Below are 72089 nucleotides of genomic sequence, written 5' to 3'. Positions count from 1 at the left end.
GAGTAAGAAAGAACTGGTATGCAAGTTAAAGAAATCTTTGTATGGGCTAAAACAGTCACCAAGGATGTGCTATCAGAAATTTGATACAATTATATGGGGACTTGGCTTCACCAAAAGCAAACCAGATCATTATATGTATTTTAAATTAATTTATGATCATGTTATTTATCTGGTCTTGTATGTGGATGACATGTTGTTGATTGGAAATGACAAAGAAATTATCCAGGATTTGAAGACCCAATTGTGCTCCAAATTCGACATGAAAGATCTTGGTGCTGAAAAATATATTTTGGGCATAGAAATTAAAAGAGATCAGGCAAAGAGGAAGCTCTGGTTAAACCATAGGAAGTATGTCGATACAATATTGCAGAGGTCTAACATGCAAGGTAGTAAACTGGTGAAGGTTCCTATTCCTTTAGGTGTAAAGTTATCTGCTGAACAGTGTCCCAAGACACAAGAACATGAAGAGGACATGTCCTATGTTCCATATGCAAGTGCAGTCAATAGCTTGATGTATGCAATGGTCTGTACTAGACCAGACATTGCACATGCAGTGGGAGTATTGAGAAGGTTTATGTCAAAACCAGGGAAGGAGCATTAAACAACAATGAAGTGGGTTTTCAGGTATTTGCGTGGTGCTAGTGATTATGGTTTGTGCTACCAGATTGGATAGAGTTTTGGATATTCATGGCTTTATTGATGTAGGCAGGGTTGGAGATCTGGATCAGAGAATATCTACAAGTGGGTATGTGTTTAACCTATTTGGAGGTGCAGTTAGTTGGATGAGTAAGAAACAATTTGTAGTGGCATTATCAACTACACAGGCAGAATACATGGTAGCCACTCATGCAAGCAAGGAAGCAGTTTGGTTGTAGAGATTGTGTTTAAGTACGAGGTTATTACAGGGAGCTATACGAATAGACTATGATAGCCAAAGTGCAATTTTATTGGCAAAGAAACTTGCTTACCATTCAAAGACAAAGCACTTTGATGTTCAGTATCACTTTGTGAGGGATATGATATAAGACAAAAGGGTGTTGCTAGTAAAGGTGGACACTTTGAAGAATACTATAGATGCATTGATAAAATATTTGAGCTCTGAGAAGTTCTCTTGGTGTAGAGAAATAATGGGCATTGCAGGGTTGGATAAATGACTAAGCTCTCTTATGACCCCCTATGGAAAGAAAACAACAAGTGGGAGAATGTTTGGTTGTGCTATATTCTTTCCATGACTAGCCTCCCTAATGAATCAGGGGATTAGAGGGGGGGTGGAAGCCCCCCCTGTCTATGGGGTTTTAGGGGGTCAAGTAGCCCCCCGCTATAGGGTTTGGGGCAGCTCCCAGGGGGAATTGTTTTTGGACCCTATATTAGGTTGGGTGGACCTACCTATGGTTTTGTGCATGGTTTTTCACACATGGTTTTGGATGCGATGGTTTTCGATCCATGGTATTGGATGCTTCGTCATGTATATATATGTATTGTAACATTGAAAGGAACGTAATAATGAAATATCAAGCTCGTAGTCCCGGTTTTGGGATCCAGGGGAAAATCTTTGTCTATATGTGTTTTATGTGTTATGCTCTCACTATTGTTTATTTTCTGTGTTTTAGAATTCGTATGTAGGTAATTTATATATGGGGTTAAAACCTACACTGCCCCGCCGGAATTAATCTTCATCGTTGGATTACATGTTGAATAATCAAATCTTGATGGGCAAAGAATATTATCATATGAGTAAGTAGCCCCTACGGACTGCTTCTGAAAAGCAACAAGGCAGAGATGAGCAGTGATCTGCCCAGAAGTCACGTGATTTTTAACTTTAACTTCATTCCTAGGTCTCGAGGTCTAACATGAGGCTTCAAATCCTCTCATTTTCTGCCACGTGTCATAGGGGAAGAGAGAGAGAGAGAAGAATGACCTTCGAGCATCTGAAAGCTTCTCGTTTTGCTTTGATTTGAAGTTTTATCCCTTGTCTCCTGGTACTTAAGCTCTTCTTAGGTTTCCCCTTAAAAAAAAAAATGAAATATACTACCTTGCCTCATGAAAAAATAAGGCCTCCCAAGCATGAATACAAAGAGGGGTAGAGTAGGTGACAACAAGTACCATAGAGAGGAGAAGGCTATGAAGGGAGCCTGTTGGATCCAAGGGAGGGAGAAGAGATCCCCAGGCCTGAATTACTAAAAGAATCGTTGTGATGGAAAGATATTGTTGGAAATAATACTGAGAGAGGGGGTGAATCAGTATTAGCAATTTAACAAATTTTCATTTCCATAAACAGATTTACATACGCTACTTTTGTTAATGAAACTTGTGTATATACGCAACTATGTTTAGAGCAACCAACGTATAACTTGCAAACTTATAATTTAGTTAGTTGATCTTTAATCTGTGAATCAGAACCATATAACCAGTAATCAGGTGCAATAAACAGAATAGGAAATCACACACATGAACACAAGATATAAGTTGGAAACCCAATGTGGGTGAAAACCACCTGCTGCAATCGTCTCTATCTTTCTTTAATAAGAAACTTCTTTTTACAAATTTTGTACTGGTGCAACCTTATACCAGTACATAGGCTTCTACCTGCAGAAGGCTACAACCTTCTCTCATTCTCCAGCTTTTCCTGGAAGGGAGCTACAACCCCCTTAGCTCTTGTACTAGCTGATGTGTTTACTAGTACATAGGTGCTAACCTACAGAAGGCTACAACCTTCTCTTTTCTTCCAGGGACCTCGTTTCATAAATTTTCAGACTGGATCCATCAATAACATCAATCAAACATCAAATATATCTGCATTAACCAATCTCCTTTGCACCAACCAAAACTGAATCAAACAATCACTTTTCTGAATGTTGTAACCAGAATACAGTAACAGTAACCAGAACCCAGAACACTGCAACAGTAAACAGAAGTAGCTAAAACATATTTTATGAGATGTACACTACTTCAATGTGTTGAACCTGCGTTCATACATTATTATATGAATGCAAACCTGCATATAAGCTATTTTGAAATGCAAAACCAGCGTGTATATGTGCCTTTGCTATACTGAACCTACATACAGGTCTGTAAAAGATGATTTAACCTTTACAATTATTCAGACATCAGTTATACCCAGATCATCAGATTTACAGATTACAACATGCTCCAATTATAACAGATCAAAATCACACAAAGATACTTCTCTTCAAGCCTTAAGATCTTGACCCATCAATAGAACTTATCCTTATTCAAGCCCTCAGGTTCCTCCTTGATTCAGATCCAGCTATGCACCATAACCCAATGACCAGGATTCTAGATCTTGTTCTTCATTAGATATTCAATACTTGAGTGCCTTTGCCTAATGATTTCCTCCTCCTTTTATAGCCTTAGGCCTTACTCAATACCATGGTCCAATACCTAGGGTCAACACTTCGAACAAGATACCTTGGACCAATACCATGGGTCAAAATACCAAGGACCAAATACCACAGACCAAAACCAAGTTTTCCAACATGTACGCGCTTTTCCTTGCATAAAAGTGTGTGTATATGCATACACACCTTTTGGTCTGCTAACCCCCATGTATATGCAGTTTGGTTAAGGGAAAACTGTGTATACCTCTTTTTCTAAGATCTTGAACTGTCATTTGTCATCTGAGTGAGTTGCCATCAAGGACAACACCTGTGTCATAGTGCCAAACTTGTTAATGCCAACAGAGATAACAAATTCATAGGAAAAACCTCAAGGATAGTAAGAACAGGAAAAGTCTTTAGAGATAGAAAAAACTCAAAGACCAGGATCTAAGAGGAAGAAGGGTAAGTGTATCAAAAAAAGGGCATAAGACCCCAAATTGGTCCTCAGGGTTTACATTCATCTTGACACAATAATGGAAACATCAGAACAGATCCTTGTCAGAAGAGAAAATGGTAAATTTCTTATAGAAAAATTGATCACAAAATGGATTTCAAAGTCTTTAATAAATCACCAAATAAATAAATTAGAGTCACCATTTTAGCTCGCATATGGTTCATGAGACGCTTTAAAAAACTAGATGCATTACAATGGGTGTTTGACCGAAACTAGAGTATTGGATACTCCTTGATACTTTTCAAAAGATGGAAACCTCTTTTTGACATGAGTAGAGAGAAGCTTGAAGAGGTCCTAGTCTGGGTGTGTTTTCCATCCCTCCCACCACAACTCTAGATGGAATATGCCTTTAGAGCCATAAGTAACAAAATGGGTAGTATTAGAGGTTGATACATCTTTCATTTCCACAAGAACTAGGATTGTGGCTAGAATCCTGGTAAAAGTTGATCTAAGAGAAGGGATTTTTGAAAAAATTATATTGTGCCTTCAAGGATATACCCATTCGTGGAAACTAGACTATGAGGAGTTACCCTTCCACTACCATCGATGCCATAAACATGGAAATATTGCACATGATTTCCCGCTAGGTTTTAGAATAAGGAGGAGGCAAGGTAATAGTGAAAGGGATGGAGGGATGGTTGTGGATGCTCTAAAAAGGGTCCCTTTGGTATAGACAGAGGATGAATAGAGACAGCCACCCCCTATTCCTATGGAAGTGGAAACTGAGCACCCTCAGGAAGAGGTACAACACGGGGAACATGGAAATGGAACTAAGCATCATATGGAAGCACAAGACACTCAAGTCATCACCAGAAACCACAATAAGCTAACAGATACTATTTTCCCCTTGTCTCCATGTATTATATCTCTTATGCCTTCATTTCTGTCAACTAGTTTAGGGAATGGTCCCTCCAAGCCCCTTATTTTGGAAAAATCTCTACATTGTGGCATATCAAATGCTCTAGATAAAATCGTAACCACTATTCTTGTGTTAAACCATCCCATTGGGAACCCTTATATGTCCACAAAGTTGACCTTTTTGTCTTCACACTATGATCTATTTCCTCGAGAAAAAAAAGGGTCTTCCAGCAGCCCCTTTGGGGGCCTTAGTGAGGTACCAAATCCACCAGTCAATGGGAAAACCAGAGGTCATTAAAAAAATATGTCAAATCCTAAATGAAATCCAATAATGATATAGATTATGGAAATAAAATCTCCCTAGAAGGGGTGCTTAAGGATGTGCAGGCCCCAGTGGAGGGTTTCAAATGATTGCACTTTCCTTTAATTATAGAGGCTTAGCTAGTGCACACAAAAAAATAGCTCTCAAAATTCTTATACATGATACCTCCCCAAATATAATAATTCTTTAGGAAACCTTAGGGAGTGGAGAAATTTTTGCAGAAACACTCCATAAAATGTTCCCAAGGTGGTTCTTTATAACCCCAAATGTTAGGGAAAGATCAGGGGGCCTAGCTACGATATTCAAAGCTTGTAATTTTAGGGCTATAAATTAGTTTGGATTAGAGTTAGTCCCGGGAGTAGAATTCTTATCATCATACATGAGTATGGAGCTCTCCTTTATCAACATGTATGGCCTGTGCCAGCACATGGTCTCTTTCTAGAACTTCCTACTGTCAAATTCTTTTATGAATGAATAAAATGTAGTGGTAGGAAGGGATTTAAATTTCTCTTTAGGAATGGTTGAAACCTAGGGTCCTCAAGCCCAAGTAGATCCTTTGACATAATACTTCACAAGTAAATTTATGGAAAGTAAGTTGATTGATATAAATCTAATCAAATTTAAGACCACATGGAAGAACGGATGTTTTAGTTTAGCAAGGGTGGCCAAAAGATTGGACCGATTTCTGCTAGCTAAAAATTTAACCAATAAAATTTTACTTTCGATAGTGGATTGGATTAGGAGGAGATTCTAATTTTCCTTGAACTGAAGGGGATCAGTGGGAAACTTGGAAGTCCATTTAAGTTCAACCCATCATTACTTCAATAGGAACGCTATAGCAAAATGGTAAAGGAGTCTTTGGTATGGTACAACCCAGAATTGGGATTCTCCATTATAACACAACAATTTATGGAAAATCTTAAAATAACTAAACATGACAAAATCCATTGGGAAACGAATAAAAACATAAGGGAATAGGTGGAGCTAAAATGTATTGAGGAAAAACTAGGGAGATTGGTGTTAAAAATATATCATTGTGCTCAAATTCCACTTTGGAAAGCTCACTTAATAGATATAATGATTGCATTTAATTCCTATTTTCGAGAGTACCAAAATCAACCTAAAGATCACTCAAATCGGATAAGGGAAAATGTACTTATGAATAATACCCCTCATGTGCACATTGGATAATGTCAGACCTAAAGTAAAGTGTACCACCTTGAAAGACTATAAATACAAGTGGCCTATACCTAATTTGGACACAATTATGAGACACTCTTCTATCTTGTTCTTGGCTTGCACAAGTTTGAGGTTTGTCCGTGGAGGATTAGGTTCGCTCTGAGGTGAAATTGTAGGGTCTGAGGCTTGCATCTTTGATTTAGGGTTTTGGGCCCTAGTTGCAAGCACACAATAAGAAGGATTTGACTATATTCACACACAGAGAAGCTCATCCATGCAAATGGAGCCTTCAAATCATACAGATGACCCTTCATCCATGTGACTAGGGGTTAAAGGTTTCCATTGTCTAGATTTTCCCCAGTCGCTCGAATGGAAATCTTAAGGGAGCGTGTGGGACAACTATAGTCACTCGCATGACACCTTCTCTCTGTGACCAAGATCTTAAAGATGAAATATTAACCTTCCAAATATTTTTCTCAATGACCGTAGGGTTCGGTAGTTGACTACAGATAGTGACAGTCTAGTACATTCTTAAAAATCATATTTCTGAGTATATACATTGTTGGGTTCATTTCATGGATGTTGTAATTTTTTTGTTGGTTAATTGCATAGATGAAGCTATGGATCATTGTACTCGCTTTTGTTAAATCATTTGATGACAATCTAAGAATAAGAAATTGCAAGGGTTTTCCTCATAGTTGGTTTTGCCCTGGTCTCCGACCAATCCTAGTGTCTCTATGTGTGAATGATTTTCTTCTATCGTTCCTTTATGTTTCATTTCATTCATGATGCTGTTATTTTTATTTATACATAGTTGCATATGCTACTGTATAATGATGTAAATATAAATAATGTTATGATGTTATGGGGTGAACTTAATATGTTAATGAATAAATGAAATTATCAAAGCAAAGAAAAATATAGCCCTATGAAAAATTAAATGGTATTAGAGTTAGGCTAAAGAAAAGTCATAGAGATCGCCCCCACGAAGACACCTCTTGATGGAAGCAAGAGAAGATGGAGGAGACCTAAAAGAATTCTAGGGTTTGAAGAAAACCTTCAGCAATTTGTGTATTAGGGTTTGATGGATATTGTGAGGTTAGGGTTCAAGAGAAACCTTGAATATGGAAAAAATATGAGATATGAAATTTAGCATGGTCGATGTGAATATTCTCAAGCACTTGTGACAGATTTGATGAAGCCTAATATGGGATAGTCTCTAGTAGGCCTAGTTGTTGATAAAATTGGTTGAAATATTGAAGGAAACATTTCTATATGGACAATGGACAATGACAAATCTTGAAGGTTGGTTCAAGAGGGACAGGATCACCTCTTATTGAAGATAAGTATATCTTGACTTATGATGACCCTTTATGTCTTTACTTTTGTTTAGATTATAGATCTGATTATTATTTTGATCATGTATTTGGATGTTTCTAAGCTCCTTGATGAGATGTAATAAGAGGATCCTTCTTGAGGATCATTTGAGATGAGGAAATAAAAGCTAGAGTTTGAAAAGGTAAGGAGCACCTGATGAAAATATGACTATGTTCCACAAGTTGCCTATGTAAAATTAAAATATGCATAGGTATTTTAATACTACAACGTATGCATGGTATATTGTTTTAATGTTATGGAAAGGTAATCCCTAAGGTATGATGAGAATGCATCCTTCTCAAATGACTCGTGCATGCATATGAACTTGATTTGGATGCATGGTTCTTATGATGAAATGGTGCACTTGATGTTGAACAAGTATCTTACTTCTTGATTCTATGAGGCTACTTGATGTTGATCTTTGATATAGTGATATACTCTATGTTTGGCTAACATCTATCATTTTGGATATCTTAATTCCATAAAGAAAGTTAGCACCTTGATTCTAGTAGATGGTAACTTGACATTATTTGTTTGTGAAATGCATGGAATCCATGATGATAGAAGTATAACTATGAGACCAATATTGAGGATCTTTTGTTGGCCATGGTTATGTTTTGATGTGTTTAGTAATTATGGCATTTGGTAAAACTAAATCCCTTGACTTGATGGATTGAGTTATGTGACAAAGAAGAAATTCATGTTATCATGATTCTTGAAGTCTACTCCTATTCGCTATTTGACACTAACCCTTTATGAAAGATTGATGTCATGATATCATAGTTGATGAAAACATATATAACCATGATGAATATGTGGATATGGTCTGATTTTATGATCAAACAGATATGTTGATGCATGATAGCATTATGGATAGGTTGATGGCATGACTAAAGCGGCTTCCCATTCAGAGGGATAATATATCCAAAAGATCCCTTCTCCTATTGATTTATGGGCATGGACAGTCAAATAGATGACATTGATGATCTACGGAAAATTTCTGATCTAAAGATAGAGAGTTTTACCTTGCTCTAAACCTCACTCACATGGAAGCAGGTTCACAAGTGCGACTATAGCCTCTCAGCCACATGGAAGTAAGGTAAAGGGTGCAAATATAGTCTCCCTACTGCACAGAGAATGCTTTTGGGTATGACTATGCTTGTTGGACACAAAAATGAAGTTTTATGCATGAGATCAGATGTTCACCTAAAGGAGGTTAGTCTATAGATGTGGAGCAGACAAAAGAAAGATCTGTGAGTAGGAAAGTTTGAATTTTTACTATAATATGAACATATATATACTGAACTTGTGTAATTTTTACTATAATATGAACATATATATATTAAACTTGTGTTTGCGGGTGATTGGGACATGCATACAAATATGTCATTATGTTTGAAGTTTGTGCTACAAGAGTTTGACATGATTTGGCTGATTGATATAGATGAATAGTGTTTGGAGTTTTGACATGATGCCTGATGTAGAGATTTGATATGATGTTGAGATATGGTTTGGACTATAGATATCCCTATGATAGAAAAAAATGGATTTTACTTGATGTCTAATGATTTGATTTGATGACTGATGATTTTCCTTGATGATAATGCTATGTGGGCATAGCAAATTTCGATGACTAATATTTTTATTTGAAAATGGTTTCACATTGGCCTCCTCATTCTTAGCACATTAGTTGAAGTATTGAAAGTTGTGATTCAATATGAAGTTGTATCCATGAATGGTTGGAACCTACATGACTTATTCTCAGTGTATGCATTTTCATCTAATGATATATATTGTGATCATAAGGATGACTAGATGACGTTTGCTTTGATATTTCTTATGACAACTTGTTGGCATGATAATAGATAGAGTCATGACTTGATGAGAGCTCTACCTTTCACCTAGTCTAAAGAATCTCATACTGTCATATTGTCATGATTTTGATATTGGTTATGATCTGGCATCTAAATGTTGATAATTTGACTTAGTTGATTTGATTATACAATATTGAGCATATTGGTTTAGAAATTTTTTATGGTTATAAAGATCATTGTATGAAGCAAGCTCCTTGATCTAGATATGTCTACATTCACAGTTGTCTGGTGAAACCAAGATGATGTGTTGATCCAAACCTTTACTTCAGAAGTGATCCAAGGTATGACTTTGATTTTGGTTTTTGTTTTATATACTATGGTCTAATTTTGATAGGAAATGAGCATATGATGATCAAAGTAAGAGGGAGATGGATTCTAAAGCTCGAAATACTAAATCATGGCATGATGAATCGATTTCTAAAGTTGGGAAAAGAAAAACTATATTGCAAAGTTATTGAAGAAGTATTGGAAAGTGGAAATACAAATCCATGGAAACTCTGATTGAATTTCAAGAAGTTGTGAAGAGATATTGTTGAACTAGACTTGGAAACTGACAGTTGATTCAACAATTGATGTTTCATTTTGAACATTCATCTGTATACATACATGATGTACATAGAACCTGATTCGATTCATTATTGATCCACTTTATTCACATTGAGTTATTGCCATCCTTCACGATACTTGCATGGGATGATCTTCTTGTGATATGTGACTACTTGGATGTATTGATGATGATTAGATCAATATTTATTAGATGAGCACATTTGGATGTTGCCTTAGTATGAGAGTTTCCATGATATTTTGGATGAGAGGTCCATAGCATGACCGAGTTTGAGTATGATGGTGTTAGCATGACTAGGTGTGAGGCAGGATGAAGAAGCTCATTAGAGAGATTTCTGAGCATTATCTGGACATGACATGGATACATTGCAATGACAGAGATAAAGAAATTTAATAAACAACTAATAAAACACTCAAAAATAAATAGAAGAAATATACAAATCAGACATGGCGGAAAAGGCCTAATAGCCTCACTGTATTACATTCCTCACACTCACAATGTAATGTACAAAGAATGATAATAGTACAAATAAATACATGAGGAAGTTTGTCTCAAGATAGTACGTCTATCTTGGACACTATGGTTGAGAAAATATCTCAACCAAACACTAATCTAGGAGCCTAATTAGTTGGAGAGAATCTCTCAACCAACTAAGCCTAAACTGACTCCTAACCATGAGGAAAAAACTCAATCTAGAAAGGTAGGATTAAATCCTAACTTTCATGATTTTAATTAATTTGATTATTTAGACTTAGAATTGTTTTAACATATGAGAGTGAGGCTAACATTCCCACCCCAATGATAAGTCCAAAATAAGAACCTGGTACCATCTCCAAGTCCTCATGCTGAAAGTGTTGATCCTCAAAAAACATTGCCTGAAAAACTGCCAAAGTGTTATAGCGCCAAATCTCACCCTTGATATTTGTGATGCTACACTTATGGCCTAGGGAAACCCCTCCTTCTAGACTTGGTCCAAATACTTGAAAAATAGTTTTTTACTCCCTATACGCGACATTTCCCTGAGCTAAACACGTGTGTACACGGGTCTGTGTATACCCAACCCGCGTATATGTCTTAAAACACTTAAAAAAAATTAAATCTCCTTAACTTCAGGTCGAGATCACGGGTTTTACCTATTGATTACCTATTAGTGCCCGTGGCCCAACTGTTCCCAACGAATTCCCAACTAAAAAACTACTTTGGGAGAAGTATAAAAAAGGCTTCAATGGGAAGCCTAAAGGGAGGAGAGAGTAGAGAGAAAATTACTCTGCTGAGATTATCCCTTATCAGGTCTGAAGATCCTTGTGCTTCCAACACTTCCCCCATTATAGGAAACCCTTGTTTCCTTCAGTTATGATGTCATTTCACTAGTTGAGATATCTTTGTGTGAGTCATGGAAGGAGCCTTTTGAAGACTTGGGATTGGACGGATCTGGAGGACAGTTCCGCTTAGAGCCAGCAAGAGGAAGATTCAGGTGATATCATTCCTTGCTTTGTTTTAGTTATCTGTAATAAAGAAACATTTGTATTGTTCCTGAAATCAATCTTCTTCATGCTTATGATATTATTGTTATGGTTTGCATATGTATAGTTATTTCAATGTATAACTAACCACCTTTCAATAAGTTATGAAGTTGATTTCTATATGATACTTTGTCCATGTATTGCTATGCTTCTTTGAATTGGTTTTTTTGCAGGTTCAAGGATCGAGAGGAACTCCAAGAGGGTTTGAACCTTATCTGGATCTACCCAAACGAAGGACCCCCAGGTGCACCTCTCTTTGCGTAGTTTTCTTATTTAAGTATCATGGCTGTGTGGAATGTTTGTTTTTTACTGTAGATAAGCCCCGCTCTACTAGGGTGTTGACCCAAAACCCTAGGGGACTTTGTCCCTCAATAGAATTGGAAACTTCGCTGGGGACAGCAGTATTGTTGTTCCTAGTTTGGGTTAATTTGAGCCAATTAGGGCTCATCCATTGATTTTCTTGTTGTAACTAGTTTGCCTGTTCTTATAGGAACGCAGACTTTAAGTCTGAGCAGTTTCTGTAGACCTATTTTTTACTTTTTCTTGTGCACTGTTATATATGCAGTTTTGTTGGGTTAGAGTAGTATATGTACGCAAGTTTCCCCATATGAACCCGCGTATACGTAGGTTTCTTTGGACTGAATCATGTATACACGCCTCTGTGTATTGACACAATCACATATACCTTAATTTTCCAAGATTTTGTCAAGTCTTTCTGTTTCAGAAGATTTATTTGTTGGCCTGAGTGTTTCCTGAGTAGTCAATTTTGGTTGTCAGTCTTTGCTTTTGCAGCGAGTTGCCAGTTTTGAATTCTCTCCTATTGTGGAAAGTTTTGGTCTTGTTTTGTTTTGTTACAAGTGTCATCATTTGTGTTTGAGCACACGACATTTCTTTCTGAGAACCTTGGTTGTTCTAGTCTTCCAGAGCAGAAAGATTGGTTTTCAATCTTTGTGACAAACTTTATCTTTGTGATCTTATTGCTTTGTGTCAAAAGTGCATCTTGTGGCCATTTGCTTTTCTTGCTTTTCGAAAGTTGTTGAGTGACGATTTTGAAAGTTGTCTTTCTTGGTCTTTTGATCATTTTCACCAAGCTCTTTTTACTGATTTTTGGTCATTAAGAACATCTTGAGACACCTATTTTGTTGAGTTTTTGCCCATATTGAGTTGATAACTTGCAAAGTGTTTTGTTGCCTATTTTTCGGTCTTAAAGTTTTCAGTAGTATTTGGAGCACTATTGAAAAGTTGTTTTTGTTTTTGTGAAAAAAAAAACTTCTTAAAAACTTGGTTTTTTGCTTTCTTTTGCCTTGTTTTGATTTGGCTTCTTTTTGTGAGTGAGAGTGCATTTTGTTTGTCTTAAGATTTGATTTTAGTGTTTGGACAAAAATATGCATTAGGAACTTATATTCTATCTAAACATCTAAGGTGGCTAATTAGAAGCGATAAACAATTTTCTTTCATTCTTTTCCATAGAGTAATCTTAAGTTTCTTGCATCTTCATTAGACCTTGCATTAGGATAATTTTGCATTGTTAAAGCATTTTAGTTTTTGCCTGTGTGAAGTATGTTGCAAGAAAAGAAAAGAAAAAGTTTTGCTTTCTAGGTGTTTCTTAGAACCCAAGTAGAAGTTGCTTTTCATCGAAAGAAAAATGATTTCATTCATGTAGTTACTTTTTCTTTGATTTTGGGTGAGTCATACACACATCATCAGTTTCACTCCCATACCCTTGACTTAAAAGAACAGCCTTTAAAATCAAGCGCTAATTAAAATATACTAGAACTTTTTCATATTGTCAATTTAGACACACCAACAAGTTTTAGGATATTTTAGGCCCTTGGATTAGGCGAGTGGATAGAAAACTCTCCAAGGTCACTCTAAACTATCAAACATAGAAGTCTGAATAACGAGTGCAAATTCAATAGCGTTAGGGAGACCAGGAAAGCTCCGGATCTGGGAGTTAAGCATGAGGGTTTTTTAAGATAAGGAAGAGAGATACCCCCTCTCCTACTTGTCAGATCTTACCTCAAGACTATTCTGCCTAGCTTCTAACATGCGTTGGTAACCTTAGTTTCTTATCCTAAGGATCTACACAGATGGATGTGGAGGGGAATGTCGTGGCACCTGAGGTCGACGTTGTATCACTCTCAGCAGTACTTTTGGAGGGCATCCTTGCAAATATTGAGGGCTTGCACCAGCACAGGCTGTTGTTTGAAGGTTAGCGTAATGTCCTCTGATACCTTCGCTAGTAGGCTTGGGCCATCATTATCCCATACTATCTTTGGAAGGCCCTTACTTCACTTTCTTGTATTTTTGTGTCTGGTCCTCATCACTCGGAGCAGAAATACTTGGAATTTGCTTGATTGGTTGCATCTTTAGGGACTTTATAGTTGAGTGCTCTTTGCTCCTTGTATATGGTTTGCTTTAGGTATTTTGTATAGTCACTTTGGACTTTGTATTCTGAGTGACTGACTTGCCACTCCACTGATCTTGAAAGGTTTTTGGTCATTCTTTCGAAAGTTGTGGAGTTGCCTCCTCAAGGGCAAAGATCTTGATTGTGTGTCTATCTTCATTGAAAATTCATTTGTGCATTCCTGTAAGGGAAGGGTCTGTGAATCAGTTAGATATGGCCAATATTCCTGTGGAAACCAACCAAGGTACCCTCCCAAAAGGGGATCCTTGTGATTTTCCTTTCTTTGTAAACATTAGTACTCCCTTAATGGCCACTTTGAATATTCCTGGATTGAATGTTGGACTATCAGTTTGGCTATGATCCACTCCGAATATTCCAAATGCTCTTGAAGCTTCTCAGATGAATGCTTTATTTCAAGGGAATCACATGGATGTTAATCATTCATCTTCTTTCAAAGAGAAATCTAGGATTCCTTTTTCTCCCCCTTCTTGTAATAAGAAATCTAAAAAGAGGAGAAAGAGGAAGTCAAAGAAGAAGAATAATTCTATCCATTCATCATCAACCTCAGCTAGTCATGTTGGAGATGAACCTTCAGCCGCTGCAAGTCATGCTGGGGGCATAAGTCTAGTCACTGCAAGTCATACTAGCAATTCATCATCAACCTCTGCGAGTCATGTTGAAGATGAGCCTTCAACCGCTGCTAGTCATGTTGGGGGCACAAGTATAGTCACTGCGAGTCATACTAGCAGTTCTTCATCAACCTCCGCTAGTCATGTTGGAGATGAACCTTCAGCCGCTACAAGTCATGCTGGGGGCATAAGTCTAGTTACTATAACTCATACTACCAAAGAGTCACCGACCTCTACAAGTCATGTTCAGGACTCTCCGCAAACCACTACTAGTCAGGTTGGCAGAATGGAGGTTGATAAGAAAGCTAGACGTAGAAGTTTTAAACCTAATTTCCCTTGTAAGATATGCAAGGGAGACCATCTTACTCATTTATGCCATGGTATTCCAGAGGTACAAAGAATATGGTCCGAGTCTGAAAGTCCTTCTATTCCTGGATCTGATATGGTTTCTCATCAATCCCATCAACCATTAGTTGATAATTTGGTAGAGCCAGTGCAATCTCTGGCTGATTACACCCCTCTTTTGGGGGGTGAAGTGCCTAACAAAAGAGTCTGTTTGATCTCTAGTACAAAGTCTTCTAGTATAGGGGCATTCCTGTTTCTTTGGCGTTACCCCTCCAAGTTCTAGGAGTGTTTCCTTTGATTAGGATCTTCTTGTCGAGCCTCATCTTCCTTCCGCTGCACCTTTCCAAATAAAGGTCAGGGTTAATTCCACAAATGTCTATCGATGTATGGTGGATGAAGGATCCTCTGCAAGTATTATATCCTCTCTGACTTGGAAAGCTTTGGGTTCCCTAAAGTTGTTGACAGCATAGAGTCAGTTGTTAGCCTATGATAGAAGACCTCGTGAATCTATGGGTGTTCTTCCTCAATTTCCTATTACTTTTGGTGGGAAGACTATCTTAATCGATATGATGGTGGTTGATAGCCCTTTAGACTTTAATATGCTACTTGGGCATGATTATTTCTATGCTATGAATGTTGTGGTGTCTTCACTCTTTCGAGTGATGTGCTTTCCTCATAAAGGGAATATGATCACTATTGATCAGCTTGCATCTGATAATTACCACCCTAATTCAAATTTACTGCAGAATACCCCTTGGTTTGTTCCAAGTGTTCAAATAGACTCTACCCCGCCGCGGGTGAATTATGTGGCATTGAATCCTCAATATTCAATTGCTTCTGAGAAATATCTTTTGACTTATTATTCTTCTTCTTGGGACTTGGTCCCAGTAGTTGACTGAGAGATTCTTCCTATAGGGACATGGGACCCCTTAATTCCCTCTTTTGATCCTTGTAGTTCTCATGATTTATCAGAACTTGATTTGCCTTCACAGGAGGAACTCTTTGAAGCCATGAGTTTTGACTACCAAAGGAGTCCTTGGCCTGAGCCCTGCAAGGGGTTTGTCTAGAAGAACTATTATGCATAAGCCACAAGGTTGCGTGGTTCCCTGTACCATATTGTATATATAAGGTATGCATTTTCAAGTTTTGTATTCTATAACACAAGATTTTATATGAAGTTTATATGTGGGATGTATTAACTTCTTGTCCAGTGTCCCTATTTATGTTTACAGAACTTAGAAGATTTCTCCTTTGGAATTTTTTATGGTTGGTCCGTTCTGATAGGTATTGGTTCTCGAAACTAGCATATAGGTTAGGTTTTTCCGCCTGCATTGTGCACTTATCAGTTTCCTTTCCCATTTTGGCCTTAGGATCGACCCCACCAAGTTATGGTGTAGAACCTTCTCATTGCCTAGAAGTATCATGACTTGTGTGGTAGAGCCTACCTTATCATGGGTTCCCTAGTTAGTACCTTGTTGTCACTTGGTACTCATGCCGATTTTTGTCCCTAGGCTCGGGAATCCTCTTTAGTCCCACCATGACTTATGTGTTGAAGACTGATTCCTCTTTGCTTATTCGCTTCATTCTGGCCTTATACCCTAGAGGCTCCTTCGTGTTGAGTTGTACTACTACATTGCATATTGACTATTTGCACCTTTTGGCCTTTAGTCGGCTTCACTTGGACTCGTGTTTAAGCCAACTTTTGACAATGATGTCTGCAAAATCAAACTTGTAATCCCTTATCTTCTGCAACTTGACACACTATGACCCGTGGAAGGAACACACCTTTGAGTGTCTTTGACCAGTTTTCGCCTCCCTACATTGAACATAGGATTGTTCCAATCCCAAGAACTAGATCATCTACTTCACCGACACTCGTTCTTTCCACTGTACTATAGCATTCTTTTATTCTTTTTCTAGCTTAAAGAAAAAGACAAAAAAATTATATATTCCAAAAAAGAGCGGGAACAGGACAAAAGTTCCACTTATTGTTGGTAGCTAGAGTCAGTCGTGTCACCCTTGAACAAAGCACTCAAACAAAGGCTCCTCCATTTGGGTGGGATTTAGTTTGACTTAGCTATGCCTTAACCTTGTTATTGAGTCAGTCCTCCTCCAATTGGTTATCTCTTCCAGTCATATGGAGAGTTTGTTCATGCCTCCTGCGTGACGAGCTTATACAAAGTTATCATATGCTACCATAGAGTCATCATTTGAGTCGTGCTTTTGTTCAAGGGAAGTAAGCCTGAGTCGGCCTCTCTGCGATGTCTCTTGACTCATTTCTTAGTTGGCCATCCCTAGTTGTCAGTGTCTTGTCTATCATCACATCAGTTATATTGGTCCTTTACTCATGCCGGTTTGAGAAGGTCTCCATTGACTTCTTGCTGGCGGGTCCTATCCTTATCGATGATGACATCTTGCTCTAAGGACAGACCTAGAGCTGCACCCTAGCCCTATTTTCATTATTGATAAGTCACCTTGTGCTCAACATCAATCAGTATCATAGGTCTTTGACTGAGTGGTTTCCCTTGTGTTTGATGTCAGCTTACACTATCACACATTGGGATTCATGCAGTACCTTGGTTTCCATTTGACCCTATTGGTGGATACTTCGCCTCTGTGTCAGCTTTCATTATTGGTTGGTTTAAAGGGTTTCTGTCGTGCACTAGCTACATCTTGTGTATGCCGGAAACGTGCTTCAGTTGGGTTACTACATCTTTTTCATCTGATTCCTTCCACATTATTGGCCTATGGGTTACACTCATGCTAGACTGATGAAGGATGCCTTAATGCCTTCCTTCTAGAAAATCTTTCCCCATCGACTACAACTCATTGCTCTGGGGCAAAGGTCTAGAGTCCATTTGGTAGTACCTTGGGGTTTGTAGTCATCAGTGGCAAATCCTTCGCTAGCGACAGTGGGAAACCATCATTGTCTCCAGATTGATAGATTCTTACAAGTGTTCAGCTTCAGCTCATCTATTCGCACTTGTTAGTTTGTACTGAGTACCTTGACTCTCATTATCATTATCGGTGAGTAGTCTCACATTTGTTAACGGTATACATCAATGACCGGTAATCAAACGATTTATCACATGGTCGACTTCAGATCATTTATTCCCATTATGTAGAAATGTACCACAGTGGTCGGTGAAGACCTTGAGTTGCATCAACATTCATTGGTTTGCTTGATAGTTGCTCCTGTTGCTGCTAGTTGATACCATTCCACCTTATATGTTGTAGTCATTCATGGCGACATTCTATATGTTGGCACCCAAGTTTGCAGTGTAGTACCATCTTATTCCATCATGTTCATTTGGTACTTTTGGGATCAGCCTTTGATATCAGTGATCAGCTTCATCTTTCAACATCATTGACATTCTTATATGTGATATTCAGACATGTACTTGTTCAATCGTGATCAGATGATCCATTACGTATTTCCAGTCTTCTATACTCATATACTTAGTGGATCCACTTGTACTTGATATGCGGACATGCTTTACTTTCTTTGAGCATGGGTATGCCCGCCTCAGACAGTGTTTCTTTATGATCTCCTTTTATGGCTTAGTAGGCTGAAATCTGGTGAAGTCCTTCTCAGTTTTTGACAGGTTTCCTTTCCATGTACTTAATACATTTCATCCATCATGTACCCCTTCTGACCTAATATATTAGGGGGCATCTGTTATAGCTCCAAATCTCACTCTTGATAATTGTGATGCTGCATTTATGGCCTAGGGCAACCCCTCCTTCTAGACCTACTCCAAATACTTAAAAAATAGTGTTTTACTCCCTATACGTGACATTGCCCTGAGCTAAACGCGTGTGAACGCGGGTCTATGTATACCCAACCCATGTATATGTCTTAAAATACTTAAAAAAATTAAATCTCCTTAATTTCGGGTGGAGATCATGGGTTTTACCTGTTGATTACCTATTAGTGCCCGTGGACCAACTGTTCCCAATGAATTCCCAACTAAAAAATTCCTTTGGGAGAAGTATAAGAAGGCTTCAATGGGAAGGCCAAAGGGAGGAGAGAATAGAAAGAAAAATACTCTAGTGAGATTATCCTTGATCAGGCCTGAAGATCCTTGTGCTTCCAACACTTCCCCCATTACAGGAAACACTTGTTTCCTTGAGTTATGATGTCATTTAACTAGTTGAGATATCTTTGTGTGAGTCATGGAAGGAGCCTTTTGAAGACTTGGGATTGGACGAATCCGGAGGATGGTTCTGCTTGGAGCCAGAAAGAAGAAGATTCAGGTGATATCATTCCTTGCTTTGTTTTAGTTATCTACAATAAAGAAACATTTGTCTTGTTCCTGAAATCAATCTTCTTCATGCTTATGATATTATTGTTATGGTTTGCATATGTATAGTTATTTCAACGTATAACTAAACACCTTTTAATAAGTTATGAAGTTAATTTCTATATGATACTTTGTCCATATATTGCTATGCTTCTTTGAATTGGTTTTTTTGTAGGTTCAAGGATCAAGAGGAACTCCAAGAGGGTTTGAACCCTAGCTAGATCTACCTGAACGAAGGACCCCCAAGTGCACCTCTCTTCGTGTAGTTTTCTTATTTAATTGTCATGGTTGTGTGGAATGCTTTTTTTTTACTGTAGATAACCCCTGCTCTGCTAGGGTGTTGACCCAAAACCCTAGCGGACTTTGTCCCTCAACACAAAGTTGGATTCTGAAAAAATTCAAATCTGAAGAGAACATGAATTAGTTGCAAGTATGATTCATCTCTAAAATTTTCTTGACGACTCCATCATGTGCCAAGCTACAAAAGGATCCATCTATCCTTTACTTTCAATGAACATCCTTTGTCCACTGACAAAATGTTGATGACGCCCACTGGCGAATTTGCTTGTCCACTTACAAAATATTGAGAACACCCACTGGCGAATTTGTTGATTTTGAAACTGCCCACTAGCTGATTTGATGTTGTTGAACGTCCACTGGCTAATTTGACGATGCTCAGTGGCTTATTTGTTGATGATGCCCACTAGTTAATTTGAATATGCCCACTGGCTTCTTTTGATGATCTTGTCAAGACTTTCAGTCTAATAACCACCCTTAATTCCATTATCATTTTCCCCCTTTGTCAGCTGAAAGGAGAGACAATTATTTTCACTTGATTTCTAAACTCCCCCCCTCAAGTGTAGGAGAGTTGCACCATCTTCATTTTACTATATAATTGGTCTTCGTGTGAGACTGAATCCTTCGGTAACACATAGACAATTGTTTTACTGTAGATTACCACTTCCAAGGATCAATCCATGAGTAATTGATCTTCACTATGGGTGGTTGATTTTTCTCACAGCATCTCTCGGATGAATGATTTTTCTTGCCACAGTGGTGACAAGGATGGAGGTCAAAGCATTTACTCTCCATATGGTCATTTCGCTTACAACGGTTACACTTAACCATATTCTGATCACTATCTAGAAAACCGACACTTACAAACTGAACTGGCTTTGAGAAATCTGGAACAAACAAAGTGTTTTCTTTGTTGTATCCTAGGCCATGTCGATCTTTGTTGAAAGAGATTTATTCCCAAGGTTTGATCACCTTCTTGGAAAGAATATCCTACTGTTGTTATTTATACTTGTTTCTGTTGCTAACATCATGTCCTTGATTTATTAAACCTTTTGTGTCACACTAGGCATCAAGCATTAATAGTTCATCTATTTGACATGCTGCATCAAACTGCTCAATTTGATCTTTGGTACTATTTGTTGCGTCTTTATGTAGTACAACTGGTTGGATAAGATCACTTATGCCGCAATGGACATCAACCTGTTTGATTAGTTCAACTGTGTCGCAACTTTCGTTAATATGTTGAATAAGATCACTTGTATCACAACTTTCATTTGCTATTGTGATGAGGTCTTCTGTGTCATAACTTGCATATGTCTTCTCTACACATTGTGCAGCTAGTAAATCTTTCTTTTCACTTAACTCAATTTGAAGTGCATTAATTATTTTTTCTTTCACTTCGAGCTCAATTAGAAAATATTTTGCTGCTTCTAATGTACTGGTCATTTGATTGATTAAGGTTTGATTCTGCTTCAACTTCCATTCTAGTATTTCAACTGTGTTCTGTAACTCATGATTGCACTCTTTCAAATCTTTAATCTCATGTTTTGCACTTTGAAGACGTTTTCCTCCTTTACCCATTATGACTTTTGACACGCTCGCTTGTACTGGCTCGCTTGATGTCATGAACTTTGCACTTGCTTGAACTCACACTCTTGATTGATCAAAAGAAGGGTGTCAAATACTATCGAAAATGCACCCAATGTTTACAATGACAAGTTCAAATGATATTGACTCACTTGAAGAGAATTGACTCACTTAATTGACTCAGTTGAGGAGAATTGACTTAGTTGAAAACAATGGATTGACTGGACTTATTTGACTCCCTATCAATACAAAGCTTGGATGTTGGTTTCAACCGAGAATTCACCCTTACAATTCAACTCAATGTGACTTTGATTACAAGCCAACTTACAAATTATGATTTGCAAATTATAGTTTTGTATTGAGATTAGTAAAAAAATGGTGCAAGTTCATTTTCCAAAAAAAATCTTTTGAATTGATGCAAATTTTGTTGATGTAGAGGACAAATTCATTAACTTGATTGGATGTTGATGTAGAATCGTCTTTGACAACTTGATTATGTATTGCTACTTCTTGATTGTTTGTAGTTCACTTGATTACATAAGCTTGAATGAAAATTATTATGTGTATGAAATTCACTAATTTGTTGTATGCTACATGTGTACCATATTACAAGGAAACCACATGAAGGTTAGTGTCAAAACTAGACACAAAACAAAAACAATATCAAGAATCATGTGCGATCACAAACACTCTCACAGTGTACCTAAGATCCCCTTATTCAATTTCAGGCGAATCTTGGACACTTCAACACCAAACAAAAAGTATGTCTTTATTAAGTATTGAAGTACATCAACCTTCACAACATTGTGATTGAAATTTCTCAAACAATGAGAATGCCAAGCTAGCAAATTCTTGAAGCAACTTGTCTTCAAAACTAAAAATAACATTTCAAACCACGAGTTACAACCTTATCACTCCAAAGATTTATAAATCACACCTTATCGCTCCAAATTTCAAAATACTTTCACCTTATCATTCCACAAATCATCAACCTTATTCACCCTTATGACTCCCAAATAAAAAATTATTTTATCCACTCCTTATTTCTCCCCAAAAACACTATAATTAAAAAATGCACTTTTCAATTTCAATTTCGGCTCCACTTAACTTTCACATCAACCCTCACTTTGACTTTTGAAATTCAACTTCAATTTAAGCTTTTGACTCATCCCACACTTTTACAAATATTTTATTTGTAAAAAAAAATGTTTTCTCAAATATGGCAAGCGGAAAATAGTTTATACCTTTAAATGCACATGGATTTCAACATTGCTTCAATCAAAGCTACTTCAAGTGACCCACCCTTCCAAAACTGATTTGCTATAACAAATGTTTCCATGCACATACACTACCATTTCATGTAGAGGAGACCTCTGGAAAATTCATCCAAAATCAAAATCTATAGGAGAAATTGGAATTATGAAAATTACCTGTTTGAGTGCACAATTTTCCACCTATAGACTGCACTTTCTCCTCTTAAGCACTTTAACATACTCAACATTGTGGTCTTCTAAAAATCAGAGGACATATTTTGTGTTGATCTAGTTTCCATTTATTTCATCACGCCATTTGTTTTCTGAGCCTTGAAAAATCCTATCTGGGGCAAAGAATAATGACCAATGAACTGAGTTCGCACCGCCTCTGGTGAACTTGATTTTATAGCTTCAACAACATTGTTGGTGATCGAAGTTTTCTTCATCACAAGATCACTGCTACGAAAATGCTGACAAAATGCCCAAGTTAGCAAGATGTTTAAAGGCTTACCGAGATTTCATTCTTCATGCCATTATTAGACGATTGAGATCATGTCCTGGGCTCTACTGCTTAGGCCTCTTATGCTAATCTCGCAACTGGCTCCACTACTCGGTTGACAGATCTAGCATCAAACAATTGGGTTTACAGAAACATGTATCAAATGTTTCCTACAACATAGTGAATCGTGGGTGTACGCCAATGTTCGATCCATCTTCCCCTCTTTACGTTACTATTGGCAGTGAAGGAAATGTGGAAGGCCTTGCACCCAACTTTACTGAACCACAACCCAAATACTCAACATTCCTCAATAATATCAAATTGTTGCTTTGCATGAATATTTATCCTACTTGGAACTTTTGTTCAAGGAACGGTTTTATATTCATCCCCTCACGCCGAACCAGGCAGCTGCGAGAGCCAAGAAATTTGTGAAGCAAATCGTGGAGGTGAAAAAGTTGATAGATAAGAAAGTGTTGTCGTACGTCCACAACAAGTTCTCCTCCAAGGCTTCTTACCAATATTTGTAGTCATAGGAGAGCTCAAGGGGGATTCTAGCATAGGAACTGCTTTAGATGACTGCATCCATGGGAGGCCTCTCACTAGCGATCTCCCTGGTGCATGCCATTGCAATTTCATCTAGATTTGTGACCTCTCCAACAATTTAATGAGTACACCTCAATCTATTCCCATTTAATAAATGTTGCCACAGTTTTGATGTTGATTTCAAGGCCAAAAACATTTTAATTAGAATATCAAACTGCAAGTGCACATTATGAGACTAATATGGGTTTGCAAAACCGAGTAGATTGAGCTGCTAGAAAATTGAAAAGACTCTCCTCCAATACACAGCCACATAAACTCATTCATAGAGAACATGAGTGACATGAGCAAATATTTATTCCACGGCACTGTTCTAATCATAGGGGCATCAACGCAAATTCAAATTCAGTCCTCTCCCATTTCCATTGTCTCTCCTGAAAGGATTAAACCCATAGATACTAGCTCTTATACCAAATAAATAAATTTAATAAATAACTAATAAAACACTCGTAAAATAAATAGCAGAAATATGCAAATTAGAAATGGCGGAAAAGGCCTAAAAGCATCACTGTATTATATTCCTCACACTCACAATGTAATGTACAAAGAATGATAATAGTACAAATAAATACATGAGGAAGTTTGTCTCAAGATAGTACGTCTATCTTGGACACTATGGTTGAGAAAATATCTCAATCAAACAATAATCTAGGAGCCTAATTAGTTGGAGAGAATCTCTCGACCAACTAAGCCTAAACTGACTCCTAACCATGAGGAACAAACTCAATCTAGAAAGGTAGGATTAAATCCTAACTTTCATGATTTTAATTAATTTAATTATTTGGACTTAGAATTGTTTTAACATATGAGAGTGAGGCTAAAAAAAGAGTGGGATCCAATTGGAAAAGAATCATGCATATAGTTGGGACTCAATTACCTTCATAAGTTGAGACAATGTTGTTTTACGAGTGGAGCTTAAGCTTGTGGTTGGCACCTCCTTGAGAGGGAGGATGAATATGGTATTATTTTTGTGATATATATGAATATTTATGTTCTCATATGATACTACTACTATAGAGACACGATGATTGATGAGCCTCATCATTACATAATTATATGGGCCTTAATCCACCTCCTAGCTTAGTCAAACAAACTATTCTCACAACTTATTACATGTTTTGATTATATTTTTTTTAATGAGATAAGTTAAAGTGAGATATTATGCTTAGTGAACTAATATGCATTGAATGCAGGTTTGGAAGAGAAAATCAAGGAATTTTGGCAAGACTAAGGTTTGAAACTCGAGTGGGACAAGGGAGAGTGATTGTAGGAGGTAAATCCTCCTCATTTACTCCTCCCCCATTTGAATATTCCTCCATTAATCCTACCAGCTCGAAGTGCAAGCAGCCAAGTAATAAAGATTAGAAGGCAACGAAGCAAGTGATAGACAAAGAGTTAGTTCATCTCGAGTTTGGGAGCCAAGCCTCCCTAAATTTAAGGATCTCATTGGGGACTATAGTTTTATAAGTAGAGAGGCCTAGAGTCTCATTAGGATTCAAATTTTTGTTGTAAAAACTCTAGTTATTTCGAGCTCCAGACTTGTGGAATATTTTGATGTAATTTTTTGTTTTGGTAATAAGAATGAGCTTTTTCTTGATCCAGTACTAAGATTAACTCAGAGGGTTGAAGCTCTTAGGTTAGGGCCCAACCCTATTATTGAAGTATCCTCTTCTTGTATCTGTATGCTTAGCTTAGTTTCATAGATTCATGGTTAATATGTCTTTAGAAGTATTTCATTGCAAGTAGTGTAGATTTGTTTAATTGTTTATTAGTTTTCTTAATTTTGTGCCTTACTTCAGTAGCAGGTTATAAGGGATAAAAGAAGCATCACAAAGCTGCCAGTAGGTTTCCTTTCCTCACTTCTTCCTTCTGGAATCATGATTTGAGGAAAAGACCCTTATGCAGCCCCAAAAAGACAGATTTCCATTTCTTTCATAAGATTTAGAGTTTGATGTACTTAAAGTAGCATTTGATCAGTTTTGAAAAGTATGGTTTTATTACCATCTCTTCTATCTTCATTCTTGTAGTAGATCTCATCCATGATTCCATTTTATTCAGCAATTTATTCATGCATAAGGTAGACAGTTAGTTCATTAAATTATGCTTTTCTAGCTCATGAGAATTCTTCTTGTTTACATGACTCTTTGGAAATTACACATGTTTGATACAGAGTAGATGCTTCAGAAGTAGAAAGAGATCCCATAGCAAGAAACCACCTTCCAACTTCATCCACCCATAGGCATTCCTTGTTTTCATCAAAACTTCACCAATTTCATCATTTTACATAGAAATTTCTCCAAGCATGTTGAGCAAATCCAACCATCTCCTAAACTTGGTTTTGGGTTCCAAGTCATTCTAGGCCTTTTCTCACTTCATTCCGCCCATCAAACACCTTCCCTAAGCCTTCCATCACCTCCAACACCCACCGTTTTTCTCACGGTTGTATCCTATAGGAATACAGGGAATCCTGTATGTTTCTAGTACATCCTGTAGGTTTTCCTGTATTGGCTTGTTTTGAGACCGAACTGAGGGAAAACCTCTAGGAAGCCTCCCAAGGTTACCCAAGGGTCTCCCAAACCTTCCAACCATCCATCAGCATCCTTAAACCACCCGCCACATCACCAAAAGAGATTAGCTTGCACACTTGATTTTTCATGAAAATTACAAAAAGACAAAACAGATTTATTATATTCCTTTACATGTATAATAGTGATGTTTTATGTCTTTGACTTCCATGCTTAGAACAATAACATTTTGTTCATGTTGATTTAGCATTATTGCAAAGCATAGCTCTTATCAGTGAATTAGGAAATCATGTGCCTTAGCATTGAATTTCAGTCTTTTTCATTATTACAGTAGATTAGCTCCCTCTTAGAGTAGATTTCTACTTCTTTCATCAAGGAGCCAAGCTTATTCTGAATCCATAGAAGTCTGGCTTGAAAACCCTAGTGGTCTCTTGCCAGCTAAATAGTGACAAAAGGCAGAACCATCACTTTTACTTGTGTATATATCACTGTCACCTCCAAGTTTGTACGAACCCCGGTTTGATAAAGTAAAGTTGGTAGCCCAAGAGTTGAAGCATTCTTACTGCAATATTGTTGCTCATCAATCATTACTATATATGATCATGCTGATATGTTTTTGATCTTCAGAGAGCAGGACTAATCGAGAACACCGAGCTAACTCTTTCCCCCTGTCTGAGCTCCTAGGGTGTGTAACTGAGATAGAGGGTTCCTGGGGTTTAGGGAACTTTGGAAAATAGGGTATCATCCCTATATGTTACCCATAGGGTTGGAATAGTAGCTCACATTATCTTAGTTTTTGTAGAGTATACCCCATTTGACATCATACCCACAAGCAGGGTTTGTTGGGATTGACCCTCCCCATCTAGTAAATGGGTTGAGGAAGCTTGGTGGCGTGTGATCCTTACCTTTTGGTAAGTCAGGTATCTCTTCTAAGTTAGATTATGATGTAGGTTTTCTACCACACGACTATTAAGGGTCGTTGCTAGGAAGAACAGTAGGCAATAGGATGGGTCGAGTAGTAGCTCCCCTATATCACCTATTTCTTGATATGGGGTCATTGTGGTATCTCTCGCATGATATTATGGATTTAGTAGAAGCTCCCCAACATGGTTCAAGGTTGAGATTTTCTCCCTAATGATGTTCTCTCCGGTGATGATGTGGGTTGTAGATCTTAATCCTAACCGATATTTTGGGTAGTATCCCGTTGACCGATTATGGGTAGTATCTCAGTGAATAGAGGGTGGTAGCTTAAGCTCCCCTCCAATGAAAAAGTCTTCTTCTATATTCGAGAATGTTCAGCATATGAGCAGGGATAATCAAGAGATAAGTAGTAATGATCAAGAGAGTAATGGAGATGATCCATGATGATACCTGATTATGAGATACTTGAGATTGGATATGATTTGATGGCAGGATACACATGACATGATGCAAGTGGAATTGTCCCTATTTGAGAGGGAGTGTTAAAAATATGCAACTGCAAAAAACTCCACTTTTTACAACTCACTTGACCAATATAATGATTCCATTGAATTCCCCTTTTCGAGAGGACCAAAATTGATGTAACGATCACTCAAATCGGATAAGAGAAAATGTACTTATGAAGAAAATCCCTCATGTGCACATTGGATAAGGTCGGCCCTAAAGCGAAGTGGACCACCTTGAAAGGCTATAAATATAAGTGACCTCTACCTCATTTGGACACAATGATGAGACACTCTTCTATCTTGTTCTTGGCTCACATAGGTCTGAGGCTCGATTAAAGAGGATCATATTTGTTATGAGGTGAAATTGCAGGGTCTGAGGCTCGAATATCTGATTTAAGGTTTTGGGCCCTAGTCATAGGCACAAAAGAGGAAGGATTTGACTATAGTCGCACACACAGAATATCATTTTTGCGACTAAAGCCTTTAAACTTCATGAACAACCCTTCATCCATGCGACTGGAGGTTTAGGGTTTCCGTAGTCCAAATCTGTCCCAGTCGCTTGCATGTTAGGCTTAAGGGAGCGATTGGGGCATATATAGTTGCTCACATGACACCTCCTCTATGTGACCAAGATATTAAAGATGAAATATCATCTTTCCAAATATTTTTCTCAGCAACCGCAAGGTTTGACAGTTGACTATAGACGGTGACAATTCAGCACATTCTTCAAAATCAAATTTCTAAATATATACACAGTTGGGTTCATTTCATGGATGTTGTAGTTTTTTTGTTGGTTAGTTGCATAGATCAAGGTATGGATCATTGTACTCTCTTTTGCTGAATCATTTGATGACAATCTAATAATAATAATTTGCAAGGGTTTTCCCCATAGTGGGTTTTTTCCTTGGTCTCCGACCAATCCTGGTGTCTCTATGTGTGAATGTGTTTCTTATATTGTTCCTTTATGTTCCACTACATTGGCGATGATGTTATTTTTATTTCTACATAATTGCATATGATGCTAAATAATGATGTAAATATGCATAATGTTATGATGTTATGGGGTGAACTTAATGTTTTAATGAATAAATGCAATTATCAAAGAAAAGAACAATATAGCCCTATGAAAAAATAACAATTGGAAATCCTAGAGGAGGATGGCTATGCATTGAAGGAGTCCAAGGAAAGAATAAAACAGTTGGAAACATCCAAAAGGAAGATCTTGAAATCCAAATAAGAGATATGGAGATTGAAAATTAGTGTTATTTAGCTAGCTAGTGGTGATGAAATTTCTAAATTTTTCCAAAATTATGCAAAGGGAAGGAAAAATATAAATACTATTTGGTAAATGTCGAGACAAGATGGAGGTGTAACAATTTTTTTTTTGAAGAATTAGCTTCTATGGGAATGCTTCAAAGCCCTACCCAGAGCCCTTGAACAAGTAAAAATTGCAAAGGTGGTCCAGGTTTCCCAATTATTTCTTAGATTTATGGAGGAGGAGGATATTGATCAACTCATGGATACAATCACAAACGAAGAGGTAGAAGCGGTCATCAAATCTATGCAAAAGGACAAGATCCCAAGCCTAGATGGTTGGACTATGGAATTATTTCAACATTTACTTTAGCTTATAGGGGACAACTTACTTTGGGTGGTGGATGACTCAAGACTCAAAGGACAAATATATGAACCTTTCAACACAACCTTCTTGGTTTTAATTCCCAAGGGTGATGATCCTTAGTCCTTTAAGGAATTTAGACACATATCCCTATAAAACTCTATCTATAAGATCATAGTCAAATAATTTTTATTCATCTAAAGCCTATACTGTCCAGAAATATATCTATGGAACAAGTTTGTTTCCTGGATGGTCACCAAATACATGAATCCATAGGAGTTGCAGAAAAATGAATGCACAATCTCAAAAGGTGCAACATGAAAGGTATTATTGAAAAAATTGACTTGTCTAAGACATATGAAAAAATTAGCTGGATTTATTTACGTATGCTCCTCACTCACTTGGGATTTGAAATAACTTTCATTAACTAGATTATGGGATTTGTCACTAATGTAACTTTTGTTGTCCTAATTAATGGGGCTACCTCCCCATTTTTTCATGATTAGAGAGGTCTTAGACAGGTATTCCCTCTATCCCCTCTCTTCTTCCTTTTAGTAGAAAAATGCTTAAGCAAGTTGATATTGGAAGCAAAATGCAGAGGTCAAGTGAAAGGGATTTAGGTAGCCGTTAGCACTCCATAATTTCTTAAGGTTGTGGAAGAAATCTAGAGGTAACCACAGAACCACTTTTAAGTTTAGAAGCTAGCCCTTCTAAACTCAGAGACGGGTCTCTCTGTCAGATTTAGGTTTGTTTACAGTAGGATTTTAGGCTAGATATAAGGTTCAGAAGTTGTTTGTTTGGATTTTTTGGTTGAGGCTACAAGGTAAGACCATTGGGAAATGGATTTAAATTCTTAGAGTCATCAAGTGCATAAATATCAGATCAGAAATAATAGGGTAAGGTAGGCAGTCGATTGGATATGAGAGAGCTTGATGGAATGATAGGGACGAAAAAGGTTCAAAATAAATTAAGTATAGAGAAATTAAGAATTGTGTATTTAATTTTAGTTGGAAAACATATATATTGTTTAAAGCCAGGAAAGAGTGTAATTAAACAAGTTCAACCCATAATTTTCTTTTAAACAATAGAGGAAAGAAACACATATGAAAAAGAATAGAGATATTATAGAATTACAATTGGAAAACACATCACCAACTAAACCTGACACATGAATCCTGGAACATTGTCTGTATTAATGAAAATATTATCACTTTATCTTGGTGAATAACTTTACATCAAATGGTAGTCCGTTTTTGCTACAAGTTCCAACATGTGTACCTCGAATTGGGAAGTACTTATACAAAATTATCAAAAAATATCTTGCGTAAAAACCTCAAGATTTTTACAAAATATCCTAAATTGGTTGTAAAAATAGAACAAAAATATAGATAATTGAAACAACCCTAATGATATGGCACTATCTTCAAGGCTTGTTGTTGATGACTGGGTTGGGAAAAATGTTGCTCTGTTACTTAAGATAAACATTTTCTATTCCAAACATTGACATAGTTGGTCCCACCTGTCTTCATATGGAATTGGCATTTTAACCAATTTTCTATAAGTCTCATCTACCTCAGTGTACTTCTGGAAATTTGGTTTGACTATAAATAAATGCTTGATTTTAAATCTGATATGCAGATTGAATTCCAAAGCCTCCATGAAATATTTTCCTGTGGTTGAGTCTTTGATAGTTGAAAACTTTGATTTGTCTAGGGCTATTGAGTACAACTTCTATTGATAATCTGGTAGGGGCACTAACTTGTCTCCAATTCCCATAATTCATGGCAATTCTTTCAAATGTAATGCATTGAAATTCTTAAGAAACTTCTAGATGTTGGTCTCCAAGTGCCGGCATTTTTTTTCCAATTGTACTAGAAAGTTCCTTTTAGTAAGGACTCTCTTGATTTCCAAGATAGTTTCTGTCCTATATGCAATTTTAGTAACTCATCCTTGGTTTTTGGTTTCAAAATTTTAATTAAGGTATTAGCTTCCCATGGACTTTGTCCCAAGTTTCTTCCGACTCCTTCCATTAACTCATTTGATCTCTGGACTAAGTCCTCTTGTTCCAATATTATCTCTATTAAAGGCCAAATTTTTTTGATGGCCTCATTTATCTCAAACCGTATGCATTCTTTAGCCTGTAGTAGTGTTTGAGCCATCACAGACTCATTCTCTAGTTGCTCAATCCTTTGGTCTAGCCTGTGAGATTTCTATAGTTATACTATGTATGAATTATCTATCTTTAATTTATGATCCTGCAAATTTTTAACTTGGGATTTTAATTTTTCAATTTCCTTCCCTCTGATGGACAGGTATTCCATAGCTTTAACCAACTCATTTGTAGAATCTATTGTTTGGGCTTCTATTGTTGTCAATGTAGATGCTCCTATTGTGGTTGCAACTAAAATAGGCATTGTTGTTAGAGGAACTATGGCTAGCTGTGATGACTTCTCTTTTTCCTTGAGTAGTCTTTCCATATCCACTTCCATATCCTTAATCTGGCTACTTTGTTCAATTATTATCTTGAACATGTTCTCTTTTTCTTTCTCAAGCTCCCCAACTTCCTTAGCTTGGGGATCCTCAGTGGAGGGAAGTTTGAGTTGTTTCCTCAATGTTGCTATGTCTGCATTTTTCCTCCTCACAATTTCTTCTGTTGCTTTTACATCTTTGGGGTCATACCCCAGTTTAATTACTAGGTCCTCCAATGATTTGATCATAGTATCCTTAGCCAAAGATGAAATATTTTCAAGCTTCAATTGTGATTGTATGTTTCCGAGTGAGGCCTACAACTTGGAAGATGTCATGGCAGTGTCGATCAAAGTAGAGTATAAAATTTCACCAGTTCTTTTATGCAGTTCTATTTGGTTAATGGGGTGAATCTGCTCAATATCAAAGGAAAGTATGGACTTTTTGTAATCAGCTGGTGTCTTTGGAAGTGGAACTTGTGCTTGAAGAAACACAGTTTTCATTTTCCCATTTTTTGTATCGGATGCGAAAATAATCTTGTGTTGTGAAGAGGTTGTTTGCCTCTAGAATTGGGTGTATGTGGTGGCCTTGAGCTGCTCATTCTTCTTCTTAATTTCTCTATATTTTGCAAAAATATTTGGTTCATCCTCGTCCTAAACCAATTATGTTGTTTAAGCTGTATCTAGCGGATATTGGGAAGCTAGGGAAGTTGGGGATCCTGTGACAATATCTTCTCCTCTTGTAGGAACATGATGGCCTATTAGGACTATGGTGGCCTTCTCTGTTAGGATATTCTAACACATAGAAAATAGTTAAGTATAACTTGGTCTACTGTAGAGTTAGGTAACGTGTGTTTCTTTACTATGTACTTTTGTAACTTACAATCCGACGGTCATGATATTTTCTAGACATGAAGTGATCCGACGGTTCATTCTCTCCTCGGTATTACCGACACTTGATCTATGGCTTAACACCCGATTGGTCCATGATCTCTATTTAAAGAGCATGGAGGGCCATTTGTAGGTTAACCATTCATGAGAGAAGCTTATGTAAATTTTCATTCTTTTATTAATAAATTGGTTTAAGTTGCCGCATTGGCTCATGCCATGGACTGTTTCCCTCTTTGAGGGTTTTAACCACGTCAACAATACTGGTGTATTGATCTGTGATCTATTTGTGAGCGGTGTCCTTTGGTGTTATGTCTGAGGAACTTACCTTGTAAATTCCTACATGGTATTAGAGCTATTTCAGGGCTGCATCCATTGGTGATCCAAATCTGAAGCCGGTAGAACTGCATCCGATTGGCGTTTCCTAGATCTACTATCACTGACTGCTTTCGGGCCGAGAGGACTACTCTATTGTGTTAGGAGCATCTGTTCTAGTGAGGAACCCCTTTTGTTTTTTTGCGAAAAGGTTTCTGGTAGTCCTAGGTACGTCATTTTTAAGATCTAGAGGCCAAAAAGAGCTTTCTCAAGCAAGTACGCACCCCAAAGCTTTAGTGACTAAATAAATAAATAAAATAGATAAAAGAAAAAAAGAAAACCCCCTTCCTCTTTTCCAAAAATTACTAACCTTTTAATCTAGCTCACTTGGTCCAAATCTACTTTGTGAGAGTAGAGGTCTTGAGTTCAAGTCTTTCTTTTTGTTGAGCTAATTAGATTAAGTTTAGAAAGGGGGTGGATTTTTTTTTTTTTAAATATAACATTATCATTCATTTCCACACATTCCCACACTTCGTCAGCATCTTCAACAACTTTTCTTCAAAAAGCCATAACTTCTTCATTCGGAAGTTGTTTTCAGAGCTGTTTTTTTTAATCAACCTAATTTTTCGAGATCTTTCCATTGGAACACTTAGTTTCAGCATCTATAGCTTTAGTTTCTGTTAAAATGGAAAGTCCATGCCAAGTTATTCTTGACAGCACCAATTACTTCCAATGGTGGTCCTACATTGTGGATTTACTTAGAAGTAAAGGTCTTTACAGAATAGCCTCACGCCAAGAAACCAAACCGAAAGATGAAGATAAGGTAGCCAAATGGGAAAATAGGCAAGATCAAGCATGTGGGTTGATAGGGATGTCTATTTCTCCAGACCTTAGATTCCATATTGCAGAACTTGATACTCCTAATGAAGCAATGAAACAGATCACTAAATTTTTTGGAATTAAAAATGGACTTAGGGCCCATCAACTCAAAAATGAGTTGCTTACATTGGACCCCAATAATTTTTCTTCCACTGAAGATTTTTTGTCCAAGTTCAAGACCCTATGGTAACCTTATCTATTCCATTCTTACTAAGTTGGGACCAGCCTACTCTGTGTTTGTTTCCACCTTCCATTCTACAAGATAAGCCTTCATTTCTCAAGGACAAGACTACAAGTCCCCTTCCTTTAATGCCTTTTGTGATTCTTTAATAAGAGAACAAGAAAAACTTGTACATCTTGGTCTTCTTAATCTTGGAAACTCTTCTAAGAAAGCCTTAGCCGCTCAGTAGCAACCAAATTCAAAGAATCCTAAGAAGTTGTATCCTAAAAAGAATGGTCCTAAGCAATTTCAGTCTCAAAATGAAAAATCATTTCAACAAAATGATAAGGAAAATAAAAACAAAGGGAAGAAGACTGATAGACATTGCCACTTTTGTAATCGAGATGACCACTTAGAATCCAAATGCTTTAAGAATATGGAAGCCTTGGAAGTAGCAATGAAGAAGCATAACATCCATTTGGAGCACTCTTAAACTTCAACTTCATCTTCAGGAATAACACTTTCTGCATGTGGTTGTCAAGCATCTCAGTCTAGCTATGCACTAAATGTATCTTCTTCTTCTCATTCTCATGAGTGGCTCATTGATTCTGGAGCTTTGTATCATGTGCCCAAAAACAAAGCCATGTTTTCTTCTTTAAATGATTGTAACACCAAAAATATATATGTTGGTGATGATAGATCTCTTAGTGTTGTAGGGACTGGAATTGTTCATATAGACAATGGTCAATTTAATGATGTATTATGTGTTCCAACCTTCTATCTGTATATCAGATAACTCATTCAGGTGAAGGTAAAATCGTTGAATTTTCACCTCATGATGTTGTAATTAAGGACCTAAGAGATCCTAGACAGATTTTGGCTACTGGCATTGCTAATGATTCTACAAGGTTGTATTAGTTTAACAACTTTGGGTCATCAAATCTAACCTCGGTATTTGTTGCTCATAACGATGAAGTGAGCAAACTTTGGCATGAGCGATTTGGTCACTTAAACTATCGCTCCCTTCAGAATCTATGTAAATAAAATATGGTGACAGGTCTTCTAATGGTATCTTGCAGAGATGGTGTTTGTTCTAGATGTGTACTCGGAAAACATCATCAGGATAGTTTTGAAAAACATGCCTCTTGGCACACCTCATCCCCTTTACAGCTTGTGCATAGTGATTTATGTGGTCCACTTCCAGTTGTTTCATTCTATGGCTACAAGTATTTCTTAACTTTCATTGATGATTTATCCAGACGCACTTGGGTATACTTCTTAAAACTCAAGAGTGGAGTATTTAACATGTTCTTGGCCTTTAAGGCCTTTGTCGAAAAACAATCTGGACATCAAATTCTTAAGCTAAGATTTGACAATGGCGGAGAATATGTTAACAATGAATTCATAAACTTTTGCACTTAGAATGGAATTCAAATGCAACATATTGTTCCATATACTCCACAACAAAATGGTGTAGCTGAAAGGAAGAATCGCACCTTAAAGGAAATGCCTAATTGTATGCTTCAATCTAAAGGACTTAGTCTTAATTTTTGGGCAGAAGCAATTAACTGTGAAAATTACATAATAAATCACACTCCTATTAAGGTTTTAAAGAATACCACTCCAGAAGAAGCATGGAGCTCAATTAAACCAGATGTAAGTCACTTTCATGTTTTTGGAAGTGAAGCATGGGCCCATATTCCAAATGAGAAACATAAAGCTTTAAAACATAAGAGTGAAAAATGTATTTTTGTTGGATTTTTTGAAGATGTCAAAGGATACATACTTATTCCACTTAAGTCCAAAAATGTTATAATTAGAAGATATGTAAATTTTGTTGAAAATATATCGACCTACGAACCTAGTTCGGTGGATGTGCCACCACTCTCTATCCCTTCTACTTCTGAATATATTTCTTCTTCAAATGATGACAACAAGGATGACAACAAGGATGACAATCCTCCCCCACCTTCTTAGGATCCTCCTTCAGCTTCTCAGCTTCCAAAATGGGTCCGTGCTACTCGGGATGCAGTAGGTGTTCTTGTTGGTGATCCTACAGATCAGCATCACACACGTTCTCAATTTGGTAGAGCCTCTTCTTTACTGGCTCAAGCTTCAGGGAATTATGATCCTGACACCTTTGCATAAGCTTCACGCCATCCAAATTGGGATGCAACTATGAATGAAGAATAACACTCATTATTGGAAAATGATACATGGGATCTTGTTCCTCTTCCAAAGGGACAAAAACTTGTAAAATGCAAGTGGGTTTACAGAACCAAGTATGGCCCAGATGGAAAAGTTGATAAACATAAAGCTCATCTTGTTGCTAAGGGTTTTTCACAAGTTGAAGGCATTGACTATACTGAAACCTTCTCCCCTATTGCCAAAATGAACTCTATCCACCTTGTTCTTTCCCTTGCTGCCTCTTTCAGATGGGAAGTCCATCAGATGGATGTTAAATCTGCCTTCATGCGTGGATACTTGCATGAAGAAACATATATGGAACAACTTACTAGCTTTATACAAACAGACTCCAGCCTTGTATGTCGGCTTAATAAATCCCTTTATGGTCTCAAGAAATCCCCTCGAGCTTGGTATGCCAAAATGGATAGCTTTCTTTTAGAAACTGGCTTTTCTAGGTGTCATTCTAACAATACTGTCTACACCAAGAAAGTGGGCAAGTCTCTTATCATTCTTGTTCTTTATGTTGATGATCTTATCCTTACTGGTAGTGATCCCAACCTTATAAACCATGTGATGTCCAGCATTAAAAAGAAGTTTGAAATGACAGACTTAGGACACTTGCATTATTTTATTGGTCTTTAATTCTTACAATCCAAGGAAGATATTTCCCTTTCCTATTCCAAGTATGCTTGTGATCTTCTATGCCATTTTCACATGGAAGACTGTAAGCCAGCCCCTTCCCCATTTCAGTTTGGAGCCAAACTTTCAGTCACTTGTACTTCCCCTGAAGTTGATGCCACTGTTGCACAAAATATTGTCACCATGACATTCTTCGATCGATGTGAGTCTATCGCCACTCATACTTTCCTCCTTTGCAAGTCTTAAACCTCAGTTCTTCATGTCAAGCCTTGAAAAATAAGAGAAAGCCTTTAAAAGTCTCTAAAACCCTGGTGCCGCACTTTCTCTTAGCATTACCTGCGGTCCCGCACCTACTGGTCATGTCCCCTGCGTACCTGACCGCTCTGTCTCTTTGTAATGGGTGCGGACCCCTATAAAAGTAAAAAAGGCACAAATACATTCTTAAAAACTCACTTTGAGTCATTTCAAGAAGCTTCTAGAAGGAATCTTGAGGTGGCAAGTTCGCTCTTTTAAGGTTCATGCATTCCATACCTTAAGGAGCTAACCCCTTGATGTGAGGAGCTTATCCCTTTGAAGGAGGACTCTATCCCTTCATAGGTGGACCTGTAGCCTCCTTCCTTTTCACTATAAAATGAAGCATTGGGTTGGTTACTGAGGAGGTTGAAAGCTGAAGATTTTTAAGGTGAAATGCTATTGCAAAAGTCTTCCTAATTGAGCTTTTGTGAGGAAAGATTACATACCTTGTTGATCTCATTTGGAAGAGTGTGAGGCTTGTCAAAGTAGAGGAGATTCCTGTTTCAGACCCTGGGAGGAGCTTGTACAACATCAAGGCACCAAAGGTTGTAAAGTTCTTCTATTTTCAAAGTTAATACAATCAAGTTTATTTTTCTCAATAAGTTGTGCTTTATGGTTTATTTCATGGATTCCTTGATCACCATGATGAATATGATTTATTATTTTGGCTATGCAGGTTTTATTTGATGTGTGCTTGTTTGTGATTACAGGTTCTCAAAAGGAAACTCATTCGGACGGTCGAAGCATGGCTGCCGCAAACTAGCGTTGGACTTAAGGTAGGGTCTAAAACACCTCTTGAAAGGTATATTTGCTTGTCCTGCTTGTTGCTAGATATCTGTTGATACTAGGGAGATCGGTCTTGTCCGCAAGAACGACTTATCCGGCCAACAAATTGGCGACCATACTGGGGACTTGAATTTGGTTTTTGTTTTCCTTTTTCTTTGACTTGAGAAACTTATCCCTGTTTCTGGTTTTTGCTTAATGTGTGTGGGATTGGGTAGTTTTTAGGATCTAGATTCTTTTTGTTTTTTCCGAAGTTTACAGGGGACCACACTTTCTTTTTACAGATAGTGCGGACCTCTCCGCATCTTTCCTTTAGTACACAGAGCAGTCCCACATCTGGTTCTACTGGAAGCCTGCAGACCCTATTAAAATTTTGAAAAACCTAAATTATTTTCATCGAGTTAAGTTAACTTTTTATTTTTGGCTTTTAGTGTCTACCCAGATCTGTATGTTTTCTGTCAAGAATCTCTTGTGAGTGAGTTCCATTGGCATTTTGGTTTTAGGTGATTTTATAGAAGTTTTGCGTGCCTGGATTGATTTTCTCTTGGTCTTTGTAGTGACTCAGAGATTAGAAACCTTAGATTACCCTGGTATTTTTGGTCTTCTTGATGAGTCTAACTAATTTGTGAAATCTGCCCTTGCTGAGAAATAGATTTTGTTTTCTCTTTGCAAAGCTTTGAACGAACTTGTTTGAAAGTTTTGAATTTCATTTTTATAAAAGAAAACATAGCTAGGTGTTTTTTCTTATTGATTTGTTATTCTGAACGAATTAATCCTTAGTTTACTGAATAACTAAGTAAAACGTCCTCAAAATGATTTAAAGCTTTTATTTTAATTAGTTTTTTTTAGAAGTTTTTAGATATCAAGATTGATTTTTATAGTTTCGAGTGTTTTCTATAAATTGTAGAATCTCTTTTGAAAGAAATTGTTTTCTGTAGTTTTTGAGTGTTTAAAAAGAAAGGGATTTTCATGAGCATAGTTAGTAGTCTCGTTTTGAGTTTATTGAAAAATACAAAAAGATTTTCTTTTCATTTATATGTTGAAAGAAAGATTTTTTTTTCAAAGAATTGCACTCTCAACTCTTTCTTTTAGCTAGAAATTCATTGAAGAAAAAGAATTGTTTATCATCTTAGGTGCATTTTTTAGTGTTTATCGAGTCGAGTCTTCACACCATCAAAGTTTCATCTCCATACTTATTGATTTAAGAAACAACCCATAAAAATAATGCTTAAATTAAAATTGATCTAACAATCTTTTTATTTCTAGGGCTCTTATCACCAATATAGCTTAGGCTAGTATCTTAGAGTAGGGAGTAATTAACTCTCCAAGATAGTTAAAAAAAACAAGTAGCTATATCTTGCGGTAGGAAATAAATCAAATTGTAATCGATATAATTTGGGAAGCTCCTCTTAAAGGAGTCAATCACGAGATCATGTCCAAACCTTTGAGACAATCAAGTCTGACTCATTGGGAAAGATAGAAGATTTGCGCGTATTAAAAATGATAAACCTCGAATTAACCATTGTCGAGGAGCCTGGGGTCACTTGTTGGTAAACCTCGGATTGATCATGTCGATGAGCCTTTAAGGGGATTGAGCTTTGTTACTCTACCCTTGCGCATAAATCGAACCATAGACTATTCCCCCAGATGTATTTGTTACTGTTGGTATCCTTAGTGACCATAATCTTAAGATTCTTTCCTAAGGTGACGGTGAAGGACGGGTCTCACTATACCTAGAGCAGACGTCGACTAGACTCACTTGGACTCTCTGGGGGGTTCTCTTCACTCGAGACGGTTTTGTGAAGAAACTTGTGCCAGTCTGTTTCATTAAGCAGGTTGTCGGGGTAACTGTTCCAACTGCCCTTTCTGTATTGAATTCTGTGACGTTGGATTTCATCACCAACTAGTGTTTTTGGTATGGAAAGTTACTGTTTGTGTGTGGTTTGAACTCTTAGATTTTTAGGCGTGTGATTCAATTGTTTGGTTCTTTAGAGACTTTAGGTGGTTTTATTGAGATTTTCTTTGTTTGCATGTGAAGTAATTAAAATATTTAATCGTGGCTGAATTACCGAGACAATCTCGTAGACTTCGGGGGCAACCTCCCGAGTATTCACCAAGCCAGCTTGAAGGGCTACGAGCTCTTGTATCACCTAGTAACAGTAGAGTTGGTTCACAGGAAGCCAGAGAGTCTTCTTTTATTGTTCATCCTAATTATCAAGTTCAAGCAACAGAGTATATTTCTGAACCAATTTCATTTTCCGAAGTTACTGGTAGTATTTCTTCTACTAGTGAATTAGCTGAAAAACCTAAAATTTCTGAGCCTGAAACTGAACCTACTGCTACTCCATCCTCAGGATTTGCTTCTCCAACTTCTAGTGGTCCTGGTTCACCCAGGGTAGGAAGGATCATTAACCAAAATCTTCCTTCTCGACTCATTTCTATTGCAGAACTTATTAGTCCGAAAGAAGATATAGCTCTCCTTGAAAATCAACCAACTTTAGAACTTAGGGAGCATGAATCAATTTTCTACAATCCACCTAGGAGTGATGCTTGGTACATCTCATTGACCAACTTTTTAGAAAATCCGGTTCTTAGTTTTTCACCACCTCAAATTCCTTTTCATCCAACACCTAGAGGTTATTATCCTCCTTTGAATATGTCGAGACAGTCATCCATGTTTTCCCAATCACCGGAAACATTTTTATATGGCATTCCTTCTGTTCCTTCTGGGTATTAGTCACTCACTGGTACTTTTTCATGAGCATCTCCTCAACCCATTGAACATGGGATATCAATTGGTAATAATGGAACTCAACCATTGAGAATAGAAGAACAGGGAAAATTTTAAGAACCCCCCCCAGATTTATAAATATAATAATTGGGCGAATCTCCATGGTATATAGGAAAAATGGAAGGCGATTTTATCAATAATATAATATGTATATATAATTTTCTGGCGAATCTCTCACCAGGCATGGCGAATATTTTACTCAATTATAAAATCTTGTAAGAACTTGGCAAGTCTTTCACTAAATAATAAAACTTTGTAAAGTCCTAGTGAATTTTAGCATTGTGAACTCTTAGAGAATTTTTTGAAGAAGTATAAAACCATATATGATAAGAGCCACATGGTGGCAATATCACTATCTTTTTTCACATTTCCACGACATGGAACTTGTCTATAAAATTATAAAAAAACCAACCAGGAACAGGAACAACTCAAATGCTTTGTGAGAGCTAGTCTAGAAAAAAGCAACAAATAACATGTCGGCAGAATTGTTCATCGGTGAGCCGCTATTTCGTGGGCAATCTGTAAAGGAGTAGTTGGATATCATATTTCCAAATCCGGGAAAGCCTTTCCCATCCCTCACAAGATTTGTTAAAAATGTTGGGTGTCTAGAAGGTGTGGATTTGCTGAAACAAATGTTACAAGTGGATGGAAACAAAAGAATAATAGCTAATGAAGCTTTGCAACATCCATGTGTTCAGTCCTACAGGACTATAAACAGCTGCCATAAAGATTAAAAATGGAAATCAGCTACAAATCTCTTGATGACAACACTATCAAGATAGAGGCCGATGCTCTCTTAAAGACAGAGCTGCTGGAAATGGAAGCAGGTGCTATGAAGCTGACACTAGTAAAAGATGGGACAGCACAGCTTCCCATAGTGCATCCCACTCTGGGACAATCAGTTTTTTGATGTTTTGCAGATTGGGTTACAGTCTTGCAACTTGTTTTGGATTTGTCACCAACCTGATGTTTTGCTTCTAATTTATTTTCATCTGGTGATAAACAAAGTGTCAATCTTTTCTCAGGATAAAATAGTATTCTTTACAGACATATTAACTTGGCTAAAAAGTCCAGGACAATATGAACAGGACAGCTTCCAGGTTTTTTTGAAGATTTCTCCTATCAATTTACTGCCGGAGGGTTTTCTGTGATTTCTTGCACTTCTGAAATTTAATCAAATTTCTACTTGAAATAAAAGTTCAGAAGAGACTATATCACTAATGCTAAACACACATAATTAAGAAGCCGATATGAAGCATTGTTTTTTTGGGTGTGTTACAACTTTGGTGACCATGCAGCTCAGTCATTGCATGTTCAGTTTGTAACTCCACCTTGAAAGAGTGAAATGTGTGGTGTAGGATAAGAAGCTCTCTGTTAAGGCACAATTGTTTTTCCCCAAAATTCTAATATCTAGATTCTATCTTGTTCATGTCTGTGTCAGGTGATGTTTCTTTTCATGTGCATGTGTTTAGTCAGATATAAAATACTCAAGTTCTCACCAGCCTGGGCTACAGTGGCCATTCTGATGATCTATTTCATACTCATTGCATTTTTCTAATAAAATGACATTATATTCATTTAAATTATGTGATTGAAACAGGGATACAAGAGCTTATTTGTATTTGAAGGTCTATAAGGCAGAGTATAAGCTCACACCAATCCTTGTTATTCTCTGCAAGAGAAAATCAGTTTCTATTTCACTCCTCAATAACACTAACTAAATCTCAGTTTGAAAATCAATTAAATTAAGAAGACTAAATCCCAGTTTGAAAATCAGTTAAATTTAGATGAAATTACTCATTCAAAATCATTTGGATGAGGAAATTGTCAAATAATTGTAAGTTGTCGTCTTAGAGAACATGAAGGGAGCACATTCGTCATATTCTACCAACTGCAACATACCTACCTTCAATGCACTCTCTGTAAGGACCATAACGGGAGCAAATGTGGACCCATGTACAAATTTTTACTGCCTCAGGGTTTGTTTCGTCCTGTGACTACTAGGTTCGTTAGTCCTTCACATAACTCTCGAACAAAATGAATCCAAGAGTGGAATATAGAATCTTTACACGCAATTTATTTTCTAGAAAGTCTATACAGAGAAATGAAAGTTGCAAGTATAAGAATTATGCTTCAAAAATGAATTTTCTTGTGTAGTGAGCTATACCAAGGGTATGCTTTTGCAAAGTTTTATAACAGAAAAATTTGTCAAGAGGAATTTATTAAGGAAATCTCTTGTTAGAAATGAAATCCAGTTGAGTTGAGATAAAGTCCATAGTTACAAAGAAGTATTGTTGTGGAAAGCAATTCCACTATGACATTCCTGTACATTTTAATACAATATAAAAGGAAATTGATGTGATTTCCAAGCTACTTGAATCCATTGAACACAGAGAGAATCAGTTGAGAACTGATGAATGAACATGGAAATCGATGTAATTCCTAAGCTACTTGAATCCATTTTGAACACAGAGAGAATCAATTGAGAACTGATGAATGAACATGAGCTGAAGCAAAAGGACACTATCATTAAGCTAGTCGACCCTGAAATTGAAGAAAATGATCATGTCAAACAAATCTACTAGCAGTGTACTAATAACGGTAAAATCAACTTGCAAGAAGAAAGTAACTTAAATACCACATTTGTTGGAAAATGAAATCAATCAACATCTAATCTTCTTCTGGAAAAAAACTAAAAGAGCTTTATTTCACTTTGAATTTCAAATGCTTGTTAAATGATCAAGTGGTAGTTGCAAAGAACAACTCAAACTGGGTGTTATCAAAACAAAATAATTTAGTATTTCCAAGACAAAATAACATTACTGATGTATCTTTGGATTCCATGAAAACAAAGCAATTTGATGTATTGAAATGATATTAGGAGATTAGTAAAGAGGATCAAATTAAGTGATGTTATGGCCATACCATTGTATCCATTTACGCTTCGAGCGAAGAGACTCAGCAACACCAAGAACATCGAGTGCCCTCCAAGAAAATGTAGTCCTTGTGGTTTGTAGAGAGTCTTCACACTCTAACATCGGGCTCTTCAAACCATCTCTGCACAAGGTCATTACAAATGTAAAAAATCAGCAAGACACAAATTTGGTAGTAAATATGACCAAAAGAAGAACTAGTGCAAACAATTTTCACAATCCTGTTTTTGAAACCAACATTATAATCTCCTTAGTATTATGATCAGCTGTCAGTGTTCTTCTCAAGTCAGCAAACTCAGCTCCGCCTTGAAAAAGTGTAATTGCATAAAAGGAATGTCGGTCTCATGCCAATAGGTCTCCTACGATGAATGCGCAGGAACCTAGTACATAGACCATTTTTCTCTTCGCTTAGCTACCTAGGGCTTATTTCCCTTTCCAAATATCAATAATTCTTTTCCAAGAAAACATAAAATAAGAATAATATTTTACTATATTCTAAAAGGTGAAGATGTTGAAATCATGCCACAAAGTGAAAGGAAATCAAATATCTTTCCTCAAACCACCAAATATATAAAGAAAACAACAATAATTATAAAAATAAAACTAGATCTGTCGATCTATGCATGAAATAAGTCAAGCAACTAAAAAAATATGACCAAAATAAACCAAAAATTTCAAACTTGACAAAATCCTCTAAACAAGCAGCAAACAAACTGCTAAAATTTTCTAAGATATTAGAGCTAGACATCAACGCAATTTCATGTACTTGAATAAGCCCATTGTTGCTTAGCGTTAGACTTCTTAAATTAGTTATTTATCATTTAATACTAGGACACTGTCTATGTGAAAAGAAATAGGTCCCAGCTTCATCAAATCTGACTTCATTTCAAATCAAAGATCAAATCCAAAGGACACTAACTCGTTACTCTTGGATGGTACTAATGTTAAATACACAAAATAACAAAAAATAAAGATATGATAAAAAAGTAGACCTGCAAGATTATATTGGTCGAGTGTGACAAGGACACAAATAACTGAGACTAGAGAGATTTATAGAAGGCAGTAGTTACTATTGTGTGATTAGTGGTATGGTGGAGAGACCTACCAAGAAGGGACGTTGGTCTCGGAAAAGTATAGTAGGGAGATCCATAGAGCATTTATGTAAAAGGAAGATGAGAAGTGTCGTCTTCAAGTTGGTTTATGTTATGGTAGAATTTTGTTGGTGATAAGTGGTAACAAAACACTTACATCAATAGGTAAAAAGTAAATTCGGGGCATGAGTTGGACTGACTCATGTTATCTCATCCCTTAATGGTCCTAAGGACATGTGGGGACCCGAACAACTTAGTACCTAAAAGACTTGAAAACATGGCTGACAAATCACTGACAAGAAATGGCTAGCAAATGAAAAGAAATAGGTCCCAACCTCACCAAATCCAGCTTTATTTCCTGTCACAGATAAGAAACAAACAATGTAATGATTAAATATGAAACATCAATCTTAAAATAACACACATCAAAATAATGTTGCTGCAATGTTACAATGAAAAATACAAATATAGAACCTATTTTTACCTGAAGTTGACATATAGTAATTTTGCATGATCAATGGAACATGTATACCAAAATAAGAGTCCTAGGGTATTTCAATTTCCCAGTTCTCATCTTGGTCCTCATTTTCTAAATTGTGAACATGATCTTCTCTAAATGAACTGTCATTATGAGCCTCCAAAGCATTATGTTCTATATCAAGTTCATTAGATAGATTTATTATATTGTTTTCTCCCCTTCTATCACAATCTGATCGCCAAAGAGTTAGCGCTCTTTCATATGGAAAATTGTCAATGTCATACTTTGTTACATATAATCTTAAACATGTATCCACATGTTTATCAAGCTTGTTCCTCAACTTTGACTTCAAGAATGATAATGCACTAAACATTCTCTCATCCTCCACTGATCCCAAAATCATGGTTTGACACAAATCTGCTAATTTGAAATATTCTGATATGTTTTCTTGCAGGTATTGGCTAGCACTTAAAGTAGTCCATAATCTTGTTATAGCACCATTTTCATTAGGATTCTCCAAAAAAGGATATTGCTTCCACATTGTTTCAGCAAAGCGTCCACCTTGTTGATACAATTTTGATGAATCTAAAATACCTTCAATTTGTTCTCCATGTATCCAGACTTTCTTGCAAAAATGGTCTACTAAACATTTTAATCTTTTTTGAAAATCAGCTTTTAAAGTTCTTCGACATTGACAATTGTTCCAATATTGAGGGTATACCACACACATGGCCTCCAACAATTCATCTCGAGGAAATCGTTCTCTTATCTCTAATGATAGTGACCTTGCAATTTCTATCAAATTTTGTCTCACTGAAATCACAATATTATCAAATTGGTCTCTTGACACGGGGCAATCTTTGGTGATTCGTCCTGTCTTACTAATATAATGAAAGGGAACCATATACCCACGCACTACGATACATAGTATCCCTTTTTCATAAAAGGTCAAAAAAATTTCAGTATTTTCTATATTGATGATCTCAGTCCAACTTTTAAACTCTGGACCAGTAAAAGAGTCTGGCATCATATACAAATTATCCAATGCAAGACATGCTGACTTTCTTGCATTTGTGTATTCCGCAATATACATTGTGCGATTCTGAGACATTTTCACGAGGACATTCATTTCATGTAGCATAGGAAGAATTCCAGCCAATGTCAATAATGTCTCTATATTAGTTAGTTGAGAAAGAAGATCTTGAGCTTTGTCTACATTATAGCGATTTTCATACATCAACCCTACCAAAGATTTGAACTCACTAAATAGTCTTTGAGCTGGTCCATTTAATGAGATCCATCTTGTATCAACATCTTTCAGTAGTTTTTTTCCATTCGTAATACCATCTGCAAATTGTTGAAACTCTAAAAATCGTTTGGGACTACGAGAAAAGTATGCATGAGTCTCACGTACAAGATCTTCAACTTTTGAAACTGATGGAAACTTGCTTACTATTTTAAATGCAAGATTCATCCTATGAGCCATACAATGAATATTAAGCATATATGGTGAAGCTGATAGTTGTAGCCTAACACAAAAGCCATTCCTTTGTCCTTGCATTACCGCTGCTCCATCTGCTCCAACACATACCAACTTTTTTGCAATCATTAATTCATCCATACCACTTTCCTTCAATCCATTAAGAACAAGTTCATAAATATTTTCAGCTGTAGAAGTCTCTCTCATCTTATTAATCCCAAGTAGATAGGAATGTCTAATATGGTCATTAATCATATAAATGCTCATGCAAATCCATGAAGTATTATCTATAGTTGTAACCTCATCTAAAGACAATGCCAAAAACCTAGCATTTGCAATCTTCTCTTTCAAATCATCCTTTTCTACTTGAGCTAGATATCCTGCCCATCCCCAACCACTAGTTACAGACCAATGAGAAGATGGAAAGTTTGGCACTTGAAGAAAAGATAGTAATTTCCTGTGATCTGGATAATCTGTCATAGGACGACCTTTATATAAGATGTGAAATACAGTGCTCAATTGTATCGTCTTGGATAACAAATTTCTTTCCATCGTCTTTTCAAATAGAGATATGATGGTTCCTCCGTCCGCCTCAAGTTTCCTTTTACATAATAAATATTTTTTATATTCTTCTGCATATTCAACATGTCGACATTCCTCGGAAGATTTCCATCTAACAATAGATTTCTCTTTACCATTTACAATTTTCTTTTCATACACCTTTCCTGCATGCTTTTGTACCGTATCTAGCTTCATCTGAAATTTCACTTCCTTTTGAGTTTTCCAACTACACGCAATACATCTAACTTGTCGGAAAAGCTCTTTCTCATTTGTAGGAGGTATTTCTTCAATAAATGGAAAACTTGAGACCCAATTTTCTTGGAATCGTCTTCCTATGGCCCACTGGCCTCTTTTCCTTTTCCGCGAATGGATTGTGTCACTTTCCAAGGAAAAATCTTTAACATTTTCATCACCAATTTCTGTTGAAACTGCATTTATCTCACCCTGACCACTTGAGGAACCTATTTCTTCATCCATCGTATGGATATCAAATGCATTTCCACAAGAGTTAACCTCTCTCTCAGTAACAGATTGTTCAAAGGAGCTTGAATCATGAAGAGGATGTTTATTTTTGGATGGAGCCTTTTGAAAGTATGATAATACATTTGTTTGCCTTGATGGTTTCTTCCCATGATTATCTTTTGACATCTCACTAAATATTCCACAAGTAAAATTTCCAATCGATCTGCAAACCTGCATCAACAGTTTTCAAGCGTTGAGATATGCTTCATATAAATTCACTTGTTCATAGAAAATAGAATTATACTTTGCAAAATAATTGTTGAGTCAACATTGAAAGAACATATATCAGAAATTGAATTTTGAGGCAAAATGGAATTTCACAAAAATTATTTAACAATGATAATGGGAAACTATTAAATTTTAAGACATAAAATATAATAATTCATTTGTATAACATTGAAACAACATCACTTTATTTGAATTATTCCTAATTTCCTACAGAAGTTGGTTGACAGGATTCAGGACCTGGTCCCCTCCTCCCAAGCCAGCTTACAGTATGTGTACCATGCCCAAAACTCAAAAGCTAATGCTAAGCCAAATGAAAGGGTATTGCTACTTGAGGAAGAAATTTGAACAACCAGAAATCTAAGTATGGAAAGGGTAGAGCCTCCATCTATAAGATTTGGTAAGTTTTCTTTGGAATAAATAATTTCTATAAGATTTGGTAAGTTTTCTTGGCCAATGCCAATGTTAGCATGTTCAAGCCACAATTATCCAAGCCAACTTTGTCCAAAATCAACCATTTCAACAAAAACTACATTGATCCTTACCAAGAAAGAATATAGCTCTAGCGATCCTCAAACAAATAAAGTTATTGATAATGGAATCATAGTAGAAGGATGCTTACAAATATCTGCTGATCTCACGAGTCCGACAAAATAATGGGTTTAGGGTTCATATTTTTTTGCAAAGTTGCAAATCACTTCATCAAAAAACACATTGTGAATTTGATCCATGGGTGGAAAACCTAAACCAAGTGGTATAAATGAGTTCCAAAATATAAAAATAGTGTGTCTAACCAAATATGAGCACACTATTTGAAATGGAGACTTTGTGAAAAATCACATTTATACATTCTAAGTTAACTCTATCACAAAAGATATTGAAAGAGTACAATTTTAAACCGATGGGATCATAACAAGAATGATTCACCTAGATATGATCTAATTTTAGTAGTCTAATATAATTTATGGGTAACCTCTCTATGTCCCAATTATATTTTTTGGTATTTTTCAGCATCTTCCCTTGGATTTTAACAACTGGCTTTCTCCTTTATTTGTATTTCAGCATCAATATCTTGATTCCAAAGGAGTTGAAAGATCAAATAATAAGAGTAAAACTAAGACATACTTCAAGCTTAGATGCATTTTTCAGAGCTAAGATTTGCTGGCATTGGATCCAAGGTTTCAACATGTTTGGACATGAATTTGTATGAAAAGACATGCAAATGAAATTCCTATTAGGCATTTTGAAAGAATTATCCTCTCCAAAGAAGGCTCCTACATTTATAATTTAGAAATTCCTATGAAAATAGACTCCAATTCTTGATTGAGGGAATTTATAAGAGGCACCAAAAAAAAACTAAAAGGGGCTTATCATTTTTGCATTAAAAAGAACCAAAGATAAAGTGAGCATTCATTATAGTATCCCTTAGTATTTCCTTGTTGGGTATGCCATTGGATGTGAAGCTAAATATCTTGAAAGCTATTGGGAATATAGTTAGGGTAGTACTTGAAATTGACAAGGCTACTCTACCTAAGCTTGTAGGGAATTTTACTTATAGAATGGGATGTAGATATTTTTGAGAAAAAGCATACCATGGAGTTGCTCATGGTTCGACTATAGGTCACAGTTATGGTTAATGGAAGTTTTGTAACCACATGTTTGCTGGAAAAACTGAGTGTGAGCCCTTAGTGAGAAATATTAGCTTGGGAATTCGTGTGACACAACGATGGTGAATACAGAAAAATAGGTCTTCATTACAATGCACATACTTCCATGTTGTAGGGTTCTAGTGTTTATCGAAAATATGGGTCTACTTTCAGTGTCCTATCTTCAAGAACGAGCTACTTTATCTTTTGGTATTGTATTAACACTATTGTAATCAGCTATCTCGTCGACCTACTTTATGGTAAAAAATTGGACCTAAAAAATGTCATCTTATCACCATAGCTTCAACCTATTGAATTTGGAGTGTGTACTATCTGATAGAACATCACTAGTGAAAAATTATCTAAACATGGAATGTAGATTCAAAACTGGAAAATAATTACCACAGGAAACTAAAACAACCTAAACTAAGCAACCTCTCGTAAAAAATATATGTAATAAATTTATAAACACATATTATAGAAAACAATAACATAAATGACCAACTTCTTATCAAAACCTATCACTAATGATCATTAATTCTGCACATGAAAGTCTACTACAGAAGAACCACTAAATTGTTGAATTTTAAGTCTTTGTTATTGATCTATACCCTTACATTTATTTTATAGAAATGAAAAGGCGAGCTTAGGGTATACAAAACTAGATCTAATCATAGATATATGGATTTTCAAGATGATGATGTGGTGAAATCCAAGCCAAGAGTTCATATTACCTTCGGATCTACACCATAAATAAAGGTCAAACTCCAAGACATAAAAGATTCTAAAAATAAAATTGTACTATCTTCAATCTACTATCTACTTTGAATGGAGATTAAGGACATAGATAACCTTATCCTATCCTTACCTACCTAAAACTCGTGCACACATGCACACTAACTAATAGAAGGAAAATTTAAGGTTGCATCCACTCATTGTTTATTCATGGCTACCATCACCTACAGATTAGATATGATGCTAATGTAATATAAAACAACAAATCTATTGTACGTACTCGAACACATTGAATATTACCATAGGCACAGACTCTAATAGGTTTTTGAACATGTAATTTTAGGTATATATGGTTAGAAATTGTGAGTCACTAATAGATGTTACAAGGATGAAGCCTTGCAGTAACATGCATACTTGCATGTATACTGTAACCTCTAGAAGAAACAGATAAGAATACATTAAAACAATATTCCATGTGGTTACAAAGATAGATGCATGTAATTGATATTATGACCCCTCGATCCAAAATGGTACGATATTGAGAAAACAATAAAAAGTCATCGAAGTGCAAAAGAGGCCATGAAACGTTTCATGGCAACAATGACGATGATGTATGGTTTAGATTAAGAAGAAGCACCCATTTTATGAACTCAATTTTTCCTTCTTTTCCTTTCACATGGATAATGTGAATTCGGCACAATTGAGGCTTTGTGCGATGGGCATTGCTACAAAGATGAAATAGGCTATTGGTAAATTTATCGTGTACTTTTCCAGGTCCTGTAAGGATTTTCTATACAATTTCTCACATAGTTAGCTACTTCCCATCTCCTAAGAAAGGAGTTAGAGTAATTATCATTTAATGAAGAGGAATGATTTCAATATACACAAAACTTTATTTATAATCATAGTATCTTTCATCTTCTTGGTTAGGAAGACAGTGAGTACAAGAAAGCTACTTCCAAAAAATAGGACCAATAGAAGTTCCACACTCAGTACAACAATATGAGGATCACAAATAGATGGGTATGTTGTGATCAATCCATGCATAGTTTGGACATCACAATTAATAAGGCACTAAGCACTATGTATCTCATTGATGGGTATTGGGATAAAATCAACTATTCTTCTCCCAACCATTGACATGCTGGAAATTGTGTAACTGTCACCCCCTAGCTTGTGTAATTTTTTCCATTTACTAGACCTATAGAGATTACAGAGGTCTAATCTGGCATCCATCCTCATGGTGTAAGGTATTGAGTCAGTGGCTGCTGTGGGGGTTCCAAAGCAAAGATTCCTCCACCCTGCAACCCATGTGGTTCTCTAGAGATATGTATCAACATAGTAAGAGATTCTAGGGAGAAATTTATCCACCCTTTCATGAATAGGGGACTCCAAATATCAAAATCTACACCCTTTAGACAAGAGGGATTTTATAGGTGTTTTCTCCACGCTAACTATGCCCAAGGATTCCAGAGACACATCACCGTGCTATGTACCAAGTTGGAATGATATGGGGCTAGCCAACCTCTTATAAAAAACCTCTGCCAAATAATGTGACCACTACAATTAATTTAAACCATAAAACCTACAGGGTTTATTTGGGAACGTTGCGAGAGGACAATACTTCCCATTCCCTAAATCTAGTCACAAGCTTAGTGCTGAAAACAATCTTCAACTAGAAGAAAAACAAAGAGCAGATCAAATATAATTATATTAAAATCAATATCATAATAAAATGTCTCACTGTTTAAGATAATTAACAGTGCAATTTGTCTTATAGCTTTACTAATTCTTTAGCAACAGTGCAATTTGTCTTCTTACCCTCCACAAGTCTTAACAATAAATTCTTCAATTATATGTTTAGCACCCTTCACTTGAAGATAGGATAATTCTTCCCATCAAGCTTAACATTGGGTAGAGGGATGCTTTAAGATGAAGCTATCCTCCCCCTTGCTCAACAATTCTCTACAGATCTCAGAACAGAACCAAAGGTAATCTCAGGAACAACGTACTATACTACTATGACAAAGAACCACAATTCTGAAAGAAACATCAGTTTGGTTAGGATCTTCAAACAGCTACCAAGGAATCAAGCAAATGCTGCTCTGCAATTCCAAGACTTCAAGTATCCAGATGCATTGCATTGCTCTATGGCACATCAATGCAATTAATTAAGCATAGAAATAACATCTCTATGTAGCGGCACTTAAAATATTACAAAAGGTGATCATTCACTGAGGTACATTCCAAAAAATATATAATTATTGTTGCCACATCATCCAGATTTAGAATAATAATCTATTGGAATGGACACATTGATAAAAATTCCATTGTTGAGTTTGGGTTTGAGTTATTTCTTCCTCTAACTGCTCTCCAAAGCTAACTATTCAAACCAAGTCACCCTTCAATGACATACAACTCACAAGGTTCTCAAAGGCAGAAAAATCAAAAGCGTATAACAGTTAATATGTCCTTTACTGCTCCATTTTCAGGTGAAAGATTCTCAGTAATATAAACAGATCTTCCAATAGTCAACATGTAACAACAACCAAGAAAATATAGGAATCCACCAATAAACTATAATGCAAGGTCTTTTTTCTCTTTTCGAAAGGTTTCCATGAAAAACTTGTTCAAATTCATTTGTAGAGTAAGCACATTAAACGTTACTGTAATTAACCTTGAGCATGGAACATAATTCTTCTTAATCTCCATGATATTCAAGAATCAAACTCCAATGGCAGCATTGGCTTCAACACGTCTTCCTTTTATCCCTTCAAAGCTGCCATGGGTCATGATGGCTTGATCAATGATCGCATGCTCTTAAGACCAACAGCCTATACATAATTAGACTACAGTCTATACAACAGTCTATACAGACACTGTGTTCAATCCAGATTTTCATTACAAACACCATTGAGGCCATACGGTATCTCCAATTTTTCACATCATTGAGGTCATTAGTATCTCCAGTTTCAAACAGCATTCAGGCCACATTTGCTTCAAAGTGCTTACAAGTATTGTCAAACGGCAGTACATTCTAAATTTACTCGTATTACACTTGAGAACTAGAACACATACCGCTTGAGAAGAGAGCTGTTGCCGCTTCAAGTACCTCAAGTGTAATATGAGTAAAGTTAGGCCTAAGCACCTTTATTATTAAGATTGAGTGCTTTCAAATACCAGGAGACAGGTGTGTGTGTTGACTTCAAGTTTGGCCTGGGAGAATTATTACACACTTTAAGCAGATTCTGTGAGGTTTCAAGGCACAGTGGGAACAAATCTTCAACTAAGGAGGTTGAGAACTGTCTAGTGACCTAGAACAACTAAGTGGGTTATGCGAAGATATTTATTAAGGGTGGTTGTGTTGAAGGTAGTAGGGAGGTTTAGAACGCAAGACAGGGGCGAGTATAGTCACTGTGAGAAAGAACTTGTAAAAAATCTGGGAAAATCAAGATTGTTTGTTATGTCAAAGGTCAAAGGAATAGAGCAATTGACTAGTGGGTCATAACGTAAAGTTCCACAGTTAAGGCTGCTAGAAAAAGGGACCGGAAGAGCCAAAAATGGGAAGGTGAATGAATGAGATGGACTACGTTGAATGATGGAAATATGAGAGTAGCCAAAAGGTATGCATTAAGTGGTACTAGAGCAATATTGATGCTCTTGGGGATTGACAAGTGATTGAGGAGGTTTCTGCAGTGAACCAAAAAGATTTATAAGATTGCTCGTGAAGAAGAGACATCAAAGTTGAGACAAAGAAACCAAGAAAATTTTGGGCAAGAGGAACCTAAGAAAAAAAGTGAGGAGAGAAAGAGATTGAGAACGGAATACAGGATTGGAGCATATTAAAGAAGTACCAACCAAGTGTAGAGCTAGGAAGAACTGAGATATTGAGACCTCAGAGGTTAAGGAACTAGTAGGTAACTGGTTTGTATTTTTTTTTAAATGTATACAAGGAGTTAATCCTTACAGTGGTAATAGTAGAAGGAGTGGTAACAGAGGACCAATAAAGTTCTTAAAGTGTATGGCAAGAAACTTACGACAAATAGGCTACAAAACAAAACATAGAAGGTTTCTAGCTGAGGTCCTCAAAGAGAAGAGAACAAGTGGAGTTCTCAAAACTGTTGTCTCTTGTGTTTTTTAACATAAAATATATGCAGTTAACTCTGTCCTTAAAATGTATGACTGAATTCTGAGACTGCCAAACCTCAAGCTTGCTCGTGAAGAAGAGACATCAAAGTTGAGACAAAGAAACCAAGAAAATTTTGGGCAAGAGGAACCTAAGAAAAAAAGTGAGGAGAGAAAGAGATTGAGAACAGAATACAGGATTGGAGCATATTAAAGAAGTACCAACCAAGTGTAGAGCTAGGAAGAACTGAGATATTGAGACCTCAGAGGTTAAGGAACTAGTAGGTAACTGGTTTGTATTTTTTTTTAAATGTATACAAGGAGTTAATCCTTACAGTGGTAATAGTAGAAGGAGTGGTAACAGAGGACCAATAAAGTTCTTAAAGTGTATGGCAAGAAACTTACGACAAATAGGCTACAAAACAAAACATAGAAGGTTTCTAGCTGAGGTCCTCAAAGAGAAGAGAACAAGTGGAGTTCTCAAAACTGTTGTCTCTTGTGTTTTTGAACATAAAATATATGCAGTTAACTCTGTCCTTAAAATGTATGACTGAATTCTGAGACTGCCAAACCTCAAGCTTGCTCGTGAAGAAGAGACATCAAAGTTGAGACAAAGAAACCAAGAAAATTTTGGGCAAGAGGAACCTAAGAAAAAAAGTGAGGAGAGAAAGAGATTGAGAACGGAATACAGGATTGGAGCATATTAAAGAAGTACCAACCAAGTGTAGAGCTAGGAAGAACTGAGATATTGAGACCTCAGAGGTTAAGGAACTAGTAGGTAACTGGTTTGTATTTTTTTTTAAATGTATACAAGGAGTTAATCCTTACAGTGGTAATAGTAGAAGGAGTGGTAACAGAGGACCAATAAAGTTCTTAAAGTGTATGGCAAGAAACTTACGACAAATAGGCTACAAAACAAAACATAGAAGGTTTCTAGCTGAGGTCCTCAAAGAGAAGAGAACAAGTGGAGTTCTCAAAACTGTTGTCTCTTGTGTTTTTGAACATAAAAAAGTTATAACTGTTAAGAATATACTAAGCAACAATGTACCTTTTAACTTTTTACGTTGAAAGTTAACATGAAATATAACGGGGAGTTGCCTGACTTCAACTGGAAATATTAAGGTATAGAATAAGTTATAACCTCTTCATTCTTAAAAGCATTTCCGTCTTTTAAAATCTTTAATCCATGATTGTATGTGTACCAGATAAAACTTCCTACTGCAGACGTTGAACTGATTCTAGAAGGCCAAGGTCCCTGGAGTATCTTTTCAGAATTTGATCTTATCTTCACACCAGGACATACAGAGGTGAACAGTTCGACTAAAGAATCTGGTTGAGAACTATGTTACTTCAACAGCATTTCTTGTATTGTGCTTGAAATACCAATGTGTGAAAATAAAATATGATTTTTTCTGAATATGTGCCTTTATGTGTAAAGAACAAGTCAATTGTTTGATCCCTAAAAGAGGGACTTATATCCCACTCACTTTACCAACATGGATCCTCTGTGGAAATTTAAATTTGTTCTCTATTCTCAGTCTTATGCTGAGACCCCTGTCTTCAGTATGGATCCAAGCTTGCTATTCTTGGTTCACCTACACACAAAAAACCAGTTCTGAGTGCAAACTACTCTGCAAAACTATTCAGGATTGGTGAGATGGCCTGTTTTCTGGTATAACTTACACACAAGCAACCCGTTGACAATGCCAATAATATCCAGGACTTTGGCAATTTCTCTATCACTGAGAACCTTGTCTTTGGTGCAACTCCTCTACATGTTGATATCCAATTGAACTAGATCTATCAAGATGATCAAGTCTGAGACACTGTCATGGTCCTGTGTGTGCATTCACTTCTTATTGTAGTGGCTTGTTTGATGAATTGTATCCCAAAAGTCCAATGCTTTGGGTAAACCACCCAGCCAATGGTGCCAGCTATTGGTCGAGATTGTTGGGCTTAAACATGAACCACCAAACTGCCTATGCACAAGGTTTATAAATCTACTCTCAGTGGAGCCAGCTTGCTTTTCAGTGTTTGGATAACCAATGAACTGATCTCAATGAACCTGTAAATGGCATATGATCGCAATGCCTTCACAATGGAATGGTGTGTCTCATTCAATGCCCCCATCCTTCCAGCTTTCCTGTGCTTATAACCAAGCCAACTTATACTCCAACTCAAATCGACTACCACTTATTAAAACATACATAAGGCAATCAGTTAAAACCATTTATGAAATGGTTACTCCTTAAACATAGGAGAGAGGGCTGCTACTCTAGAGATAGCCACAAATTAATATATATAAATGAGTTGGCTTCATGAGGAAATGAAATATGACAAAACCACAATGCTAAATGCCATGGAATATCTTTCTCTTCTCAAGATTTCCTATACTTATCTCAAATCCCTTCACTTAAATACCAATTCAACCACACATATATGAGTTGGCAGTTAAAAAAATCATGTATGTGAAATGGCTTATCATTTAAACATATGAGAGATAGTCTTAATTGAAATATAAGAGATGACTGTCCCAGAATGTGAGAGTAAGACAAACATCTTCATTAAAAACCAATTCAACCACACATATGAGTTGGCAGTTAAACAAATCATGTATATGAAATGGTTTATTATTTAAACATATGAGAGAGTCTTAATTGAAATATAAGAGATGACTGTCCCAGAATGTGAGAGTAAGACAAACATCTTCATATTAATTCTTTGCCAAAGAAAACAATTAAATATGGTTTATTATTTAAACATATGAGAGATAGTCTTAATTGAATTATAAGAGATGACTGTCCCGGAATGTGAGAGTAAGACAAACATCTTCATATCAATGCTTTGCCAAAGAAAACAATTAAATACTGGTGTGATTCCTCCTGACCAATCTATAATGAACTACCTTAGTCCACTTTCCAACAAATTGAAGTTGAAACAACACCCAGCCACCAATCCTACGCACTCAGGGATGAGGAAGATGCCTACCAAGCAACGGTTGTACGGCATGCATATAGGCTCAAAGAACAACCAGAGACAGTGGATGGCCTCACTAGGGATAAATAGATTTGAGGCATATGGCCTCACAAAAGTGCATTCCTTAGCGTGCAAGTGGGTATGGGATACCAACGGTCTCAGGCTTCTAACTTTGCTGCTCTGTGGAAAGAAATTAGGAAACCTACTAACTAATTGTAACAGTTAATTAATGGCAACCTTATATCTTCAACTTCAAAGAAAAATGAATGGTGGAGAATAGAGAGATGTTGGCATTTATCAATTACCAATGGATAATAAAATTTTGAGTGGAACAATCATAGCTATACATGAGAATTCACCATTAAGCATTAATGACTATAGGCAGCATCTTTCATATAGAGGAAACACTATATAACTCTTACACAGATTTTATTTTCTTCCCACAGAGAGAAATATTCAAACCATCCAAGACTCTTCAAACAAGGATAATTTCAATTCACTCAACACACAATGGCCACCATGTTTACTTTGGAAACACAAATGGAAAAACCAGCTTCAAATGGTTGCTCAGTTTCTATTTTGACATATCTGGTTACAATGCAGCTCATGTCTCCTGTGCATCCTCACCTTGTGGCCAACCCCAAGCTCTTTGTATTAAAATATATGCAGTTAACTCTGTCCTTAAAATGTATGACTGAATTCTGAGACTGCCAAACCTCAAGCTTGCTCGTGAAGAAGAGACATCAAAGTTGAGACAAGGAAACCAAGAAAATTTTGGGCAAGAGGAACCTAAGAAAAAAAGTGAGGAGAGAAAGAGATTTAGAACGGAATACAGGATTGGAGCATATTAAAGAAGTACCAACCAAGTGTAGAGCTAGGAAGAACTGAGATATTGAGACCTCAGAGGTTAAGGAACTAGTAGGTAACTGGTTTGTATTTTTTTTTAAATGTATACAAGGAGTTGATCCTTACAGTGGTAATAGTAGAAGGAGTGGTAACAGAGGACCAATAAAGTTCTTAAAGTGTATGGCAAGAAACTTACGACAAATAGGCTACAAAACAAAACATAGAAGGTTTCTAGCTGAGGTCCTCAAAGAGAAGAGAACAAGTGGAGTTCTCAAAAGGTGAGAAAAGTGTAGAAGCCATAGAAGACCAGAGCATGCTCAAGTGGGTTCCAGAGGAGGGAACCAGAGGAATACCAAAAGCCTAGGTTGAGGTGAAGTGGGTGAGATATTGGGTAACAAGTGATGGAGAAGAATTGTTAAAGGGGCTTGAGTGTAGCTCACAATGAGCAAGAGAAAGCTCACAAGAAAGGAGGAAAGAAGATGGCTACTGATGGACATAATTCAAAGAGAGGCCATAACAAAAGGGAGAAGCATGCCAAGGAAAATGGCATGAGTAAAGAAGAAATTGAAAAGGAGATTTATGAGTTGAAGGAGAGATTCAACATAGTCAAAATGAGGCTTGAAAGAGAATACCAAAGCTAGAGATGGGACCTAAGGAAGAAGGCCAAATTACTTGTCAGAAAAAAGATTTTAAGAGGAAGCCCCCTAAAGCTAGAAAGCTAGGGAGGAAGATGAAGCACCTGTTGAGCCTAAAGTTGAATTAGTTCACTATTTTGAACCAGAGCAGGGAATAGTCCTTGATGATGAGGAAGATGTTGAAGAGAGACTATCAGAGAGTCTCATGGACTGCATAAAGAGTTCAAATCAACATATGGATTTGTTGATAGAAGATATGGTGGAAAAAGCATCATAACAGTAGAGGGAGCTACACAAAGAGGATGTCGATGAGACAATAAATGAAAGTCTCATGGGAGGTTAGCTAGAAGTGCTCGTAACACTAACATATATACCATATGGGGCTAAAGAGCTTGGTGATTATGATACTGATGCTATGTGTATAGATGCAGATGATAAGGATTTTCAAGAGGGACAATCATTCATAGTTGTCATAAGAATAGAAGAAAGAGAAGGAGTACCTTCCTAAAGCATGGAAGGAAGACAAAATTTGATGTTGGAGGCATCAGAAGAGGCCAGGTAACCTTTTATTTTTAAAATTGGTGAATTTTATGTGAATGCATGCTTTGCATGTGAGGAGAATGGACAACTGGTCCAAAAGGAGAACGAGAGCACTAAAGAACTGAGTACAACGGCAGGCAAATGTTACTAGATAGGAGTTGGTTCAAGCAGACACGCCACCTTATGTTCCAGCCATTCTCTATTTAGCTCTACTGGCTTTCTTATACCTATACCAGGAACCTGAGCCCACTAGGAAGCCTTTCGCTCTTTTAGATCGTGTAATGCAATCTCAGATCTTCACTTCCTATGCCCTGAAACCAACCCTATATCTGTGTCCTGGCACTTCATAGAAGAAGCATTAAGGAAAGGCTATCCCGGCTGGGTGCTGCTGGTTTGAAAGAGCAAACCTACATCAACTCTAAAATCATCACTTACATCTGATCAGACCATCTCATTGACTAGAGAGATTGAATCCACTAGACTACCATCGATAAACAATCAACAGAACATCAACTAGCTATCACATAAAAGAAACCAAAAGACACTTACTGCTCCCACCGGCCGGCTGATGGAAATGGACTGACTACCGGAGATATTCATGTTATTTCGTCTACACTGGTTTGTACACGAATGCGTGGGTTATACCGAGTACTTGGTGAATTATAAACCGCTGCAAATAAGAAACAAGTTCCATGAGTATAAAATCAACAAATACAAATGAATATTACGAAGTACCATGAACAGGTATACCCCATCTTCCGGAAAGCAATTGCAATCCCTGAGAAAAGAAATCATGAGCCGTTCAAATCCAAGAAACAATGGATACCGAAACCAGAGAAGAATAAGCGGATTGAAATCTGAAAATTCAAGAATATCCCACTGAAACTGCTGCTGCTAGATTTGTGAACTAGGATGAAAAAACCTATTTCAAAACCATTTTTATACAGGAACCCAGGGAGCCATATACACCAAAACAGCGGGCTGAATCCGTCAAAACAGGGAGCCGCCCTCCATTTCAAAATAAATCTAACATCCCATGACCAAATCGACCCTCATCCCATGACCAAATCAACCCTCACAAACCACTCCCGGGACCAAATCGACCCTCACAAACCACTCCCAGACCAGAAAACCCAAACTGTAAATCAAAATGGGGGCGATTTTGATCAAATACCATTCCGCAAATATCAAAATGGGGCTATTTTGATCAAATACGATTCGGTTAGTTTATCCGCCCTGGGCTAAAATAAAAAAATAAATTAATTTTTAAATAAAATATGGGCTAATTATATATAAAAAAAAAAATATTATTTTAATTAAAAATTCGCCCCATTAAAATATTAAAAGCCTTAAATTTCGCCAATGGGCTATTATTCGCCCCTAAAATTAACCTTGTAGAAGAAATTATTATGATGTCTGCTACTATTCCAAATCCGCAACCTCAAGGTAGTTAGTTACCACCTGGGGGGCAACCTCAAGGACAGTACATACCTTTGGGATAGTACATACCTCCAGGTCAACCCCAGACTCAGTACATACCTCAAGGTCAACCCCAGTATCAATATATACCTCAAGGTCAACCCTAGTTTCAGTACGTGCCTCAAGGTTATCAACCTCAATTTCAGTACCCAGCCCAAGGTTTCCAACCACCTTCTAGTCAATCATTTGTACAAGGAACTGGAAATGTACCATTTAATTATCAGCCCTATGCTCAACCCAATTATGGCCTTTCATATGCTCAACCTTCTATGGGTCCATACCCCGGAACGAACATGGTGTGGGATCCATCTCAAACTCAACAGATTTTGCAACCTAATGTGTAGTTTTCATCTCAATCTGGACAACCTTTGGTTTCTGGTTCAACCCAGCAACCTGTCCAGCCTATTATTCAAACTTCTACACCTGGTGTAGCTCAACAATCTAGGCCTAGTTCGCCTCAAACTCCGCCTCAAACAACTGCTGCAACTACTGCAGCTTCTGTTCAATCTACCCCACCTACTTCTGGAGTATCGGCAGCTCTAGTTTCTACTGTTCCTGCATCAACTCCTCAAGCCTCTTTACCTCAGTCGGGACCTACAATTCAGACTTCGGTTTAGATGCCTGTAGGACAACCCGGTCCAAGTACGGTTGTCACAAGTCAACCGCAATTCACTTATCAACCGTACCAGGGACAGTACCAATTCGGTCCTACTGTGCAAAGCCCAGTTTACCAGTATCAACCGTACCCTGGATATACTTATCAGCAACCCTAACAACCCCAGTTTGGTCCGGTTAATCCTAGTTTTCCAGGAGGATATAATATTCCAAATGTAATTCAAATTCCAAGTTATCCTGGATATCCTCCTCCTGGGGCTGGTCTTATGACCCAAGGTTTCTATGACCCTAACCGTCAGTTACCATTTATTGCAACTTTGGACTTGCCTGATTTGTTGCGCCTTATGAAAGATCTGATTAATTATCTTCCGTTTTGGCCGCTAATGCCGAATAAGTTGCCCAATGATATATGAAAGTGTGAAGGTAAATCAAGAGAGGATCCGTCAAACCATGTGATGACTTATCACCTCTGGTGTGCATCTAATTCCATTATTGATGATTCAATTCGCTCACATCTTTTTTAGTGCACTCTGATTGGTCTTGCAGCCAAGTGGTACATTGAGTTACTGCGAGCTTCTTTTTATAATTTTAGTCAATTAGCCACTTCTTTCTTAACTCATTTTCAGTTTCCTGTCAGATATGACAACAGCACGGAATTATGAACTTCATTAAAACAGTCAACACCCACATATATTTCAGATCATATTCATGAATGGCGACATAGATGACGTTTAGTGAAATTTTTTATTCCAGATCAAATTTTAGCAAAATGGTTTGTTAAATCATTATTACCTAAAATCACTGAGGATGTAGCTAAGGCAGGAGTTGTTACTGAAGAGAAATTAATTGCTCAAGCTCAGTACCTTGACCTCATTTATACGCAGTCAGGTACTTTACACGAAAAAATCCCTGACCTTCCGAAACAAAATCAAATAATTGCAGCTCCTTCAGGGTCTCATGCTGCTGACGGTATGATTGGTTCAGTTAGCACCAAAAGCAAGAAGAAATCTTCAAAGAATTCTTCTCCTATTATAACTTTACCAGATTCCCCGACAGGAGACTCTTCCGTTGAAATTCGTACCGATATTCATGTCGTAGAATCATCTACGGCCAAATCAAAATCCAGTGGTAAAAAGAAAGGGAAGAAGAAAAAAAACAAAACTCAAAAGAGAAATCAGATAAAACTGAATCAACTGACGAGAAACGTAAACCTCGATATCCTTGTCTTATTTGTGACGAGGAGCATTTTACAAGAGATTGCCCACATCGAGCTGAGGTTGCGAAAATCGTCAAAGGTTCTCAAACGCCTGTTGTCTTGAAGGATCCTTTTCCTAGTCAAGATAGTAAGATGATTGGTTCTTCCTCAAATGCCTCAGAAGAACACATAATGATGATGTCTCATGTCAGGATTGTGACGTGATCACAAGATTATGGTAGTAAAAGTCTTGTTGGTGGTCAAGAAGCAGAATCTTCTAATTCAAACCCATCAACTACAACTCCTTCTGGTTCTGATCCGCTATAGATCGAGAAACCTAACCCAGACTTAGTAATCAAACCGCCTACTAAAGGTATACTTCAGAAGTCAGTTTTCAATCTGCATGCGAGAGCTGCTCAGAATTATAACATTGTTGAAGACTTAGCTATTTCCCCTTCAACAATGTTGGCTTTGGAGGTGCTGCAATCATGCCCAGCACAGCGTAAATGTTGGGTCCCTATAATACTAGTGATTACACCATTACTATTGTAGTGATACCCCTTATTTATATTTTTGTGCCCCTATTACCCCCATATTGTTATTTCTATGCCCCTTAGAATCCCTCTATTGTTATTTTTGTGGCTTTATATTATTATTGTTAGGTCGGCTGGATTATATTGTGACTCCTTAGACTCCTATATATAGAAAGGAGGTTTTGTCATTTGTATCATCCAAGAATTGTTCATTTATGTAATGTAAAGGAGGTTTCCCCCTCGAAGAGGCTGAATTCTAAGGTGTGGATTTATCTTTTCTATCTTTTCTTGAGCTGGTTTCATAACATTTGGTATCAGAGCTTTGGATTCTAGGGTTTCTCTGCTCCAAACAGGTCATCGTGGAATTTTCGCTATAACTTTTTTTCTGTGACGTTCCAGAAGTCGCAAAAAAAACCCATTTGAGAAGAATTGGCGCTGAACCTTGGATCTGAATTTCAGAGCTTTTTGCGTGACATATTCGGAGATATAATCTGATGAAGTTGGCCTTTTTGCAGACTCCTGAATTACATTCAAAACAGGTGACCTGGGGAAAATCGTCATAACTCTCTATCTGAGGATTAGATTGAAATTTCGTAAAAGGGTACAAAACGAGGACGGACTGTAGCTTCTTGTATGTGTATTTTAGATTCAAAGGTTGAAACAGTGACTCGTGGCACGTCATACAAGTTTGCTCTACTGAACCAGTCTAAAAGCAAGTCATTGTGGGAGATTTCACATAACTCTTCCTTGGAGAATCCAATTTGGCTCAGACTTGTGGCATTGGAAAGAGGACACAGAAGGCTACTGTAGGTAGAAATTTCAGAATTGGATGATTCGAAATTACAGAGATACATCAGATTCAATATCAGGCTTCTATAAAGTGAAAAAAAGGTGTGTAGTTTTTTTTTAAATTTTTGTGTAAGCTTGGTTTAACGAAATTCAAAGGGCATAGTAAAGCATTATTATCGGTAACTGATGCCCCGAGGAAAGAAAATGCAAACACCTAGTAAGGAACCTGAAAGCTCTAGCATGACTCATGAAGAAGAAGAAGAAATGCTACATGATATATCAAAATTACAAGAACAAGTGCAACAAATGTCACGCTCACAAAAGCTAACAGAAACTAAGATAAGTGGCGTGGAATCTAAGATAAAGGGCATGGAAGCTAAGATGGATGATTCGAAGACAGATTTGAAGAGAGACATGGCAGATTTGAAGATATATTTGAAGACAGATATGGAAGAATTGAAGAAGTTGCTACAAGAAAGTGTCACTAATGGTGAAAAGGTAGTAAAGGAAACTCATGATGAGAACAAAAGAAATGTTAATCATGATACCATAGACGCTAATGTTGGATCGAAGACTCACCATGTTCCAAAAATCGATATGAGGAAGTTTTATGGCAAGGATCCCGCCACATGGATATTACAGATGGAGCAATTCTTCAATCTCAATAATGTGCAAAACACACAAAAGGTACGTATGGCAACTTTATATTTGGAACCAAATCAATTTGTATGGTATCAATGGCTTTTTTCTCGTAAACAATTTATCACTTGGGCAATTTTTATGGAAGAATTGATAGCACATTATGAGGATACAAAAAGCAACACTTTTTTTAGCCAATTGATAAGTCTCAAACAAAAGGGTTCAATAATGGAGCACATTGAGGAGTTCCAAAAATTGAACATAAGGGTAAAAGATATTCCAGAGGAGCATAGGATTGATGTGTTCATAGGGTCTTTAAAGGATAATATCCAACATGATGTGCGCCTTTGGGAACCTGATTCATTAGAGAAGGCATTCAGGTTAGCAAGAAAAATGGAAAGCAAAATTATGGCAACTAGGAAGCATACCATTCACAACTATAAAGACAGAAGTGTTGTTGCCCATAGTCTTCCACAACCTACAAGGTTGACACCACAACAATTGGAAGAAAAAAGAGCAAAAGGGCTTTGTTACAATTGTGATAGCAAATACACAAAAGGTCATAAGTGTGCTGAGAAGAAATTATTCTACATAGATTGTGAAGAGGAAGAAGAAAAGGAGCAAGAAAGGTCAAAAGAAGAGGATATATTCCAGGAACAAAGCCTATATGAAGAACAAATAAATCCAACCATATCTTGTAATGCATTGGCGGGAATTACCACTCCTCAAACCATCAAGATAGAAGGACAAATCAAGAAGAAAAAGGTAATAGTGTTGATTGATTCAGGAAGCACCCACAATTTTATTCATTGTAGGGTAGCAAAAGAATTGAATTGCTTCCTATATCCAGCACCAGAGTGTCAAGTGATGATTGCAAATGGAGGAACAATAAATTGTTCTGGAAAGTGCCATAATATCAAGCTATCCATGGGAGAATATGTATTGACTAGCCCAATGCTTTCCATTCCAATGGGAGGTGCTGATGTTGTACTAGGAGTCCAATGGCTACAATCCATGGGTACAATAGCTTTTAATTTTCAAGAAATTTTCATGAAATTTTCTATGGAAGGAAAGGAAGTTGAATTAAGGGGTATTGCAGGGAAACCAGGAAAGATAATCAGCTCTAATGGCATGACAAAGCTTCTAAAAAAGGAGCAAAGAGGTGTAATTGCACAATTATGTTCGCTAGATGTTTCCACATTGGAATCATCTATTTCTCCAGATCTCCAAAAAGTCCTGGACAATCATTCCAAGGTATTTGAGACTCCCAAAGGTCTCCCACCTATGCGTGATCATGATCATGCTATTCATCTGATTCCAGGAAGTGTTCCTCCAAACATCAAGCCGTACAGATATCCATATGTCCAAAAAAGTGAAATTGAACGTATGGTTGCAGAAATGCTAGAGGCTGGTATAATTCAACCGAGTCAAAGTTCTTTCTCATCTCCAGTAGTATTGGTGCACAAGAAGGATGGATCATGGCGCATGTGTCCAGATTATAGGGAGCTCAACAAGCTCACTATTAAAGATAAGTTCCCCATTCCTGTCATTGATGAATTACTGGATGAATTGCATGGATCAATTTACTTCACCAAGTTGGATCTTCGTTCGGGATATCATCAAATCAGAATGAAGATTGAAGACATTCCGAAAACGGCATTTAGAACTCATGAGGGTCATTATGAATTTTTGGTCATGCCTTTTGGCCTTACCAATGCACCTTCAACATTTCAAGGTTTGATGAATTCAATTTTCAAACCATTCCTTAGAAAATTTGTGTTAGTATTTTTTGATGATATACTAATCTACAGCAAGTCTTGGAAGGATCATGTTGAACATGTTGACGAGGTGCTACAACTATTGGAGGAGAAACAATTATATGCAAAAAGATCCAAATGTTTCTTTGGAGTCCAGGAGGTGGAATATTTGGGTCATATTGTATCTCATGAAGGAGTTAAGGTAGACCCTAGCAAAATTAAAGCCATTAAGGAATGGAAAATTCCCACATCCATAAAGCATCTGCGAGGATTTCTTGGGTTGACAGGGTATTATCGCAAGTTCATTAAGAATTATGGGAGAATAGCAGCACCTCTAACAACATTATTGAAGAAAGATTCATTTTCATGGACTCTGAAAGCAACAAAGGCCTTTAAACATCTTAAAGAGGCAATGTGCCAAGCACCGGTCTTAGCTACACCGGACTTCACAAAAACCTTTATTGTGGAATGTGATGCTTCAGGAAATGGAATTGGTGTTGTTTTAATGCAAGATGAAAGACCCATTGCTTTTGAAAGTCGTCCAATCAAGGGAAAGTTTTTAAGCAAAGCTATTTATGAGAAGGAAATGTTGGCAATACTCCATGCACTTAAGAAATGGCGACCCTACCTAATGGGAAGACACTTCAAGGTAAAAACAGATCATCATAGCCTTAAATACTTTTTAGAACAAAGATTATCCTCTGAAGAGCAACAAAAGTGGGTCACAAAGATGTTGGGTTATGACTTTGAAATCATCTACAAAAAAGGGAAGCAAAATGTGGTGGCAGATGCACTCTCAAGAAAGGATGAGGATCTGGAAGCATTGTTGTGTGCCATTTCTATTATCCAACCAGATTGGATAAACGAAGCAAAGGAGGAATGGAAGAATGACGAAGAAGTGTGGGCACTTATTCGAAAGCTACAACAAGATTCCAGTACTTCTGATACATTTAGCTGGAAAAATGATTCGTTATGGTACAAAGATCGCTTATACCTTTGTAAGAATTCCCAGCTAAAACAAAAGATTCTTATGGAATTGCACACTTCTCCCTTAGGAGGGCACTCGGGATTTTTAAAAACTTACCACAGGGTTAAGAAGGAATTTTTTTGGGATGGCCTTAAATCAGATATTCAAAAGTTTGTGGCGGAATGTTTGGTTTGCCAACAAAATAAAGTTGAAACAATTAAGACACCGGGTCTATTACAACCTTTATCCATTCCAAGCCAACGTTGGGAGGAGGTTTCAATGGATTTTATCACAAGTTTACCCAAGTCTGAGGGAAAGAGTGTCATCATGGTGGTAGTTGACAAACTTACCAAGTATGCACACTTTTGTGCATTATCACATCCATTTAAAGCCAGTACAGTTTCTACTGCATTTATGGAAACAATTCAAAAGCTACATGGAAACCCAAAGATTATTGTAAGTGACAGAGATCCCATTTTCACTGGAAATTTTTGGACAGAATTATTTTCTTGTCTTGGTACTCAGTTAGCTCATAGCTCATCTTATCATCCTCAATCTGATGGGCAAACTGAGATAGTAAACAAATGTTTGGAAGGATATCTTCGTTGCTTTGTATCTGATAAACAGACACAATGGGTCAAATGGTTGCCTCTAGCTGAATGGTGGTATAACACTTCCTTCCATACAGCAACAAAAATGACCCCATTTATGGCACTTTATGGGTACCAACCACCATCAATCACATCATATTTAAGAGAAAATTCTAAGGTTCAGGCAGTGGAACATCACATCGAACATCAACAACAAGTCCTCCAACTCTTAAAGGATAACCTCGTGTTGGCACAAAATAGAATGAAACAACAGGCAGATCAACATCGCAGTGAAAGAAGTTTTGATGTAGGTGATTGGGTATTCCTACGGCTACAACCATATAAGCAAATGTCCCTAAAGCAAGCTAAGAAGGATAATAAATTATCACCAAAGTATTATGGTCCGTACAAGGTGTTGGAAAAGATTGGTACTATGGCATACAAATTGGAGCTTCCTGCAGCTTCTCGATTGCACCCAGTTTTCCATGTTTCATGTTTAAAGAAGGTTATAGGCGACAAGCTCCCAGTTCAAACAATATTGCCAGAACTTGACGAGGAAGGAAAAATTATATTGGAACCGGAAGCAGTCACATAAACAAGAACTCGACAGCTACGAAATCGATCAATTTCAGAGTATCTTATCAAGTGGAAGAACTTATCCGCTGAAGATTCCACATGGGAGGATGAGAATTTTATGCAGAAGTATCCAGAACTGCTCAAGCATTGAGGACAACACTTTTTTGAAGGAGAGGGGCATGTTGGGTCCCTATAATACTAGTGATTACCCCATTACTATTGTAGTTATACCCCTTATTTATATTGTTGTGCCCCTATTACCCCCATATTGTTATTTCTGTGCCCCTTAGAATCCCTCTATTGTTATTTTTGTGGCTTTATATTATTATTGTTAGGTCGGCTGGATTATATTGTGACGCCTTAGACTCCTATATATAGAAAGGAGGTTTTGTCATTTGTATCATCCAAGAATTGTTCATTTATGTAATGTAAAGGAGGTTTCCCCCTCGAAGAGGCTGAATTCTAAGGCGTGGATTTATCTTTTCTATCTTTTCTTGAGCTAGTTTCATAACAGTAAATTACTATTGTTGGCTATAGGAGCTGTTGATATTCAGGATTCAAACATTATAATCTTTGATTTAGAGAATAGTACACCTCGCCTACCTCATCAAATGGCTTTCCATATTGCAATGTTAGTCAAAAACAGACCTTGCTTTAGGACTGTAATTGATGAGGGAGCTTCTACGTGTATTATTTCAATCCAGTGTTGGAGATCGCTTGGTTCTCCTACACTCAATCAATCCCCAACAATTCTAAAGGCTTTTGATGGCCGTGGGTTCCATCCTTTTGGCATTCTACAGAATTTACCTATAGGGGTTGAAGGCAAAATTGTTAATCTAGATGTGGAAGTGGTTGATGCCCCTCTAGATTACAACCTTCTCTTGGGTCACAGCTGGTCTTATGCTATGACTACTATTGTTTCATTGGTCTTTCGGCTTATCAAGTTTCCTCATAATGGAAAGATCATTACAATAGACCAGCTAACTTATTTTTCATCTGACCCAACCTCTTCTGAAAGTATCCAACATGGCGGTAAAACAACTATCCCTTACAAGGATGTTGGGGTAGGATTGATTAAAGATTTTGGTTTACTAGGAACTTTTTCCTTTCCTCCTCCTAACGTATCACCTCCTACTGCAACTATTCATATGATTTCATCAAACACTATTGATTTTGATGATCCTTGGATCGTACCTTCCGAGTCTGAGGTGGATTCATTTGGTGATGCAATGCCTTTGAGTCCCTATGACATTGCATATCAGGCTGTACAGCGTTTTCTGACCCTTGTTCAACTGAAATTGATCTAATGAATGTGGTCCATGGAGAATCACTTTCAATATCAACCTTAGATTCAACAAAAATTTTCGAGCTTGTTCATACTGATGAGCAGATTTGTGAACTTTTGTCTATTGATGATTTACCATGGGAAGATCTCCATCATCGATCTTCGTTTTTACCTGAGCTTGATCATTTTGAAAATGATTTTTCATCTATTTTTACTATTGATTATGTCAAAGAACCATAGAATCCATTGCAACATCTTGATTCTGAGTTAAATTTGGGAAATATCTCTCGAACGGTTCCTATTGACATTTCAGTTAAATCAGGAATTATTGAAAACATTCATATAGGTGCTTCCTGTACGGACAATCAACTCCAAACTTATAAAGCCCTATTTCAAGAATTATGTGACTTGTTTGCCTGGTCATATGAAGAAATGCCAGGAATCGATCCATCAGTTTTTGTCCATGAAATTAAAACTTGCCCGGATGCTAAACTTGTCCGGCAACGTTTGCGTCAGATACATCTGAGAAAAGTTGCTGCTATTAAAGCTGAAGTTGAGAAATTACTTCGAGTAGGTTTCATTTATCCAATTCCCTTAATGGATTGGGTATCAAATATTGTTCCTATTAACAAAAAGCAAGGAACGATAAGAATATGTATCGATTATAGGGATATTAATCGAGCTTGTCCTAAAGACAATTATCCAACCCCCTATATCGATCAAATCATTGATGATTGTGCCGACAGTGAAATTTTCTCCTTTATGGATGGTTTTTCCAGTTACAATCAAATCAACATACTCCCTGTTGATCAACCAAAAATGGCTTTCATTTGTCCATGGGGGACATTTGCTTACTGCAAATTGCCTTTTGGATTGAAGAACACTGGAGAAACTTTTCAAAGGGCTATGTCTTACGCATTTCATGACATCAAGCACATTGTGCAGCCATATCTCAATGATTTACCTGCCCATTCATTACGTAGAGCCGATCATCTCACTCATTTACAAGCAATCTTTATGAGATGTAAGCATTATCGAATTAGGCTGAATCCACACAAATGTGTTTTCTGTATAGAAACGAGTCGTTTACTGGGATTTGTTGTTTCAAAAGTTAGCATTCATGTCAATCCCTCGAAGGTTGAAGCTATTTTCAAATTGCCTCCTCCTTCGACTCTTCGCCAACTCCAAAGTTTGCAAGGGAAAGCAAATTTTTTATGTCGTTTCATTCCTAACTACGCCAAGATAGCAAACGGTTTTACCAGGTTTTTGAAACAAAATACTCCATTGTCTTGGGATGAGATAGCTGACAAATCTTTTGATGCACTTAAACACGCGTTGACCCATGCACCGTTATTGCATCCTCCCAACTACAACTAGGATTACTTCTTGTACCTTGTCGCTTCCCATTCCACCATTATGATGGTTTTAGTTCAGGAAGATGAATTCAATAGTGAACATGTGATTTACTATCCTAGGTGAACTTTGAATCCGACTGAGCTTAAATATTTGCATGTGGAGAAATTGGCCTTGGCAACTGTTCAAGCTGTCCAAAGATTTTGTCATTACATCTTACTACGAAAAACTACAGTAATTTCTAACTGTAACCCTATGATCTATATTTTGACCAAACAATTGCTAGGGGGCAAGTATTCCAAATGGATAGTTATCCTGCAGGAATTTGACTTGGAATTTGAAAAATCCAAGGCAAAGAAATCTTTGGTATTTGCGGAACTGATGTGTGATTTCCCGCGTGCTGATACTGAAACTGTGGTGGAAGAGCCCATTGCGGACGAATCCTTGTTTCTTATTAGTACTTTTGATCCATGGTATGGAGATATCATTGTTTATCTCCAAACCCAATCTTTTTGGCCTAAAATTTCACGATCTCAGCGACGAAAAATATGTTTCGAATCCCAACAATACAATATTATTGGAGATATACTCTATCGTCGTGGGGCGGATTATGTTTTCCGACGTTGTTTAACTCATGAAGAAGCTGAAAAGGTTCTAAATGATTGTCACTCTGGAGCATGTGGCGATCATACATCTGGGTATGCCACAGCCCAAAAGATATTGCGCACTGGTTATTTCTGGCCATCTCTATTTAAATATTGTATCTATGTGGTCCGAAAATGCCACAATTGTCAAATTTTTTATCGTAAGATGTGTGCTCCACTTGCTCCTCTCCACCCTATAATTACCGTCAGTCCTTTTGCAAAGTGGGGTATCGACTTTATTACATGTAATCCTCACTCGGCCGGGGGGCATGCATATATCATCCTTGCGGTAGATTATTTTACTAAGTGGGCCGAGGCGATGCCTACATTTTCGGCAGACGGCAAAACTGCTGCAATTTTCATTTTCAATCATATAATTACTAGATTCGGTGTTCCTCAAGTGATTATTACTGATCATGGGAGTCATTTTCC

The sequence above is a fragment of the Pinus tabuliformis genome, chromosome 8, assembly GCF_031772625.1.
Source record: "Pinus tabuliformis cultivar Carrire ecotype Pingquan chromosome 8, CPIR1, whole genome shotgun sequence".
Lineage (NCBI taxonomy): Eukaryota > Viridiplantae > Streptophyta > Pinopsida > Pinales > Pinaceae > Pinus > Pinus tabuliformis.
The sequence above is the reverse complement of the archived record's forward strand: the minus strand, read 5'-3'. Positions refer to the sequence as shown.